Here is a 72,089-nt window from a genome sequence, read left to right as displayed (position 1 = left end):
AAATCCAAAACGATCACATACATTACGTTATTTCGAATAGCATGTCATCGGTCGGTTTGTAGTCAGTTTCCATGGTGTGACTGGTCCAGTATACTGCGTATTTATTTTCTATCCATGCAATTTAGAGTGTATAATTTCCGGGTTGGAAAAATCAAATTTTAGATCCATTTTCTCAATCTAGAGAGATTAAACATGTGTGTCTGAAAGTTTAGAGGAAATGACTTAAAGGATTTATCATTCAAAGTCATTGGATTAAATCGCTCAGTTTTGTTCACGCATGTAGTGTGAATCTGTTTGATATACGAATATGGCACTTTTGTACGACTGAAAAGAAAACATCCTATGCTGAACAACTTTTAGAAATTCTACTTGATTTGTTTATTCTCTTATAGTATTTGGATTCACTTCCATTATTTATACAAAAAAATGCCCGAAACCATGTATGACCAAAAAGATTATGAGGAGTGTGTTACAGAATTAAATATATTATACTTTCTCAAGTTACTTATTATGAAAATTCTGAACGTTTTTCATTAAATCGATTTATAGGATTCTCTAAATTTCTTATTTCCAACGGAAAACAAACATGTATATCAAACTAAACATAATTATATTCTGTCATCAACATATGCAATGTCAGCGAAATGAATATACTGAACAATGTCTAGCATGCATGTCTTGTGTGAGAGTATTTATTTACCCTAGAAACAAATTTCCTAGCAATTGACTTTAATTACTTAACCGAACTTCCTTGATTGGTAGTACAAACATCGAAAGAGTTTCGTTGTTTGGAATCGAGGTTAGGTATCATAGAAACGGTCTTCATGGTCTTGGTCAATCGAAAACAAAATATCTTTATAGCTTGATTAATTTTCTTTAAAAATGGTTGTCTACTACCATCATTGTGATTTGAAATTGTATTCTGGCAACCTTATATATATGATGTATATTAAAACAAATTTTAATTGGGGTACGTTAAAAGTTCAACTGATAAGAAAGCATGCATGACTTAGAGAAAAATAAACAAAAATGGTAAACCAGTGGGGGAAACAAATGCCATAAAAACGTCAAATCTGATAAACATTTTGAAATATTCGATACATAAAACAATATGCAGCCAGTTCATGTACTGAACTTCAGTTATCATGGTAATAAAAATTCGATGAAAATATTGTGTCTTCTTTCGAATGTAGCCCCTACCTTTACTACTTTTTTTATTTATTTCTGCCAGTGCATTGCGGAAGTAGTTAAGCTCATATAAATCAAAGGCGATTACCAGACCAACATTAATTTGCTTTTGGGATAGCCCCCCTCCCCGTTTTAGTTTGAAACTGACGACTGCTTACATGACATAATCGTAACAATTTGCCAAATATATGAAATATGTAGGCACATGCAGTGCTATAAACTGACTTTGAAATCATGCAACAAAATAGACGGTTATCGCCGTTAAAATATCAGCAGTATGTTTTCTTCTTTTTCACTACATAGTACAAAAAATGCTCAATACCAAGAATCATGAAAATAATCAGTGAAAATATCCAGCACAATATTGTCATATAATCCACTACAAATGAAATTAGACCATGCATTGAAACACTAGACAGGCATTCCATACTTAATGGATATTGTCGCCATTTTGACGAGTTGCTGTTCTTTCACTGGTCGATTATTTCTTACTTTGACTTGTATGGGTTTAGGAGGCTTCTTAACACGGGGTTTGGGTTCTTTCTTCGGAGCTGGCTTCTTCGCCTTCTCCTCTTCCTCCTCGTCGAAGAACGAGAAACCGATTGGAGAAGGAGCAATGATGTCGTACTTGAAGTCGAGTTGCACGTGGTTGAAGCCGTACTCGTCGGTCGACGTCGAGCTCCGCCGACGATCGATAGATGACATGTCCCGAGGGAAGTTGACCGTGAACGGTGGTCGTTTTTCGAAGCCCATGTCGCTGGACGGGAAGACTATGTAGTTGGTTTCCATGAACGAGGCGGGATCTGGGGTACTGTCCCAGTCAGAATCCAGAGTGCTAGATCGTCCTGTGTACTGACTCTCACGAGCATCCATTGACTCGTCGAGAGAAAGTCGATCTGAACTAGTCCTGATGTCGGATATTTCAGTTTTCTGTTGCGTGTTAGTGGTTGCAACGTTTGATTTTCCAGTTGTTGCAGTAGCCTTTGTAATTGGCGGAAGTTTTGTGAGGGAATTTGGCGTGCCAGTCGAACAGTCAGTTGACATTGGTGTCCCAGGAAGATTTGAAACATCCCCTTTCAACGGCATTTCTATTTCATTTTCCCCAGCAGAGGTCCGGGTCGACTTGGAAAGTAAATTAAGAGCGGGGATCTCTATCGTCTTTGCAGTTTTTCCAATCTGAGGTATCGTCATCCGATCATTTATCAAGGCAGTCTCCTCGCCGTTGACCTGGCGACTTACTTCATAGTCTAAGTACGCCTCACCGAGGTATTCGGAAAGCTTTCCAAGTAGTTTTGATATGCAGGAGTTGTGGAAGTTTGGAACGTAAATGAGAGAGTCGTTGTAGCAGTTGGTGATCAAATCCGAAAGATTCGGATGTGCGCTGTCTTCTCCGTCGGTGTCAGAATGAAATCCACTTGACTGTGATTCGTGAAGATCGGTATTGTCCCTTGATGTTACCCTTGCTTGGATGACATCGGTTTGGATACCTTGTGATTCCGAAATCGTCGTCCTGATACAACGGGGAATGATCTCGATGTCCTGCAACTCTGGTGGCATTGGCTCGTTGAGTTTGAAGCCCGATTCCCGGACAGATATGATAGGTACACCGTACGATGCTGCTACTGCTAGCTGATGATAACACGTTCCACTTGCCAGGACACGACTGTTCATTAGCAAAATAAAAGCATCGGCATGTGCTATTGTGTGAGTTAATTCAACGAATTCAGACTCGCTGTGAAGTCTATCAGGGCCTGTACGCACGAAACAGTAAGATGATAACGCGGTGACGATTTTCTCTCGAGCCGATGGTAAAGAGGTTGATGGGATTGCATTATCTGACTGATTTGATGAATTCTCGCTTTCTGAAAGCACATCGCAGACATAGATATATCGCTCTCCCGCAATTAGGTCATCTCGTCTCATGTTTTCATCCCCCTTAATTGTCGAGGGTTTATTCCCATTGGTCTCCCCGCTAACATGCCTTCTGCGTCCAACTATGCCACCGAGACGACTCTGCCTTTGCAACTTACTATCTTGCTGTTTAGGCGGGAAGGCAGCAGATTCACTGAAAGACCTTTTGATAGGGGGAAGGGGGTTCTTCTCCGAGTTTATTTTGTCCGATTGTACCAGCTGAGGATACTGTTCCAAGAGGTTCAAGAACTGGTCTATCTGTGGCTTATGACGGTTAATCCAATCCATGGCTCCGTCCACAGTGGTTGGACGCACCACATTCTGGTTGATTTCAAACTGGGCGTCCGATATTAGACCTGGCGGAGGCTGCTGCGGTGACCCCATGCTGCTGGCAGGCACTGAAGCTAGCGGGGACCATTCCTTGGATGAGGGTGGTGGTGGTGGTTTTGATGCTGGAGTGGATGGGGTAGGGACAGGGGGAAGAGGCCGGTTTTTCGTTGGGAATGACATGGAATGTTCAGTTTCTCCACCGGCAGATGGTAACATAAGCCTCATGAGATGATGACTTCTCAAACAAAAATCACATCATTCCTCCGAATCATGCAGATAAAGTACTGCCAATAGGTTTATGTCACAACCATTGACACTGTCCATCCATGTAGTTATTCATCGCAACACTCTACATTGTCAAATCATCTTAATTCGTCCACAAAATATTGCATTATACTAATGCATCGGGCAATCTCGGTTGTCTCAAATTTATTTCCTTACTCAACGTATCGATGTGTGATGAACGAATATATATCAAGAATAAAACCATAGATATACAAAATAGCTTAATCGTCCAGTATCTATCCTGTATTCAAATACACACGATGGAGATAATGCTTGTCTATCAGATGACCTATAGTCGTCGTATTATAACTGAGCGATTTTGATCAACGCCTGAAGCTGAGTGGTAAATATTAAGCTCTGTTAGCCGCCAACTGAGCGAACCCTGCCAATAAAAAAGTGGCGCCTGGGACTCAAACCCATTACTATCCAACTCTCTCTCTCTCTCATCATTGGAGGGAGTGTCGTGTGCATAAATATTAAAAAAGCGGGAAGTCAGGTTGCTAATAAACAATCGCACGTCAGCGGTTGCCAGGGGAGAGATCGTCGGACGGTGTGGGTAACGATGAGACAGGTGCATGCAACCAAAGATGATGCTATCCTCAATCGATCTTATCTCCAAGGTGAGTCCGAGCAAAGATGTGTCACATCCTTCCTTCCTTATCTTGCCGCTCCGTCGTATGCTATGACCATTCAATAGACATGACAAGCTTAAGCCTCAGGCATTAGATGGGTTTATATCCCTATCCACACCGTTCTTTCACCTCTTTTGTGTCGCTCATCTTGGCAACCATATCAAAATTATATAATTTGTCAGCTTGCCAGCAGAAACCACCAGCCGGATGATACTATATATATATATATATATATTTTTTTTTTTTTTTTTTTTTAGAGGATGCTATATGTAGATACAGCGAGAATAAAGCAATCGACGTAGCCGGGGTTTAGTTCATCAAGTTTATTCACAACAAGTTTTCGGCCATATTTGGGCCTTCTTCGGGTATCTGAAGTACAAGAAAAACAATGTACAAATAAATGTACAAACAAATGTACAAACAACTTAAGTAAGGCTAATTTAGGTCGTAATTTAAGTCGTTGAAGTCAATAAGAATGGCAGCCGCCTTATGAAAATCTATAAACAGACGTCTTAAAGAATACGCTGTATATCAATGTGTGGTTATGGACTTGTATTATACAAAAAATAGGTTTTTATTTTTGAAAGATATTGGTTTTAAATAGTGTATGTGATCGCGAGAATTCTTACGTGCTTACAAACTTGTGTTTACTCATGTTAATTTTATGTACATATTTAAAACCAATATCTTTCAAAAATAAACCTATTTTTTGTATAATACAAGTACATAACCACACATATATATGATGATATACAGCGTATTCTTTAAGACGTCTGTTTATAGATTTTCATAAGGTATTGGAATAAATTCTTATCCTTCGGAGATATCCAAAGGATCTTATCTAAGTTGGCACACAGAAAGCACGATCTATAAAACAGAACATTCTAAGACAAACGAAGAAAAAGATTGATCAATTGGATAATATTGTTTTCGTTTATACATAATTATAACCCAAATAATGGAGATTTTTCAAATTTTATCAAATTGATAATGCCCCTGTTGAATAATGATGCTGAACTTAAGAGAATATTTGATAAAAAAATATATTGCATGTAGGAGACAAGCTCCGGATTTGAAAAAAAAAATTGACAAGAGCATCATTAGGAAACCAAAAGGAGGGACGAAAAAAGTGTAATGATAAACAATGTAAAACGTGCCCATATACGCTAAATTTTTGAGATGGTAAACAAAAAACATTCAAATTAAAAGATTCATTCTCAAGCACATCCAGCAACTTAATTTACTGTTTGACTTGTAACGGATGTGGAAAATATTATATCGGAGAAACGGGAGGCATTTTGTGAAATAAAATGACCTTTCACCGTAACATTATAAGAGAGAAAAGGATCAAATTCTTAAAGGAAAAGTCCACTCCAGATAAAAGTTTATTTGAATAAAAGAGAGAAAAATCTAAGAAGTATAACACTCAAAATTTCATCAAAATCGGATGTAAAATAAGAAAGTTATGACATTTTAAAGTTGCGCTTGTTTTTCAGAAACAGTTATGTGCACAACTCAGTGCCTTTCAAATGAGAGAGTCAATGATGTCCCCCACTCACTATTTCTTTTGTTTTTTATTGTTTAAATTGTACAATCTTTCAATTTTTACAGCTTCGACAATACTTCCTGTTTTAACCACAAAATGTTTAAAAAATGATGATTACACATGGAAGAAATCTAAATTTGTATCACATGAGAATGGGGAGTGAATTAGAATATTTCATATTCCATGTAATGAAATACAAAAGAAATAGTGAGTGGATGATGTCATCAGTCTCCTCATTTGCATACCGACCAGGATGTGACTATAACTATTTCTTGAATTTAAGCAAAACTTTAAAATGTCTTAACTTTCTTATTTTACATCCGATTTTGATGAAATTTGCAGTGGTATGCTCGTTGGATTTTTCTTTGTTTATTAAACAACTTGTTATGTTGGGGTGGACTTGTCCTTTAATGTAAATAAGTACATATCAACATGTGCGAAAGGAATTAGTCCCGAGTTCCACGTGGTTCCTTTCTACAAATTAAAGACAGATAATGAAAACGAACGGAAAATAAAATAAAAATACTTCATAGACACTTTCCAACCGAATCTAAATAGACCCTGATTTTTTAGTATTCCTCTCCGAATTTGATTGGAGAATTGGCCTTTTATTATTTCAGTGATTGTACATATAAAAATATAAAAAGAATATATATATATATATATATAAAAAGTAATGACAGAAGAAGAATAATAATGAAATGTCTTAATCTTTATGTCAAAATAAAATTGCGGTAACTAGGCAACGCATACCTTTTGATTATGACGTATTCATGTTAACATAATGATGCAGTTACTACGCAACGCATTTTTTTGGTAAGAATATGCATGTTCATTTCACTTTCTGAAGATTCAAATAAACTAGTAAAGGTGGAATATTCTTCGGCCATTCTTCGTTCATTTTGTTGATTGTTTTATATATATATATCGTAATATAGGACTTGTATAGCGCACGTATCCAAATTGCTAGGTGCTCAAGGCGCTACTTAATAAGCTAGTCTACCGATTCCGGTGCGCACAGCTTTTTTGGGGAATTACTTACTGCCGGTACCCATTTACCTAACCTGGGTTGAGTGCAGCAGAATGTTGGTGAATTTCTTGCTGAAGGAAAACACGCCATGGCTTGGAATCGAAACCACGTCCAGATTGAAAGACGAGAGTCTTAACCACTAGACCACGACGCCCCCACAAAGTATATTTATATATATATGTGTGTGTGTGTGTGTGTGTGAGAATGGGTGTGTATGTATATGGTGAAAACAAATATGTGTGTATATATATATATATATATATATATATATATATATATAAGGTATTTCATTCCATGATTATTTGCTTCATTTTTTTTGTCTGTGTATTTTGTTATTGATATGAAGTGAAGATTTGTCAATTTTGTTTGAATTTATCTTGAGTTTATTTGAATGAAATCCTTAATAAAAACATAATGGGAAAAAATATGTATAGGTGCCGTGGTCGAGTGATCCAAGGCGCCTGACTATACATGGAAAGTCCGGAGTTCGATCCCCGGCCGCGACACCTATGCCCATGAACAAGATATTTAATCGACAAGACGATAATGCTCCTTTATCCTGCATTCAAATAAATGAAAATGCTATACGTATTCTTGGTAACTATAGGTATGCACTTGTTTTTTTATGTATACAGTGGATGTGCCATTGGTCAAGTGGTAAGGAGCCTGACTAGAATCTGGGGTTCGATCTCCAGCTCACGCTAATCCATCTTTGATCGTTATACTCCCAAAGAACGCTATCCGGATTGATATACCAGTCCATTATAATAATAAAAAACTGACATCATCCATTATGTCTTCTACACGATCTGCAAAGGAAAGGGAATCCCTCGTCCAGTCCATTTTGGAAGACCTTCTGAAGGACAACAAAATTATTGACATTCTATGTGGCCACATCAGTACCAAGATGGCTGCCCTGGAGGCAGTTGTGTCGGGTCAGGCCAAGAGGATTATTAAGTTAGAAGAAGCGCTGGAAAGGCAGGAGGGGAGGCTTTTTGATGTTGAGAAAGGAAAAGAAGTGTCGGCTACGGAATTGAAGAGTCTGAAGGAGGACCTTCAAAAGAAAGACGAGCGGCTCCGCAATACCGACAGGGTGCTAATTGCTCAGGAGCAGTTCTCAAGAAGAAACTGCCTTCGATTCTTTGGGATACCAGAGAAGGAGAAGGAGGACACAGATGAAGAGGCAACGAATGTTATTCTTTCTCTTGGGATTACCATCTCAAGAGACGATATTCAAATTTATCATCGTATTCGATCCAAGGCCCGTCAGCTGCCGCAAGCTCATCGTCGCCTATCCTTGTGCGGTTTTCCTCATATCAGAAACGGGTAGAGGTTATTTCTAATCGACGCAAGTTAGCCGGATCGCGTAAATCAATCAAGGAAGACCTGACTCAAGTAAATGCCAGGTTCTTTCTCTTCCTTTCGGCATTCTTCATGAACGTCTATACATATGTTTCTTATGTTTGAATGACTGGCAAATGGTGTTATTGAAAATGTTGCACCTTCAGCTTCAATATGACTCAAAATGGATGAAGAAATTTGTAGTTTTTACGAAGACAATGTGAGCAATTTGTATGATGGTTATGATATTCCTAATGTAAAATGTAATTATCAAACTGAAGAACAATTTGTTGAAACAACAACAAACAGTGCAAATCGTAACATTACTCTACTTCACATAAACATGCGTAGTATATGTAAGAATTTTGACACAATGTTAAGATTTGTTGAGAATAGTGGTACAGGATTGGTAACACTTGGCATCACTGAATCATGGTTTTCCAGTGAAGACGACATTAATCTTTTACAATTTCTGGTTATAATCTTGTAAATAATAATCGGACAAGCAAACGAGGGGGAGGCGTTGCTCTGTATATCCCTTCCCAAATAGAGTACCGGGTTCATCAGGACCTTAATATTATATATGTCTGATCATCTAGAAACTGTTTCTGTTGAGATCGATAACTCTGGCTAAAAGAATCAGATTATAGGTATGGTATTCAAACTTTAATGAGTTCGTAAATGAACACTAGTCCGTACTGAACAATCCACTTTTAGTTGGAAAATCAGTGTAGCTCATGGGAGATTATAATCTGAACCTCTTACTTTGTAATAGTGACCCTCAAGTTGACCTTTTCCTGAATACACCATAATGTCCTTCTCCCTATTGCAACTTAACCAACCAGAATCACAGAGGTTTCAAGTACTTTAATTGACAATATTTTTTGTAATGTGCAACCATATCCATCCTCTGGAATAATAGTATCTGATACATCAGACCACTTTCCTGTATATTGCAATTTGTCTTTAGAGAGACCACATTGTAAATCCAAAGACAGGAAAGCTGTGCGCAAAAGTACTGCAGAAAATGTTGCTACTTTGAGAGAAGCTCTACTAACAACAAATTGGAATGATGTTCTTATAGATCAAGATGTTGAAAACGCCTTTGAAAATTTCTTCAGTAAATTTATGCAGCTCTATGATGAAAATGGTACTGGTTGGATATAAGAAGAATAACTACAATAAAGTTCCACGTATGCCATGGATAACTAAATCAATATTAAAGTCTATCAAACAGATAAACAAATTATACTATCAATATAAAAAGAGAAGTTCTGATTCAAATAGAAGAAAATATGCTAATTATATAAACATCCTTACCTCTTTATTACGTGCTACTAAGAAACAATATTATTCTGCTCGTTTTCAGATGACGTTCAAAAATATAAAAAAATACTTGGAAAAGTTATCAGAAGTATTTTTAAATCGCCCACAAAATCTATCAATATTAAATGTATAAATGTAAATGGTTGTCCGGTGAAAGATAGGCAAATTATTACAGAAAAGTTTAATGATTTCTTTTGCAATGTTGGGCTGAAACTTTAGGAGTATATATCTAGATGTCAGATAAAGAACTTCCATGAATTCATGCCAGAGACGAATACAGAAAGCCTGTTTTTACTGCCAACAAATGAAGTTGAACTGTTGGGACTTGTGACCTCGCTGAAAGGCAATAAGAGTCCTGGGTTTGATGGTATTAGAAATGAGCTGATTAAAGATATCGTGCATGGTATTGTGAGTCCCCTTGTACACATTTTTAATCTATCTTTCACATCTGGCATTGTGCCAAGACGAATGAAAATTGCTAAAGTGGTGCCAATTTAAAAAAGGGTGATCCTAAAACAGTCAGTATTTATAGACCTATTATTTTATTGACATCTTTCTCAAAAATTTTGGAAAATACTTGTATACAATAGAACAGTAACCTTTTTTCAAACAGACTGAATTACTTTCCAAGTACCAGTTTGGGTTTCGTAAAAAACATACCATTACCCATGCTATACTGCATTTCATTGATAAAGTGGTTCGATCTTTAGATAACCATCACCACACGATAGGCATTTTCTTGGACTTCTCAAAAGCTTTTGATACGGTTGATCATGAAATTCTAATAAGTAAGCTAGAGTATTATGGAGTTAGGGGCATAGCTCTTAGTTGGTTCAGGAGTTCCTGAACTGACAGAAAACAATATATGGAACCGACTCAAGTTATCAAACCATATCGTGTGGCGTCCCTCAGGGATCTCTTCTTGGCCCCCTTCTCTTCATACTGTATATGCATGATTTTAGCCTGTCATCTGATGTTTTGTCATTCATTTTTTTTGCTGATGATTCGAGTTTATTTTTTTCTCATAAAGATCCCAATACCTTGTCAGCAACGGTTAACACCGAACTAGAAAATGTAGTTCAGTGGATCCATGCAAACAAGTTGTCTTTGAATCTTCAGAAAACTAACTATATGCTTTTTAGTAATTCTCTGTCAGTATTACCACAAGGTTTATTATTTGACAATGTTGACATTATGAGGAGTTGATCTGGGTGTCTCATTGCAACAGTGTATGTAAAGTCATATAAAAAATACTGGTGTAATATATAAATTGTGTTCTTTTGTACCAAAAGAAACTTTGCTTATTCTATATTCTACTCTAGTTTTACCTTATCTTAATTACGGAGTGTTGGCGTGGGGGAAGTCACAAAGAACACAATTAGAAAAGAAACTTATCGCACAGAAAAGGGCAATTCGAATTGTTTTTCATGCTAGTTATGGTGCTCATACTAATGTTTTGTTTCACAGTAATAAATTATTGAAGTTAGAGGATATCTATTTTTTGCAGTTGGGTTCAATCATGTATGATTTTGAAAATGGTACTCTCCCAAATGCATTGGCTCAACTATTCATTAAAACTGTTAAATTCATAATCATAACACAATACAAGCAGCCGCTCTTCATATACCACGGGTAAGAACTACCTTTGCTCTGAATACATTATCCGTTACTGGTCCCAAGTTTTGGAACACACTTCCCATTGAAGTAACTCATTCTGTCAGTGTGTCGGTCTTTAAACGTAAGCTGAAAGGTTATGCTAAAACTCTTCAAAATATTTAGTGTATAATACATTATTTATTATAATCCTTTGGTTTTTTTTGTATACCTCTTTTTTCCCCTCCTCTTTTGGCGTTTATCTTATAAACTCCCTTATACACTTCCCCTATACCTGCTATATAACTCTCTCTCTCTCTTTGCCATCTCAACGACTTTTCTCCCTTGTATATAAACCCTTTCTCATCATTTCATAATCCCTCTCTTATCTTTCCTTATGTCTTTTTCATTCTGTATATAAATTCATGTATATTCTCACTCTTTCCTTCTTTTGCTAATTTCTCTCTGTATTTCCTTCTTTCCTTTTCTTTCCATATGTAGATTTAGATGTGTAGTCTTATTCAAAGTATGTAAAATATCTATACACTTATCGTATCCTTATTGGGGACCTCGCCTTGACAAGCCTAGCTTTTTTAAAGTCTCTTTCTTTCAAAATGTGAAATTTTATGTAACTTTCGTCTCCGGAATCCTACTCTGTAATGTAAATGATATATGATTTATGTAACAACCTAATTATGTTTAGCGCTGACAATATTGCTATTCATTTTATTATCATTTGTTTTAAACTACCATGTATGAATGTTTTTGTGAAAGGAAGAAATAAATGAACTATGAACTATAAAGTGGATGAAAACTAAAAAAATAATTATTGGTAGTAACGTTTCAGATTTTGATTTGTTTTAAGATAAAAAAAAAATGTATATGCGATATTTCATAAAGTTGACACTAGAGAAAGAATACTTATCATTACATATAAAATAATCATTAATATTTCACTCTTAATTTCATTCTGCATACTCGGGACAACAAATATTTTCATATCTTTCTATCCCTAAAATAATGTAAAAATGTATTTTCACAAACTTATATTCTTTATTTAAAAAAAAAACTCAAAAGCGAGATGTTATTGACAACAATCTGAAAATGCATCTTTGCAAATATTCAATATTAATCCTTTCCAGTGTCACTCCTAACCTAAAAGTTAATGCTGTACACTGCTTTCGATCATGAACCATGTTTTAAGGTCTTTTTTTTTATTTAGACTTTTTATATCATCGATTTATAACATATATTTAAAAACGGTAGCCTTATCAGCACTGTTTCATTTGGGTCGTTTATAAAAAAAAAATACAAAGTAAATACATGAAGCAAGCCTAAACTACATTTTGCCAATAAGCATATCTATTTCGATCGAAATACATATATTCACGTTTACAATACGCGGTCTTTCGAGAAGGTTCGGTCCGCACGGGCGTAATGCTAGCCATCGGGTAGATTATCGCAATAATTAAATCGAACTTTCTCGGCCGTTTTCAACCGACCATTTAATGCGAGATACATTGAACATGACTCGCCCTGTCAACTGGCACGCGCCCTTTTTCAACCATGCAGTTGAACGCATCATCATAGTCCCGTAACACAAAGGTTAGCAATTAATCGTACGCTTGATTTTCACGATTGATTGTACATTGTATAGTAAATGGGATCAATCGTAGAAAAATATTCTACGATCATTGCGAAGCTTTGTATTAATATAGTAGGCCCTTCCAATGCCTAGCAACGCGATTGGATACACTAATTACTCGATAGTTTAATTCACTAGATTAATCTACGCAACGACACGGAAGAAGATGAAATTGGCATCGTGGAGTTATAACAAAAATTGTATATGTTCGGGGGAAAAATATGAGCCAGTCTGGAGTTTACTTGTTTTTGCTATTTTTCTTCCGCTGGCGTGTTTTTGTGTTGGTGTGTTACTTTGATATGACATGAATATGTCACGGCCCTTGAGTGAGAAAATCGGCATCTTTTTATTAAATTCTGTGGCAAGCTAACTGAAATCATAAATTCACTATCTTGCTCTACGAGGGTCTTCCTGAAATATATCGTGAATTCTTTCAGACACAATTTGATTTTTTTTAATTCTGGTATGGCTGATAATTATGTTTTCCATTTTCTAAATCTAAATACGTAAAATAGATTTTGACACTGTAGATTTGGTAATCAAAAAGGTTCAAGTGGCAACCACATAAACAAGTTTTATACACGGCACAAAAGAGACATACGAAAGCACTTGATAAAGAATAATTTTCCTATAATGAACATAGGTTTAATTTTATTGCACCCATAAAAGGCGCAATCTGTATAACGCAAATTACGCGACCAATAAGAAAGGGACTATCATCGATGGTGATTGTCGACGACTGGTTCTGAAAAAGGCAAGCATTCTACCAAAACGACATTGACGATGCCTGGGTACCTAAAACGGGACCCTTTTCGACGGATTTTCGAAGTCGTATAGGATTCGTTAAGCCCGGCGCACACTATGCGATTCATTGCGATCCGAATTTCAAAGAAATTGCAATAACACTTGATATGAACATTCCAACCAATAAAATATTAATTAGCAATCACAATTCAGAATTGTGATAGGACCACTGAAATCGGAAGTCAGTCAAGTTCGAGCCTTCCTGTAATATAAGTATAAAAGCAAAATCATTCCAAATCGCAATGACGTCATCATCGCCTGCGACTTGATGAAGCCGATTTGGACTTTACTCCGAACACAGGGCTTGCCGCAAAGCAAAATTATGATTTAATCATTCCTAACATTATGCCGAACTTCAAATGATATAATTTGCTTCTTGGAAATGTCACATTTAATGCAAAATGCGATTTATTAAAAATTCACGTCGCATCGGATCGCATAGTATGCGCAGGGCTTTACTTTAGCTCGGGAAGCAAGCAACAACGTTACTGGGTGATGTGGTGTACGCCTGCAATCCAAACTATGTGGAGAAGTTACAAATTGATGCAGAGGTTCGAGGTTCGAGCCCTGGTCACGTCTTTCGGATGGTGACGTTTAAGGTCGGTTCCAGACGTAAATAATCATTTCTGATTGACACAATCACACTCACGATCGCAAAGAAAATTACAAACCTGCATACAGCAATGCAGATTCTAGTCAAATTCAAATTCAAATTTATTTATTTCACTTCCATCAAACAAAAACAAATTGTATACCATATATAAACATAAATATTTGTATCCGTTGCAAAAAAAATAATAATACATATGTTGTGAAAAAAACACTTAGACAATTTGGGCAACACATTGTAGGTTTTAAATATGTATACTATTTTTCAATAGAAATTAAATTAAGATGGAAATGAAGGGACCCACTAAAAAGCAATGCTTGTACAATGTGGGCCCCTCAAAAAATAACAAAATAACAAAGTACAAATACAGATATATGTAATCAAATGAGAAAAATAAATAAATGAAAGAGAAGTAATATACTCACAAAATAAATACGAAGTCATCAAAAAATATAGTTTGATATAGGACAAAACAACCCGTCCTAAAATATATCCACCCTTCCCCACCCCCCCCCCCCAGAAAAAGATAATGTTAAAGAGAAAAAGAGAATAGTCGAATGTTAATTATTGGTGATTGGTTGTAGCTCAAAAGCCTATTACTGATTTTTTAAAATAAGAACTGTCAAACATTTAGAGATAAAGTATGCCAACCAAACATCTTTTCAAAATAATAATAATTTTGATTAGCGAGAACGTTTTCAAATTTTCTATGTTTATAATTCTGTTACAATTTCTCCTATATCATTTTATTTCTATTCCGCTCATAAACACATGGGTCTCGCCGAAAGTTTATTCCTTCCCCACTTTCTTAAATTTACACGGTTTCATGAAGCAACAGTTAAGTGATTTTCACTGACAACTTTACCCTGAGCCAATCAGATCCAAGGGTTTCTGTAGCTTATAACACAGTCCGTGAAAAATAGTTAGTATTGATGTCATGAAATGCGCCCCTGTTCTTCACAGAGAAGATCATGAATTTTCCAGAATCCACCTTTTCTCTAGCCTCTTGTCGAGGCCCTGGCGGCTGCTTCCCGAGCGAAGTGAGGGATTTCCATAGAGATGTATACTAATTACTCTCATGGGGATTTCCTAAACTCTCATGGGGATTTCCTAATTCGCAAAGCGAATTAGGCCTGGCGCGAGCCAGGCGCTCTGCTTCGCTCTCTCCCTTGAGCTTGCTTCGCCATGTTCGCTCAGAAAGCAGCCGACAGGGTCTCGACAAGAGGCTACCTTTTCTCCCGCTTACCCATTTCTGTTGCTAGGTTCATCATTTATGTTTTAATCTAAATACATTGGTTGCCATAATCATCTTGCGTTGGTGTATGATATTCAGTCTGTCAAGTCAGGCCCCTGCACGTAAACAAGAAATACAAAAGGGGGTCAACGGATAAAGTTCATTTTTCTAATACTCTAATACAGTATTGCTTTTTACAAGAATTGTCTTCAATAATTAATATTCAGAAATGTTTCTTTTTTCGCTTATCAATAAATGCATGTTGTTTTACAGACAGAATGGTAATAACTACATTACACTGATGTAAACATTGGAAATTCCAAACGTACATTTTGAGCAATATTGGTTCAAAAGTGGCACGGATATCCTACTGCCCCCCCCCCAAAAAAAAAGATCATCAGACACGCCTTTATGAGAGAGTACCTTTCAAAAAGTCACTCACATACTTTAGAAGCAGTAGTGTAAACGAAGCGTTATGCATTCTACTCTATATAAATCATATGTATTATTATTATTATTATTACTCGGAGCTGCAGGTGGGAATGTATGAAGAATAAAAGTTAAGGTGGATCGTTATGCTAGCATGCACATGAATTTTTACCCTTTTATGGGTAGACTTGACAAATAAATCACATCGAATTGAATAAAATTTAAAAAAATAAAGCCATCTGTAATGCTTCCTAAAAAAGGGGGTTTGTGATGTATGGACGTGCGAAATGTCAGAATGTATGCAAATCGTAACCAACTTGAAAGCCTATTATTATTATTGTCATTATCATAATAACAATAATAATAATAATGACAAAAGTAGTATCATCACTTATTATCATTATAGTAATAATAATAATAATAGTAATAATGATAATGTTATTATTATTTTAATGACAAAAAGTTATGATAATAGTAATTATTACTATTATGATTATGATTTTATTTATTATAACGACAATAATAATAACAGTAATATGCACACTTTCTGATGAATCGAGGTGCTACATTATATAAAAACGAAATACAGAAACATAAATGATGTCTAAATAAAAAATGTCATACGCGCGTCAGTGTTAAAAAGTGCTATTCATATTTAATTATGTTGAAAGCCTCTAAGGTCACTTGCATAAAATGACCAACCTACATGTCTATATTTTTACCAAGCTATACCACACCAGTTTTACATGTTGGTATTTTTCAACCTGATTTGCAACATACTGGCGAAGTAGCGTTAAATTGAAAAAATAATGAAATGTCAACCAGTGTAAATTTTGATCAAAGTCATACAAATATTAAATCCTTGTGTGATGCTATGTTATTCTCCGGTATAGATTATGACTGTAAGTGTAACTTATTGTTTGTATCGAATTTGAGAAAGGAGGCTCGGCTTTTAAAGGTCTATTTCATACCAACAAGAAATTGATTTGAATAAACTGCGAAAAAAAGTCAAACAAGCAGGCATTGAATATTTTCATTAAAATCGGATGGGATTTTTTTTTGGAATTCATGACACCTCGAGGTTACTTAATCTTTCTAAAACATTTTTCATGGTTATAACCGGGGTTATGCACAACATAAATGATGTTCAAATGACAAAGTCGATGAAATCACACACTCGCTATTTATGGAATATCTGATATTATGTTTCATAAGCATGATAACTATGTCACATTTATGATAATTGAAAGCTCGACGAACATTATGAATTTACGTTTTAATATGTTTGGTTAAATGTGTGACTTTGGGTAGGAGCAAATGGCTCAGGAGTAATAGTCATGAAGTCCATTCAATGACATATTGAAAAATTCAATGTCTGGCACTTTCGGGCTCCCTTGTTCATGTGCACCTACAACGTGTTTCCCATCTAATTTATCTGGATTATTCTTCCACATAGTATTAAAAAAAAGAATTTATATGGTGTTCATTAATCCAGCATAAGGAGATGGATCTGACACAAAAATACGATGTCAGTAATAATGGTGGAACAATTATAACTCTATACCAAGAACTGTGATGTTCCGGTTGATCAAAGAAATTATCCGTCGTATCACTTTGTCAAAAATCTATCACAATTATAATATGTTATCAATCTTTGTCCTTGTATTTTAACAATAACAATATTTAAGTCTTCGAATCGCCAATGGTAACGAAAAAGAAAAAAAAGAGCCTGGAGAGCCTCTCTCTTTTTTCTTTTTCTGAGAGAGCACGAGAACGGGCGTTATAAGAAGACCATGGATATAATTTCCCCATGTCACCAACATCCATGCGTGTTTTGTCAAACGTGTATAAATTAGATATAATCTTTTGTGTCTGGAACCGACCTTTAACGTTACCATCCGAAAGACGTGACCAGGGCTCGAACCTCTGCCCCGGGGGGGGGGGCACTCAGTATACAATGCATAGTGGGTATGTGCCGCGGAGGGGACCCCCATTTTTACACTCAAATTTCCGTTCCAAGGCATAGCATTTTTGTCTTATAGAGAAAAACAACAAAGAAAGCCGCTCCAAGGCATAGCATTTCCTTCTTATCGAGAAAAAAGAAGAAAGAAATCCGCTCCAAAGCTTCGCATATTTTTCGTTACGCCGTTCCGGTCGCATTGATCTGCTACAATTTTGGTGAAAAGCGGCCGTAGAGCGCTTTTCGACCATCGCCTAAGCGCGAGCGCACCCGGCGGAGGCCGCGCTAGCTGCGTCATGCACAATTGCCCGTTCCGTATGGATGCATACGCACTCACAGAGATACGGAGATCCGTTCCGAGGACCCCCGTTTTCACAAACATTTGTAGTTCCGAAGCCCGTTCCGAGGACCCTCCTTTTTACAATAAGCCCGCTTCAGGCCCCCGTTTTTTGCCTCTCCCGCGGCACACCCCTACCACTTTTTTGGTCGAGTGCCCCCCCGGGACCTCTGCATCAATTTGTAAATTCCCCCACACGAGCTTAGATTGCACGCGCACGCCACAGCGCTGATCATGACCACCCGAGCTTTTGTCGCCTACAGATGGCGTAATTCCATTATTTATTCTCTCCTCCATTGTTCGCTAATGGAGCTTGCTCCATGGTTCGCTCAAGGAGTTATGTTGATCTGTTCACTCCATCCACTGAGATCTGTTTATTGTACGCCGACCAATCAGTGAGTACATCGGATGGCGTACGAAGAGGGAATATAATATACCGCTTCCATGCATAGGATAGAGTGGACAGTACAACGCAGACGATATTGTCCATTTGTTCGTGAGTGCTCTTATTACTGGTTCAAGTGACCGACCGAGTAATATTTGTTTACAGGGGCTCGGGAGAGGTAGATCTACCTGTCTATATATTCATGTAGGCCTATAATGGGCCTATAATATACGTAACTTGTGTATATGCTGGGTTATATCTGTTCTCATGATTCTACTGGCATATCTGTCTATTATATTTATTCACGTAGGCATAGCACGGGGCATGGCATACATATGCTGGGCTATCTATTTGACATTCACCCAGCTAGGGCAGTATGATGCCCGGCAGCCCGGGTATGATGTAACTACAATGTTCCTTATAGATAGGCTTCCAACTCCGAGTGTATGTGATATGTTTTTGAGTGAATTCTGCTATACTATTTTGATAACTATAATTGCACCAATAACAACCGGTTCTTAACGATCATATTTCGTGATCTTTACCTTTAAACCATGGATAGATGCCGGGATGCGAGCAGTAGGATGAGTGGTAGGAACGTACAGTACAAAGTCTAGTCACACCATACGTACAGTGCATTCTCCCTCTGGAAAATAATATCCGATATATTACGCAACATCGATAAAGCATTACACTCTGCGAACCATACTGCTGTTCCTTGAAATTATATGCCTGGCGGGAATTGATCCATTTGGCAGTTTCTTACATTATATTTCAACAAATCAAGGCTCCACATGTTTGTATTTTTTTATCTGCTACTTTTGATATTACAAGCATTTCCAATGTATATGTCCTGAAGTATTTTTGCCACGATGTAATAGAGGTAATGTCGCATGACCGTGGACAATTTCATGAAACGTTTAATTTTGTTACAGTTCGGGAACGAGGATTCAGAGGTAACGTCCCCATCACATTTTTCATCACAGAAACAAAATTATCAGGTAAGAATTGAGAAACTCAAATTATGATTTTGTGCATTATTTGAGAAAATAGGAGTGATGAATTCGGACGAAAGAATTTCTATCTCTATCTCTCTCTTAATATTATTTCATTATTTTTCTAATTTTTAATTAATTTATCAGTTTTTGACACTATGTGTGTTGGTTTAATTATAACCAGATATTACTTCATGCAAGTGTATTTTGGTCTCGGTGACCTCTTTGTTGTTGTTTGATTATTTATTTGCCACGGCTCCAACTTATATACGCGCATGATGAATCAAGGAGTCAAGATAATTCAGTTCATATACAAAGTAATGAAAGCAAAACTATCAACTAGTACAATGTTTGTGCATCATGCTGGTTAAAACTGACCTGCACGGTATCGTTTAAATCTTAAATAGTTATCAAAATCATTCTTCATATATGTTCATTTTGGCACGACTGCGATTATTTTCAGCAAACCAAACAGAAGATGCCGTTCTTAGAGTACAGATTATTGGTTCCTAAAACTTACTCAGACCGTGCAGAAATATAAAAATGTTCATGTTAATTCCCATTATGATGAAACAAAGAAACAAATATTAATATCATCAAAAAGAAAACAAGAAGCTCATTTGGGCTATGACCGATAGAGGCAAAGCACAAAGTACGTTTGTTCTCTCTTATCCTTAATTATTTCTGTAATTCATCAACGTGACATTTAAAATATAAAGACATTAACAGGGATTCTAATTTAGAGTACAAAGTACAAAATACGACGTTGTTTGTTCCCATATCTTGATTCCTTATATTATTCTAAGAAATATTTCGTTAAATTTGTAATCTGATCAGGAAGACGTTGCCAAGGAATGTAATTCAGAGATGAAAGGCAGGCCCGTTTCCAGGATTTTCTATTAGGGGGTTCCGAGTTATAGATTATGAGCCTTCTAGTTAATGATCAGTTATGTTACGTCCCGGGGTATATAGATCCAGCTTTCGCCAATACGGGGAGTGTATGGGGAAGAAAATTCACCTACGTTGTGATCCCCATATCGGCTGCTTAAAAAAAAAATAATGCGAGGGCGAGCTCAAACTTTTTGATAGTTGGTATTCAGACCTGAAAAGTTAACTCTCAGAGCATTTTTGGATGAAGATGCGTATCTAAGTAAACAATATTATTAAAGGAGCGCGAAGTCCGAGCTGAAATATTAAATATACTGACATGAAAACAGGAAAAAGGACTATTTGCAGTGAGCCAGTGACTCATGGGGAAGATACACATCTCACCAAGCAAAATAATGCAAGCGCGAGCAGAAGTTTTGTTACATCGATCTGAAAAAAATTACAGTTTAGGGACGTTTTTAATAAAGATAGCAGGGGCGACGAAAGGTACTTTGCCATAAAGACAAAACATAATTCAACAATCAAATAATGCGAGCGCGAAGCGCGAGCAGAAATTTTTTGTTATTCCTACCTAACAAATTGAAATTCTAGGCACTTTTTTGTATATAATCATGAACAAGATAGGTATATAACTAAATAATTAATGCGAGCGGGAAAAAATTGACAGACCTAAAAATGGGACACTCTATTAATGTTTTGGAAATCATGAAAAGGATGGGTAATTGGGTATCTTCCTACATTAATAATGCGAACTGGATTCTGGGCATTCTAAATACATTTCTTTTATAATGAAAAAAATATGATATTCCGATCTGAAGAAGAGTCAATTTATGCACTATTTCAATCACTGTGAAGGAAATTGTGAAGTGAATATGGATCGCAATGAATAAATGGTGCAGGCGCGAGCTGATATATTGTTATTTTTATTTGGGACCGGGGTATTTTAAAGACATAATATCTTCATAATATGCTCGAGATGAAACTTGTCGATATTCCAATCTGAAAAAAGGGACAATTTGATAATTAGGAATTCGTGGATATAATATTATCTTATTTATTAATCTAATAAGCTTAATGAGAGAGTCAAATTTGTTGATAGGCCTATTAACGCCTGGAAAATTGACATTTTAAGCACTATGAATAGGATGCATGGGTTAATGTTTATTTATAACAATCGATGCGAGCGCAAATCTCGAGCCGAAATTTTTCATGGAATGAGTTTTGGAAATTTGTCATGGAAAGGGTTTTTTAAAGTAGTTTGTTAGAATGAATTTAGAGATGTACATAACTCACCTGGATCCGCCTATAAAAAAGGGGTTTGCCATTTTCTTGTTTATTTATTGGCAGAAAGAATTCCATGCCTATGATATTCAATGAGATTTCTGCGTAAATGTATATCATTTCCCGCGCGGAGAAATCATATTTTTGTTCTGTACTATAGATGAAAAAGTAAATGTTATATTGTGTTCGGTTAATTTGCTGATTTCTGTGTAACATTACAGTTTTATTTTATGTTTGCACTCACGGAATTATTAGGGGGCAAAGCGACACGCTTGCCACCCCAATATTTTCATTGGTGGGGCGATCGCTCCCCCCCCCCCCCCAGCCGGATCGACGCCTCTGAAAGATAGTGTACACGTTCACTAAACAATTATTGCAAATCCGAAGCGCGAGCCTTTGCTAGGTTCCTAAAAGCGGGATATTATATTCACGTTTTGGAATCATGAAAAGGATGAGAGTCTAATTGCTAGAGAAATTATTCGAGCGCAAAGCGCGAGCTGAAAATTTTTGATATTCCAATCTAAAATTTGACATTTTAGTTAGCACGCTTTTAAATAAAGAAACGAATTAGTGTGAGCGTGAAGATCGATTTGATCGTGTTAAACGCTTTCAAACATGACTTTATAGGACCATTATGAAGAGGACATTTTTTGTTACTGTATGATGTAAGCGAGATGCGCGAGCTTAATTTTGGCGGGAAATTTAGTTTTAACAACGGGACATTCTAAGCACCATTTGAAATTATGAATAGGACAAATGTCAAACTAAACAATTAATACGAATGCCCCCCCGCTGAAAATAATTGATATGCCTACAGTCCTGATAAGTGGATATTTCAAAGATTGTTAGTTGGAATTCAGGAATGGGATACATATCTCAAATAATCAAAATAATGATTCGAGCGCGTGGCCTGAGCTGAACATTTCTTCAATATTCTGCACTTTTGGTAATCATTTATTAGGATACATAATTGATTTTCTCGCTATAACAAAATAATGAAAATCGAATCGCGTGCAGAATAAATTGTGCATATTGACTTAAAAACAGGATTTTTTTTTTCTATTGGCAAGCGGCGGGGTTGGCACCACCTCCCTCCGGTTACTGGGCCTGGAAGGAAAGCACAAAGTACAGCGTTTGTTCTCATATATCATTGTATTTTTCAAAGTAAACATTTCTGTAATGTTTTAGCATGATTAGAAAGACATTAACTAGGACTTTTGTTGAGAGTCAGAGTAAAAGCAAAGTACGACGTCTGTTCTCATATTTTTTTACACTAATATTTCTTTAGTAAACATTAAACATGATCAGAAAGACATTAACATAAGGAACCTGGGCGATGGGCCGATGGCGGGAAAGCACAAAATGCGACGTTTCGTTGTTTTCATATCCTCTGTATTCTTCAAAGAAAATATTCCTGCAATTAAACCATGATCAGAAAGACTTTATTAAAGAACTGACCGCACTTTAAAGATGGAGCTGAAGCACAAAGTACAAAACGTTTGTTAAGATCTTCTTTTCATTCTTCAAATGAAATATTTATGCAAATTTTAAAAATATGAACAGGGATCCTAGTCTAGAGATGTAGAGAAAGGCAAAAAGTACAACGTCTAGCTGCTTGTTCTCGTGTTCTTAATATTCGATCAGAGCAAATAATTCTGTTGATTTTAACATTTTCAGAAAAAACAGTGACAATGAATCTTTTTGAGAGATATAGGTAAAGCACAAAGTAGACCTTTAATTGTTTAAAAGTTATACCCCTTCAAGATCCTTACGTTCCTCCTTTTCCAATTCTCTTGTTACCCCCAAAATTTCCAAAACCTGGGGTGAAAGATCATTTGTTTACTCATCCTCTAAGCTATGGAATAGCCTCCCTCAAAACATCAAACAATGCTTGACTTCTGAAACTTTTAAACATTACCTCAAAACATTTCTGTTCAATTCTTCTTAATTTATTTTATAATTTCCTAAAAAGCGCCTTGAACACTCTACAGAGTGGATTTGGCGCGATATAAGTCTAATTATTATTATTATTATTATTATTATTAATTGTTTGTTCTTACTCTTTATATTCTTAAAAATAGGCATCTCTGTTAACTTTTTGAACATGGGAGCACGAGGCACGACGTTTCTTTATTCTCATATTCCCTGTATTCTTCAAAATAAATATATCTGTAAACGTTTAATTACCAATAGCAGAAAGACATTACGAGTGAACCAAGTTGAGCGACGGCGGGAAAGCACAAAAACGACCTTTTTCTCACATTATTGTATTCCTCCGAGCAAACAATTCTGTAAACTTTAAAAAAATCAGAAAACCATTGACAAGAAATCGTGTTAAGAGATTGCAGGATTTCACAAAATACGACGTTTGTTCATTATGATATTCTCTGTATTCTTCAAAAGTAAATACATTTCTGCAAACTTTTACTATTATCAGCAAGACATTGCCAAGAAACCTCGACGATAGATGGAGGGGGAGCACAAAGCCCGCCGTTTGTTAGTTCTCCTGTGTGCTCACATGAGCATGGTGATCTTCGGGGGAACCTACCGTTGTCTTGGTGTGTTTCTGGTAGAATGGCGGGAGTACTACGACACTTCCTCGACTCAGGTCAGCTTGATCGTGACGGTGTTGGCAGCATCGGGACTTCTTTCAGGTGAGAAATATGTGACGATTTGTCAGTATTGCCCCGATCTCACTATCTCTATGATGCTACAGACATACCAACGAAGAAGACTCCAGACCGATCAAAGCCATAACGTTGTTATTATCACTGGGTGGATTGGAGTCAGTTTCGTTGGAGTGAGACTTATACCCCCATTCCGTAGAGAGCAAGACTTCTGAAAGACTGCTGTAAGACCATGAAATTTGCTTGATCTTTCAAAGGTCTTTCAATCAACTTTCAAAGATCTTCGAGGTCTTTCATGATTCCGGATGGATCTTTCAATAGTCTTTGAGTTCCTCATGAGTCCTAAAACTTTTTGAAACGATTCAAAACAGTCTTTCAGGAAAATGGTCTTTTGGTGGTCTTTCAGATGTCTTTCTATGAACTTTCAAAGTTCTTACTAGTCTTTCCATGATCTTTTGACAGTCTCTCAAGATTTTTGCAGAGATCACTGTAAGACTCATGAGAGATCATTGTAAGACCAGGGAGAGTCCATGGAAAGAATTCTGAAAGATCACTTGTTGAATAAAAGATCTCTGAAAGACAATTGAAAGACATCTGCAGGACTTGTCTTAGTTATATGAACTTATAAAACATGAAATGTATTCACAAAGAGATAACAATTCAAAGATTATTCCTTTTGGCTTTAATTCATTATTTAAGGTTTGGCGAATGAGTCAGGAGAAGATATTGTATACGTTCATTTGTGATTCATTAGAATTTGAGTAGTTCTGGTGGGCAAATAAGTCTGATAAGATATATTACGTTCATTCGTAATTCATTGGAATTTGAGTAGTTCTGATGGGCTAAGAAGTCTGGTGAAGATATGTTCATTCGTAATTTATGAGAGTTTGAGTAGCACTGGTGACCAACCAATATTGTCATCTTAATTGAGGTCATTAATCGTTTCCGCCAGGGGCGGATCCAGGATTTTCCAAAGGGGGGGGGGGCACATTTTCCCAAGGAAAAAATTGACAAGCAAAAAAAACGTCTTCACTTTCAAAGGGGGGGGGGGGCACTCTTCTTTTTTAACGCATTTTTACATTACAAATTTTAATTGTGCCTCTCAAAGGGGGGGGGCACTGGCCGGCTGTGCCCCCCCCCCCCTTGGATCCGCCACTGGTTTCCACACCGATGCAGAATTTGAATAATGATCATTAGGTTATACTAGTATAGTGACTGACGTATCACACCTTACAGTGGTTAATATACCTGATAAATAAAATTAATAAAATTGAGTTACATCCCTTGCTAAAAAGTTCCTAATTGTGTTTATATTGTGGTCCTGTGACTTTGCTTTCCTCAACAGGGATTCCATCCGGCATCGTGATTACCAGATATGGATGCCACTACGGTAGTCTGTATGGAGGTGTTGCCTTTGTTGCTGGGACACTTACAAGTGTCTTCGCCCCAAACCCCATTGTTCTTTGTATTACCATGGGATTCTTGACAGGTGGGAAACCTTCTAGATTTACTTTAAAGTAGTAATGCATAAATTTCATTGCCCTAAGGAGATTGATTGACTGATTGATTGATTGATTGGTAAATTGCTTTTATTTATGCATTCAATGCATGTAAGATGTAAGTTTACAAGGTAATTTGTACAAATGTAATGTATATCAAATTAATAATATAGTTGTAGTATAAGCATTGGATCAATAATATAAACAAAATGTATAAATCATTAAACACAGTGACAGTTTTAAAAAATGTGGGAGACTGCCATTGTGAGCGATTAGGCTTTATAATGGTGGAAACCTTGAAAAAGGGTACATTTAGGCCTAGAGAAGACATGCTAATTGTCCGAGGCAAGTGGGAAATATTTGGGTCGTATGAAAACTGTGAAGGCATTTCATCAACACTTTTGTCCTACAAGTTGTTAGATCATAACAGCTTTCTTCTAGTTTAGGTTCACTGAGAAGCACTATTACCATGCTTACCATTGGATAAAATAGGACTTGTCAGATAGAGGTGTTGTGGCTCAGTGGATAAGTCTCTGAACTTCGAACCACAAGGTCCGTTTAGAAACATTTGTATTAAGCGTTATATAAATGTTGCATTTTATACAATGTCCAGTAAATTCTTTCATGAAATGCTCCGGCCCCAGAACTGGAGTATCTGGATTCCATGTAGGAAGTGATTGAAAGCCAGTCCGTTCCGTCCGAGATATCATTTGGACCGTTTGATAACCTAGGCTAGCTGTCAAAACTAAAAATAGACCACTTGGGAAATTGTTGATATGCCCAGGATACATTATGCCAGGATTCCTGGTTTCCATTTTTTTTTTAGCATAACATTGGACAAATAGTCTTTTACACTCTAATAGATTGATGAAGCTTAGAAATGCTTAGATGTTGTTCTGACGATTTACCCTAAATAGACTTGGCTATTTTATAAGAAGACTGAGGGGGGGCTGATTCAGCCCCCCCCCCCTTATGATCTCGGCCGTCGATCGCGTGACTGCGACGAAAATTGGCACGTGCGTTACCCATGGCATAATCTCGAAAACTATAAGATCAAATTCTGCAAAAAATCTCATGCTAATTAATTATGCTAATTTATGCATAAAATCAAAAGTTTGCTCTAATTTACTAAATAATGCCGCTAAAATGCTATTTTTCTTGTACACGGACTCTTTATAAGGATCTGATCAAATGTACTTAAAAAAATTTCAACATCACCTTCATTTTCTTATGTATTTTATTGTTTTCTAAATTTCTTATGTATTTCTTTGTTTTTCGACTTTGTTTTTTATTGTTTTTTCAATGAAAATTGTCGATGAGTTTATTTTGACTATAAACTTGATGGAATTAATTGATTTTAATCAGTAAAAGGGAAAATAATGATACATTTATAAATTTTGGCTAAAAACACTATTTGCATTGGATTTGTACACAAATTCACATTTTTGAGCAATTTGGGTCTGCATGCACTTACGAAATGTTGCGTAATTTCGGAACCGCGTACCCGGGGGTCACAATTTTGGTCTCAAAAGTTGCGCGAGACTTGAAAGTAAAAAGTCAGCGAGCAACGCGATCGGATTTATTGCAAAAAATTTTGAGGGGGGGCTGAATCAGCTGAATCAGCCCCCAGTCTTCTTAGGGTGAAGCCTTTCTATGTCAGCTTTATCAGTACTTTATTGGTACACTGAATTACTGAATAGGCCTATATAAAATGAGTCCAACCTGACTCATGAGAACCGTCGTATCTTGTAATGACCAATTGTTGTGTTATATTTCCTGTATGATTTAATTAGACACATAACATTCACATAGGATTTTAATCATGAGTATCATCAATGTTTCTTCCTATATTGCTTGATCCAAAATTATAGTTCTATAATCAAGAACTAGGCTGCCTTAGGCTTATACTAAAACTGTATGGGAAGAGGGAGGCAGGAATTATTCTCGAAGAAAAAAAAAAAAATGTATACCTTTTCCACTCATTGTATTCTTCGATCATGTTCTGGGGAACATTTCATGAAAGGACTTGTCAGACCTTTTATCAGACAAGTCCCGATTTCACCCGACAGTTACCATAGAAACAGTGCTTCTCAGCCAATTGAAATCAAGGAAAGTTGTTAGATCTGACTCGGATGAAAATGTTGATGAAACACTCCCCTGTTGTAAAGCCTTGTAAAGCCCAAACGTTGTTTTTCTTCCATGTTTTATGTGGACTAAATGAATGCAAATCTCTCTCTCTCTCTCTCTCTCTATATATATATATATATATATGCTGAGCAGTGAGGACATGTTAAGCAAGGAATATTAAAAACGGTAGTCCTTGTAAGTTAACATATTGATGAATAGATAAATAAGGATCAAAATTGCCCTGGCTGACATACATAAAATGTAGATATTACAGTATCGGGTGTGTATTTCTGTACGTTGGAAAGAGTTTTAATAATAATATGTGACTTTTGAAAGTGCACGTTATTTTCACCAATGTATCCTTAACTTTCTTCTTTTTTGTCAAAGGTCTGGGCATTGGAGCAGTCAGGAACTCTGCCATAGTGGCCATTGCTCATGTCTTCAAGAAGGGCTTTTCTCGAGCGAACGGTATAGCACTGGCTGGCGGAAGCATCGGCATGATGTTGTTTCCGCCCCTTCTGCAATTATGCATCGACCAGTTCGGATGGCGGGGAGCGATGCTCATTCTATCTGGCATGCAACTGCACATCTTCATCGCAGCTCTTGTATTCCGCCCACCAAGGGAAAGTAGGACAACGGAAAACCAGTCCAAGTCAAAGCCGAGTGTCAGTGATGAGAACAAAAACCATGAACTGGAGCCTCTAAAAGGCGAAGATGGAGACCAAAGTAAAAGAACTAATCTAGAGGAAATTAATGACCATTTACCTGATGAAAATTTAACTCATTCAGTGGATGTTAATCATTGTGAAACAAAGTTGAACTCCTGTGTTCAAGAACAAATTGAGATTCATGATGATTCAGAAACACGAATATCCCGCCTTGATGACACTCCAGAAGCAGAAAGCGTATTGGATGATCAAGAAGTTAATAAGGAACAAGATGTGAGAAGGGTTGATACCAAAGAGCATCAGACTAACACTTTGCAAATCAATGAAGGTGTCCCAGAAGTTCTGAGTAAAAGTGATGAGGCTCCTGGTGACCGCTCGGGCCCGAACGAGAGTGAAGCACTCATGGACCAGAGTGATGAAGTGAAAGTAAAAGTAAATGATCCGCCAATCACCACCGTTGCTTCAAAGCGACGTCCGTCTCGCGTCCAGAGAGGACTCAGTACCTCCGGCCTCAGTCTCTTCTGCAACAACGTCGGCTTCTGCCTATTTAACCTTTGTCAGATCGCGATTGGGCTTTGCTACACAGGGGTATTAACGCACCTCGTGGCGAGTGCGGTTTACGATGGCATTGATCAGCAGTCTGCATCGTTTCTCCTGTCTGTGTTTGGTATCGCCAATCTGATCGCACGGTTGGGGAGTGGTTGGATAGTCGATCTCCATCTTCTGTCTCCTGAACATCTCTATGTCCTGTGTGTGATTGCCTTTGGTGCCACTATGATTGTAAGCAGAGCTTGGAGTTCATATGGATGGTGAGTCTATACCGATGTTGCCTTACAGTAGGCACCTATTAGAAAGACAATTCTAAGTTTGTCATAAAGCCTTCTTTCATTACGATTACTGCGTTGATAACAATTATTAGGCTTGAAATTCTACATTTTCAAATGATAGGACTGACAAAGAAGTAGGATATGCTGAGATGTATCGAGGAAAAACAGCTTAATGGGGAAAGTACAAATTAATGTGCACCCCTTCCAATGGACACTACAGAATATTCATGAACTCGCACCTCTAGATCTGTCACTGGGACAAGCGCAAAAATGGCGTTCCCTTTCCACATTTTTAAAGCTGGTTGCTACTTAGTTGCTCCTGTGGTTGCTCATAAGATTAAAAAAATCAAGGGCCTTTTCCTATCTTTTTCTTTGCCCTATTTTACTGGGGATTAAAACAGATGCAATATATATAAAAGTCAGAGAAAGAGTCTTTCCTAGATTTACCAAGTATATTTTGTTCTCTTGGCCCTTCTCTCAAAAAACAAACACATCAATCTGACCGGTGGTTAACTTTCTGTTCAATATATCGTTTTACCCCTTCTATCCTATTTTAGGTATGTCTTCGTTGCCCTTTTATTTGGAATTTCAGCGGGGCTTTTCAAATCCCTCAACCCTGTTGTCTTGAAGAGATATGTGGGAATGAAGTACTTTGCAAGAGCTATAGGCATCTTCTATGCCTTCACCGGTGCTGGGGACCTTATTGGCCCTGTTTTTGCAGGTATGATGGTCGTTTTTGCTTTGTTTGAGGCACCAGTCATTTCGATGGCGTGGGTTCATATCCCACCGCTGCCACCACGACAGCAACGATCGCAATAATTACATTAGGGCCTACCATTTATTGAGGAAACATTGTCTTTACAACATGGCGCCGAAAAGGGGCGAGAAATAATATTTTGGCAATGAACTAGCTAGCAAACGTCAAAAGGTGGCGCTATAACACATCATACAATGGCGAAGATTTTTTATTTCATTCAGTGCAAATCAGATGTAAGTAAAATTAAATGTCTTGATTGATAATAGAAAAAAATAAATATACGTAAAAATATTTAGCTCCCAGTGAATTATAAAACCCCTCTTGACAATATAAAATGATATTGTTAAATTTGATAGCAGCTATATTTGATCATCCCCAACTGATGAAAGTTTTCTGTAATAAATTTTCCACTTTCATTCTGTGTCTCTCCCTCTCTACTATTTCTGTCTCTCCCCCTCCCTCTCTCTCTGTTTCTCTATGTTTCTCTCTTGTAGGTGCCTTATACGATGCAAGCAACTCGTACGACCTACCTTTCTACGTAGCTGGATCAGTTCTCATTGTGTCCTCCGGGCTCTTACTATTGGAACCACCCCTCAGACGGCTGAAGGAAAGACGACAAGCAAAGTCACGCATGGAACCAAATGAATCTGCAGTTTAACAAAAGAAGTGCTCGATATTTATTGTATTCCATATACTGAAAATGATGCTGTCTGATTGGTTAAAACCACTGTCACATGGACATAAATTGTAGATTTGCTCATCAAACACAAGTTGGTGTTTTTGTTTTGCTGATCTTACAGGTTAATAATATCTATGGTCTATTTAGTAAGAAAAAAAAGAAGTTATCATTAGTGGAATATGCGCAAAATGAAGATCTGTTGTACTGCTTGTCTTTGGTAAAAGTGCATTGCAACTAGCTTGGAGAAAAGTTTGTTCCACTGGCACTCACTTACTCAAATACCACATGACGCACTAAAAGGAGAGACTTGATTTCCCTCTGATGCAACTTTTTATTATTCAGAAATATACTCCCTTTCTTTCTACACTTAGAAAGTTACCTATATAAAAGGAAATACATGTAATCCCACTTGGGTTCGTTGGAGGTATAAATGTACATGCTATCTTTCCTCGGCTTTGCTTGAAAAGAAAAGGTATGTCGAAATTGCCTAAAAAAATTATAGTTAATCCTTCACTGTCACCAGCGGTAATCAGTAATTATTTTCTGAAGGTCTCAGGGAGAAACATGTAAACCCTGCTTGGCATTGGCGGTGATCATTTTGTGAGATTCTGGGTCCATCTAGGGGGGGGGAGGGACAAGACGGTCCTCTCCGAAACTGGGGGGACATGCCCCACTGTCCCCCCCCCCCCCCCAGGATTGTTGCATGGTACTTACAATGGAGTCAGATGCAGGGTGTAACCTTGGTACAAGATGCAGTATTATTATAATTACAAGTAATATTTATTTAACAGTATTTCTATTAGAAAAAAAAAACAGGCTTCTAGTTTACATTTTATTTGTATGTATAATTTGGAGCATATGGGGAATATAGTCTAGAAATACAACTTCAGTAAGGGGAATTCATTCTAAAGGGGAATTTTTTTTATTCCCTTTCAGATTTTGACAAGAGATTTTCAATGGCTTTTTGTTGTCCTGCAAGCTTGAGAATGTTCCATTGTAGAATTCAGGGGTTCAAATTATGTATAAACTGAAGACTGAACCATCAGCATTCGCGGCAGAAGCCAAAAAATTTAGGGGGGGGTCCACCTGAAATTTTGGGATGGACACAGGTAAAAAATTTGACAAGCAAAAAAAAAAAAGGTTATCAACCAAAATTTTAGGGGGGACCACAAAAATTTTAGGGGGGTCCACCTGAATTTAGGGGGGGCATAGGAAACAAAATTGACAAGCCAAAAAAAAAAGGTTATCAACAAAAAGAATTAGGGGGGACCGTCCCCCCCACCTCAAATAAAAAAAAAGTCTTCCACCGCCTACGACCATCAGTACCATTTAGGGGAAATTAACAGTGATGCAAAATAACAGGAAATATATTCTGGTGTCTAGAAATGGCCCGTAAAATTGCCCCTCAGGAGAATGCATATCTTTTCAACTTTTTTTCTTCAAAAAGTTTGTGGTTGTATTTATCTGCTATTTTTTGTTGAGAAAAGCCCCCATGGAGTTTGTCTTAATACCTGACAGTTCAAAATGCCTAAAAATTTACTTTGCAATAAAATTATCATGATTTTATCATAAATCACCCTATCATTTATTCCTTGAATCCCCCATAGCAAAATGGTGAAAGTTTGAACGATGTCGGACAAGGAATTAAGAAGTAATGGCTGTTTGAAATCTGAGATCACTTCAACTGTGTAAATCGCCAATTTGCATTATGCTGAGTAAATTGTGACCAGTGTTAGGAACTTCTTTCCCATTTGTACTTGATTATGAGGAATTTGTGGTTTTCTCATCTATAAGCACCCTTCCCCCATACCCTATATTGTAATGGCATCACCTAATGACCAATGAGAAACCCCCATAGGTATGATTACTATATTTTTTTATTTACAAATTTCATGACTTTCTGATTTGTCCGACTTAGCTCACACTTTCAACAACTTACAAACTATAATTTAAGTTTGGGTCCCTTCTGATGACAGATATCAATATATTTCAGAATGGAATCTTATCATATATCCTAAATTCATACATTACAAGTGTTTAATGTTTCTAGAATTTCATTGTCAATGAATTGTGCTTTTCTTAAGAAAAAATATGCTGTATGTTGTCATATTTTTTATTTGCATTTTAATTTTCAACTTGAGCAGACCATGATTTTTAAAAACTAAAATGGATATTACCTTTATCCATGATATTGAAATTATCCCTATACAGAATGCAAGAATTTTTTGATTAAAAAATATATAGGTATCTGTATATTGTATAGTGAAAAAGAATATGAAATACTGCTATACGTTATTAAAAAACAGGTAGTTCCCGAAAGTATCCTTTCTAAACCAGGGTAAAACGATGCTATATTTTATTTATTAATCCTCTGGAATTTCCAATGTAGTTGTCTGTACATATATATCTCTAATACAGGTTATACAGGATATCCGGAGCTAGTATTTGAAGCCGTTCAAGAAAGTCTATTTCCAATAGGGTAATACATTGTTTGATATAAAAATTGTAATGTGACATTTCCAGGGTAAAACAATTTTGTTCCTTGATCCACTTTTTTAAACACAGGATAACCCCCCATTTACTACACAATTCATTGTAACCATACTCTCATAATGCAGTGAATACCATTTTCTTACAGGGTCATCATATGCAGTGAAATTTGTAAGGGTGAAGACAATACATTCAAATTATTATAAAAGCTCTGCACTTTCAGAGTTTATATTTTTAAACCAATTTAATTAAGCATTTTCATTGCATGCAAAGATTAATGCCACACAACTTACCCCCTTTATATTGATACCAGTTATTTGGTGCTTAAAATATATTTTTCTTTTTATTTCCATACTAGCCACAGTATTTTTACATTATTGTCTAAAAGCAAACAAACAAAAACAAACATTGTGCCATTCATGTTTTCATCTTCAACATGTTTCAAAATAAAGGATGTTATAAATGTGTGTATCCAAATGTGCATATATTGAATTAGATTAAAATATTTAAGGCCATTTATAGTGAAATTTGTCATGGTGAAGAAAACATATCCAAGCTTTTGAGATAAAATTGATTTTTTGTTGTTGCGATTTTAGAGTGCAAATTTGAGCTTTTTTTATGGCATTCAACGGTGAATGCTGCACAACTTTCACCCTTTTTATTGATACCAGTTATTTTGGTGCTATATGAGTTATAATTTCTTTCTTGTTATTTCTATACTATCTGTGGTATTTTTACATTATTGTGAAGAGCAAAAAAAATACATTGTGCCATTCATGTTTACATCTTTAAAAATTTTTATGATAAAGATATTTTCAAATGTGTGCATCCAAAATGTGCATATATTTGCAAATTAAATTACAACTCACAAATTACATTAATACCAAAGTTTTCTATACTAAAAATCTATTTTGTAAGAAATATATGTATATTTAAAGGTGCAATTTAAATAAATTGATGGGATGGATCACTTAAAATTTGTAGAATAAGTTTTGTCCTTATTAATTATTGATTTGCAATATTCATGTGTTCTCTCTTTATCTTTATATTCATAATTTTTCCCCTCCCCCTCTCTCTCTCTCACTCTTTCTATTTCTCTCTCTCCCTCACTTTCTATTTCTCTCTTCCTTTTTCTCTTTTGCTATTTCTACCTTTCAGCTATGTTTCCAATATCTCTGTTTTGGGGTCTAATGTAGCCTAAAATCTGTGTTATAAAGTGATAATACATAACCAATAAATAAGATTTTGGTGTTCTTGTATTAGGGAAAGAAGTTTACAAGTGGTGGTGCTGATATGTTTCATCAGTGTATTATCTAAATTGATGAAGAAAATGTAATTCCAGTAAATATACATATAACATGTAATTTTTTAATTAGCTGTTCATTAAACTCTTGAACAATCAAATTTTTACTTTTATCTTGAATAAGGATCATTCTTCTTACAATAACCATAGCAACAAAATAAAGACTTGGTCTGTTATGTCAACAAAAAATATGTTTATTCATCTTTGACAAAAAAAAAGAACAATACATAATTGCACAAGAGCAATGAAGTACATGCTTCTTTTTGATGTAGCACATAAAAAGAAATTGGAGATGAATTAAGACAGAGTATGAATTATCTTTCAATAAAAGACTCTTCCTTCAATGTATATATCTATAATATAATTGCATTCTTATCTTGAGTTACAAAGGAGCTTGGAATTCAAATAAAGCTTAATGCACTAGTTCACTAAAAATGCAGTCATCTTGTCAAACGTTCTGAAACAACTCAATAAATGAACATATTATTTTTATCATCATTATCATTTCATCTTCCACCATTTGGTATCTCTAGATCAACTTCTATAGAAATGTATGCAAGTCTTCGCCTTCATTTATACATGTATTGTTACCTGCCTGACAGCTAGGTAGGATTATTAGAATGTTGCAGACTTTAATAGACCCCATTTACACGTACGAGTGAAGGTGGCGGTAGGCCGGCCTCATGCTGCCTTGAACGTATATGTAAACACTCTAGTGGATTGACGCTGCCTTGAAGCTGCCCCGATTTCGGTCCACCTCTTGAGGTGGTTTGAGGTCGCCTTCGAGGTGGCGGCTGCTCGTATGTGTAAACACAAAGCGAACTGGGGTTGGCTCGTGGGAGTCACTTCATCATAAGCTTGCGCAATCATTGATCTAGCTATGTTGTATTGACCTCGGTGTCGCTCGCTTTCAAGTGGCCCTGATGTGGGCAGCCGTACCGTATGTGTGAACAGGGGGTCGTCAAGTCACCTTCAAGGCAGCGTCAAGCCGACTTTTCTGCTATGTGTACATTTTTCTTTTTTTTTTGGAGACAGCTTGATGCCACCGTGAGGCCGACTCAATGAAACCGGTCCATGTGTAAATGGGATATTATTCACTTTCACCCAATATATAACCTGCATACTTGCGTTTGATTCTCATGATAATACTTCGGTTTGTGATACACCACAACTGGGCATTGTGGCGTGCGCCTGTAAGCCAAGCTATGTGGGGGAGTTAATAATAGAACAGCGTTCATTATGTGCCATCGATCCAGTGAACTATTCCGAGGCGCAGAAGTTCAAAATTGATGCAGAGGTTCGAGCCCTGGCCACATCTTTCGGATGGTGACGTTAAAGGTCGGTCCCAGACGTAAATAATCATACCTGATTGATACACGTCTGACAAAACTCAAATACACACACACCCACTCCCACACACACAAACCAGTTTATAGTAAACTTTGATGCAGATGAGCACGAACTATTCACAGACGGGGTCTCCTGTGGAATAGTGACTACCAAACTATTGTTCTTTCTTTGAGCTCTTGCAAAAACAGCCATCAATCAACCAGTATTCCATAGAATAGTCTTCCTTTTCTGGATGGGTTTTTGGTTCATAGGACATTTACTGTCCATGTGCAGATTATACTGGCTTATTACTAAAGGAAAAAGGCTGTCAGGAAAACAAAGGAAATCAAAGTGAAGGACGGTCTTGCACTATGAAATCATAATAATCATAATAATAATAATAATAATGCAAACAATAAAGTACTCATATCCACTCTTTAGAGTTCTCAAGGCACTTTATTGTCAATATTACCCTGCCCGTAGCCGGCTACCTTCAAGGTGCATAGGCATACAGGCATGAATGACTACTTCCTGCAAGGTATCCACATTTACCTCACCTGGCTTGAGTGCGGCACAATGTGGTGGATAAATCCCTTACTGAAGGAACTCAACTCCATGGCTGGGATTGGAACCCACGACCCTCTGAATGAATGGCAAAAGTCAGCAGAACCACTGGACCACGAAGCTCCCACTCTATCGCTCCTTCATCCGATCTCGGTGTCAAGGGATTCTGGAGTCCTCATTGGATACCAATGTATCTGCCTCTCCTGGCCGAGGAAGAAGCCAGGTTGGGCGTGGCAACTGAACTCTTGGGAGTAGACGGCCACGGGGGCGCTGTCCCTGTGGCGGGCCGACGGACAGGGTATGGTGTGGAGATGGTCACCGGATTTCAGGCTCCAGACCCGGGTGTACTTATCCTGACCAACTGTTAAAAAGTAAGGAAAAAAGGGAGATTTGATAGTTAGCAATATGATGGTCTCATCCAGGAGTGGTACGGGGGGGTTCAAGTCGTGAAAACAAGGAAAAGGGGGAGAAACTGAAGGAAAAAGGGGAGAAACTGAAGAAAAAGGAAGAGGGAAAGAAAATAGAAATGAGATGTATAGGTCATTTAACTCATGGAATTCAATTGAAAAAAAGTCTTATTGCCACCCCCAGCCCCCCCCCCCCCCCCTCTTCAAAATACCCTGGTGCTGTCCCTGCTCTCACCTGCATACACGATGGTCTCTGAGGAGTCCATCTTGACGGGAAGATGGTGGCTCCCATTGCGGTGACCTTTGAACTCTTGCACGATTGAACTCTGCTTCCTGATGTCCCAAAGTTTGATCTGCAGAAGATGATCAATTAATAAGCTTAAAGCCTGTACAAGCCGGCTGCCGTGTATTGGCACCACATCAAGTCCTCAACTGCTCAAATCTGGCCAAGTTTGCAATCCCACAATGCAACATTCTGAGCAGTGTAGTCTTGTAATATAGGCACATTTGTATGAAGATACATAAATTCACTACTTTAATACATTTGTACTGCAATAGTTGTTTCCAAATAGAAAAACAAATAATTTTTCTTTCAAAATGTTTAATTTTTTTTTTAATTTCTTCTCTAAATCATGTAGCACTCAGCACATTCCTTTCTGTTGCAAGCACCTCAAGTTATTTTATTCCCCAGCTTTTTATCATCATGGGTGATTTCAAGTTTGGTGATGAGCTTTTGGGGTTGGTGTTGGTGTTAGGCCAATTTTTACATGATTTTTTTTTTGCATTGCACCGAACATAAAATTAAGTTGGTTCTGAAAAGTCACTCACTAGGTTTTGAGCTGTCAATATTGTAATCTGGATCATTTTGGGTAATCTCATACTAGGAAATGCAATCCAAATTGTCTTTCTAACACCAACAGCGGACTTGCAATCACCCACTGAGGCTTGATGTTTGGAATCTAGTAGCATGTATTGAGTACAGTTATGTCAGGTAATCTTCTATTCATGTCAGTAGACATTTTTCTTTAAGATATGGGTACAAATGACCAACATCTGCACATGCCCAGATTGTACTCTGAACTGGCATTTTGAAAAAACAAAATCACCGACAACCTCTCACCTCTCCGCCCATATCACCGACCAGGACATAGTTTTCATCTTTGAGTAGTTTGAGGCTGCATACTGAGACCCAATGCTTCAGCTGAGTTGTCATGTTACCATGGCGATCAGATGGTAGTCTCAGATCAGCCCCAAGAACCTCACCAAAACGGGTTCCATTATACAGAATAGGACTCTATCGGGAGAAGAAACAGAGAGATAAATTGCAGTTTTTAGTGAAAATTACAGATAAATTTGCCTCAGGCAAATCCTCTAAGACTACAGAAATCTGTTCAACTTAAACAAATAATGAAGTTATTGAATTTTAAAGATTTTCATTATTCAGGTAAAACAGTTCTTGGAATGTCTTTATGAATATTCATTAGGTGGACTGATGATGTCATATCCCAATTATCCTTTTTCTTATGTTATTACGTGAAATCATAATTGCTTCACTTTTTTCACAAATGTGTAAATGATGATGTATCTCCATTATAATGCAGTAAGTTGCAGCGAGAAATAACTAATGAACTTAATCAATTGTCAATCCAATTGTTTTAGTTCTTGGTAAAATTTTTTTGAATCTTAGATCACTCCATAAGGACCTATTTAATGTACCTGCTGCCAAAACAAAGTTTTATGGTTCACGCATGCAGCACCGGACTCTGGAATAGTATCCCACACAATTTAAGGCAAGTTGATACAATTTGGGAAATTCAAATCTGCATTGGAAACATATTTATTTCACTGATAACAATACCATCATACCATTACCAACAGCTTTTCACCATCTTACTTTTTTTCGCTAAGGGCGTTCTGCACCCACACAAAGAATTATCGATACCAGGCAGGAAGACCCCACTGAACACAACACAGACATGGAAATACCTTTCTGGAAAATGCTTGAGCAAAGACATCACTTCGGCCTGTATAAACAGGCTGGTCCCTTGATGAGAGGGTGTCAATCACTAGTGCTTTCTTATCAGAACCTAGGGAAAAAAATAAAATAAAAATGAAGAAATAATAATAATTATAAAAATAATGATGATGATGATAATGATGATGATGACAACAACAACTTCAATAATAATAATAGGCCTAACTATCATCACCACCATAATCTTCTTTTCTTTTTATAAGCATACATAGACAACTGTAGGCGCGTTGTGGTCTAGTGGTTCTGACTCTCGCCTTTCAAACAGAGGGTCGTGGGTTTGAATCCTAGCCGTGGCGTGTTTTCCTTCAGCAAGAAATTTATCCACATTGTGCTGCACTTAAAGATAAATTCCAGTTTTGGTAACGATCTCAAAATGACTTTTTACAGAATCTAATATAATGACCACCCAAGTGTCTGTTTGTATGAATAAAAAAATTGTGCCAAAGGATTCTGAAAGAAATTGTGTAATTGCTGAGAAATAAGCAAAATAAGCGCGGATCCGGTCACATCCGTCGGGTCTTTATTCCAGCAATAATAATACACTGTCCCACGTGTGCCTATCTGTGTTGGTGATCTTCAGTGTGAACATTTTTCAGCGTAGATTTCAAGATTTCACAAAGTTCAGTTTATGTAACTGTACCAGATCTAGATCCTCGATGATATACTGACAATTAAGCCTGGTTTTACAGACTTTCTCATGAAATCAGTGTTTACTGCAACTACTGGCATTTCTCTTTAACCCAGGTGAGGTAAATGGGAACCGGCAGGAAATAATTCCTCAAAAAGCTGTGTGCACCTGAATCGGTAGCCTAGCTTAGCCAGGTAATAATAATAGCAGGGCCCGCTGGGAGAACAGTTTTCGGAACTGAAGTTGCTACCCAGGGTAAATATTATTATTTTTATATATATACTTTAATTAGTTTTAAAAGGTTTTGATTTATCAATGATTTTGTTTATTGTATATTTTTTGTATTGTTATTACCAATTTGAAAGTGTAAGCTTGATTGATTTTTATTGATTTATGTAATTTATTTGTATCTATGTTTCTTTGAATTGTATGTTTACAAAAGTGAATATAGAAATGAAATAAACCAAACAAATTAAAATTTAATACATTCAATAATAATGATAATTATAAAAATATTGATGCTGATGATAATAATGACATACAGAAGACAGCTCTCTTGGGCATAACCAAACTAATAAGAAAATGATCTGGCATTAATAGCATAAAGTTCATAGTTGCACTTGAAATTACTTAGTGCTTTTTGTTAGAGCAAGGTAATTCAAGGAAAATATGTGGACTTGATCCTGATCACAGGAATAAAAATAATAATAAAAATAGGCATTTATATAATACCATAATGTATTCAAAGGCACATGATTATTACTATTATCACAGTCTTAGCTCAAGCTGCCATTTCTAGTGCTCATTGCATTCAAGAACTCCATCCTGCCGGGTATCAATTAACCTCACCGGGGTTGAGTGCAGCACAATGTGAGTAAACTTCAGGCCACGGATAGGATTCTATCCGGCGACCTTATGACTGAAAGATGTGAGTAAATTTCAGGCCACAGATAGGATTCTATCCGGCGACCTTATGACTGAAAGATGTGAGTCAGAACCACAAGACCACGACGCCCCATGTAGTATGCAATTTGAAGAATTATATCTATGATCACTAGTCATAGTTAGACCAATTAAAAATATCAAGAATATCTAAGCAGGCTAGTCTTTGCCAATGAAAATGGTTGAATGTCCACAAAATCTTCACTTTAACAAACAAAAAGAAGAAGATAACAAATTGAAGAAAATTGACAATAATTTCAATTCAGACCTCTCAAGATTATGATTTTGTTAAACGAATTTGATATACGACCTATCTTAATCCATCTGCTACCCAGGATTTGAGACTATAAACTACTTGGCTAAACATGGCAGGTTAAATTGAACGTAACCTCAAATGAAATTTTAGTGCATCCCAGCAAAAACTGAAGCCAACCATGTCCAACTGGTCTTGCCTTTGTTTCATTGGTAAAATAGACCTTATATGAACACCCTACACAAAATCGATAAGTCCAGTAATAGACCTTATCCACTAACATCACCATGCCGCCATCTTAGAGGCTGAAGCCACTGCCTTGAATGCATTGGTGATATGCCACAGGTGCATCTCTGACAACTCCATTTACTTGTATTCCTATGAGATGACGTCATATGCATAAGGATTATAAGAAAACATTGACCTCAACTGACCTATGATTCTAATCTGTGACCTTAAAATGGGTACTTGCATTGTAGTGTTGTCATTAACATTCCGGTGTGTTGGCTCAGTTGGTAGAGCGTCCGTCTCACAACCGGGAGGTCGGGGGTTCAAACCCCGGCCGCGTCAGACCAAAAGACGTTAAAAGATGGGAGTTGCTGCTACCCTGTTTGGCGTTCAACGATTAAAGGGATAGAGCCTCGTCGATCTGGCGCTGCACAGCGACTGCCGGGCCCACGATCAATTGGGCAAAGCAAATTTTCGGACTATTTCATTTCATGTCTATTTTGAACAATAAATTATGGATTTTCATTTTCATTTTTTTCATTTTCATTTCAACATTCCCATGGAAAATTAACCAGGTATATTGCCACTTCATCTATTGCCAACTCGTCCACTCATCACATGGTCTACGTTCATGTAGTCTAATGCCATTGCGTCCATCAACATTTCGTCTAACAAACATTTGGTTTCAATAACCATTTGGTCCAATAATCGCTTCGTCTAATCACCAGTGCGTCTATGACCATTTCGTCTAATAACCAGTTGGTCTAATAGTAATACCCATTTTCTTTTCATTCACTTCGTCCAATTACAATTTAAATGGCTATTGGACTAACTGGATAATAGACGAAATGGCGAGTGGACGAAATGACAGTTAGACCCTGTGGATAGTGGTAGACCAAATGGTAGACCAAATGACAGCAGACAGGTTGGTAATTGGACGAATTGGCATTAGACCAATTGAAAATAAACCATTAACCATCAGGCAATTGACAGCAACTTGATCAGAAGCTTTCAGCCCTTGTATTTGTTATGATAACAATTCTTGGAAACGTGAATACTGGCTGTATACTGAATGACTACTGGGTGGTTTACTGACTCAAAAAGATATCACTGATCATCCTTCCTTGAAGACAGCTACAAAATGGCGTAAATGAAGGGATGTCAACAGAAGCATAGTTCTATCTATTTACAATGACATATTTTCCTCATTAAGGAGGCGCGATAGCTCAGTCGGTAGAGCGGGGGACTTGTATTCCGGTGACCCGGGTTCGATTCTCACTTGGTGCGCTAGTGCCCTTTGGTAAGGCATTAATCCTCAGTACCAGGTGCTTCGGAGAGGACCTTAAGCCGTCGGTCCTCTGGTTGCTTGCTTACAAGCATTCATGCTTTCTTAGCAATCAGGTAAAAAATCACCACCAATATTTCCACTTACCTATAGCTAGATGAGCAGGAAGAGTAGGGCTATTACTCCAGGCACATGTCCATGCAGAGTTGGAGATACATTTATAGCTGTAACTTATATGTGCAATACCATCTATCAAAACAAAACAACAAGATAGCATTAATGAAAGACATTACACCAGTACATCTTCAAGGTAATGATAATAAAATGTGACGTTTATATTTTGCTTAATACAATGATTCCATGCACTGCCTTTTATTACCCCAGCTTAGGCACGATTACCCTGATCGCGCACTCAAGCATTCAAGAAATTTGTTAATACCGGATAAGCTGGTGGAGGGTGGCAAATGTAGATAAATGATTTGCCAAAGAACATGAATGCTGCGGTGGGATTTGAACCCCAGACCCTAGGGTTCAGAGTCCAGAGACCTATCCACTCAGCCACGATACCTCTATTGTGTGATTAACTTGAGCGTGCTCTTGACCATATTATGACAATGTTAACCTTATCAGGACAAATGTATACGATTCCCACGTAACGATTCTCTCAGATCTTAGCTCACCCAGAGGATACCTGCCCCCATAAAAAAAAACCCTCCCACATTTTCCTTTATTTTTTTTTCTTCAAATATTGATCTTTTTTTCTCTTGATTTGGGGATATTTCTGTATGATCTACACAATGCTTGAAAAAGTAGGTATTACATAGCCACATTTTCCAAAGCAAGTATATCTATACTTTTCCATATAAAGCAATGATATATTTTCCTCATTAACTAAGAAACTCATTCCACAGAGTTGCTTCCTTTGGTCATTAGATGTCAGCACAGTACTACTGTGCTTGAATGCTTGACAGAATGCCCAAACTCCCCCCCCCACATCCCCCGGGGAAAAAATATATTAATAAATAAAACAAATTAATTAATAAATCTATGGAAGGAAGGAAGGGAAAGGAAGGGAAAGGAAGAAAATGGAAAGGAAAGAAAGTGAAAAGGAAAGGAAAGGAAAGGGAAAAAAAGGAAAGGACAGGATAGGAAAGGAAAGGAAAGAAGAAAAAAAGAAAAAAGAAAGAAAGAAAAAATTTTTGAAAATACATCACAGATGTCTGACCTTCATCTGTTGGACACTTGACAAGTTGAACTATGTTTGACGATCCACCAGATAAAGCATATCTGAATAAAACTTAAGTTAAGAAACTACCAATTTATAGCGAATTTATGCGAAGAAATATTGTTACTCGCTGAAGAACAATATTGGATTTGTCCTCGACTCATCCAATATTGTTCTTCAGCTCGTACAATATTTCTTCGCCATCCAATATTCTCTAAATAATACAAAGCGCTATCTCCCCCTAATGAATAGAAAGCGCAAGCGGATCGACACCCGTGAGATGCCCCATATGTTATGTAATATAAAATACATAAATATCAATTTTATAATTGTTCATTATGACTTGATACTTTCTTTCAGCAGGTGTAAAATAATTTGTCTTTTGATACTCCAAAGGTACAATAAAAACTGTTTTCATTTTTTTGAGAAATTGACAGTTCATTGATTTTTTACTACACAATGTACGGGGGAGATGCTCACATGTGGTGTCACAAATCAACAAATTAAAAATCTAATAACTTTCTTATTCTTTGATGGATTTTCCTCAAACGTTCACCAATGTTTTTTATTATTTTTTCTGCTATTTTTACAATAAACTTTTTGTCAGGGTGAATTTCCCTTTAACAGGTTTTGCTCCCTCTTTTCATTTCATCCTCTGTTCTCCAATTTTTACATTCAATGATTCTCTATCCCTTTCTTGTGGCAAATTGTAAGAAAATGAAGCAACTATGGATGGGTGGTCATAAGGATACAGTGCATACATGTTTTCTCCTTCCCTTACTTGAGCCCAGCTTGCATGAGTTACCTACATATATAAGAGATGAAAAGAAATATATAGAAATTACAATTATTTATCATCATGAATTTCATTGGATTATACATCTAATCCATATTAGAGCTGCAAATACGTAGCCAATAGCACATATTCACATGTTCATGGTTTTATTTTACGCAACCTTCCAGCAACCCAGCAACTCTTCGCAACATGTTCTACAACCTTCTAGAGGTAGTCTCGTAGTCGGTCATGCATGCAATGATCCACATGAAAATGGTACCAAAATATTCACAGTCAGTCTGCAAGCCCCTATGTTAATGAGCAAATGAGCCAGATTTATCCAAGTCCTCTCGTGGCTGAATTCATATCCCTACAAAATCTTGTAAATCGTAAGACTTTTTTCTGAAAGAATTTAACCATTTTCTCCTTGAGTAAAATTGATTATTTTTGTACCATAGGGAAGAGTAAATGTTACTCTTTTATATCTGGTTATTTCTTTTGAATAAAATATTTTGATAAATAGGTGAATTTCAGGCCTGAAAAGAGGCCTCAAACAGAGTTTTCTTCCTCTGTTTTCTTTTGCAAATTGTGCAAAATTTTGTGTTTTGGGCACAAACATTATTTATATCATCAGAAAGCTCAAACTCTCTACTTTCATACAATGTCACTCTTGATATGTGACACCTTTTAGATGGGTCAGGAGCCAGCCTTTTCCATCAAGATGCTAGACGAGATTTCTGAAATTTCTGAGTAGCAGAAAATCTAGAGTTATGATTGGCTGAATAACGTTTTCAAAACAACAGGCATGGGTAATTTGAAGAGATTACCACATGGTGAGTGTGACCTTCAGAGGCCCAGTGTGGGGAACATTGGAATTTGCATGGGTGTGTGGTCTCTATGACCAATCAGAGCGCAGTATTCTTGTTTTTGAGCTGCTAAATGTACTTGGCCTATGAAAACTGGCTGCTGACCCATCTAAAATACCTCTTCATATAAAAATTATATCATATTAAAGCTTAGATCTTCAGCTTTAACATAATGTAAAAATCACTTGTGCTCAAACAGAAATTAAGGGTAAAAACAACAACTTTTGTTGCATGAAAATAATTATTTTGTTTCATGTTTTAGATCAAAAGTTTCCGCTATAATACATCTTTTTAAAACACATGACCTGAAAGAATGATTTTTCTTTTGTATAAAGATACCAAAAACATGAAATTTTGTTAATATTTAGAGCAGCAATGGCTGAATAAAAAGAGGTGTTTTGGTCCGCACCAAGCTCATTAACAATGCGAAAACACTCTAGTCATTAATATCACTTGGATAAAAGAAGCCACTTTTTGAGGGCTTGCCGACTGACTGTTCAGGGAGAATAAATCTCTCAAGACATATCAATAAATCAGTGATAAAATGTTCATAATTCAGACAAGACAACTCCAAAATGATGGGACATTTTTTTTCTGACTCACTCAGTATAGGGGAGGTTTAATTAAATCCAATGTTATTGATAATAAGCATTGATTGCAATGTACATGAGCAGGAAGGTTTGAAAGCTTCTTTTAATTAGACAGGATTATAAACATCAATGTTTTTTATTTGTATGCAATGGATACATGTATTTCTAGTTCTGTTTTGAATAATTGGAATCACCAGAATCATAAGGCCTAGATATAGAGTCCAGTTGTAGTGTTTGGTAAGGAAAACAAGTGGAATGCCTCTGGCCGTCTCACCTGCATCACGCGATTCAATATAGCAGCAGTGCTGATTTTGAAAACTACTATAACTCGCACAAGATGTTCAGTGATACTTGGTTACTCGTATTTCCACGTTTTATGAATTAGACCAATACACTTATAGAGATATGATGGCAATTCAACAAATACCCCCAACGTGGCCAAAGTTCTTTGACCTTACATGACCTTTGACCTTGATCATGTGACCTGAAACTCGCACAGGATGTTCAGTGATACTTGATTAACCTTATGTATAAGTTTCATGAACTAGGTCCATATATTTTCTAATTTATGATGACATTTCAAAAACTTAACCTTAGGTTAAGATTTTGATGTTGATTCCCCCAACATGGTCTAAGTTCATTGACCCTAAATGACCTTTGACCTTGGTCATGTGACATGAAACTCAGGCAGGATGTTCAGTAATACTTGATTAACCTTATGGCCAAGTTTCATGAACTAGGTCCATATACTTTCTAAGTTATGCTGTCATTTCAAAAACTTAACCTCAGGTTAAGATTTGGTGTTGACGCCGCCGCCGCCGTCGCCGTCGGAAAAGCGGCGCCTATAGTCTCACTCTGCTATGCAGGTGAGACATAAAGTTACCTTTGAGGTGTTCTGTGTGTTCAAGATGTTGACCTTTGACCAGTTGGCGATGGTCACTTCTTCTTGACCGGTCTTTGGACTTCTCCTGCGCACCACCTCACCCTGCCACAATCTTTCAATGAATATTAAACAAACAATATGCTTGACAACAGGGTGCTACATAAGCACTTGCCCGATTGCCCGGGGCAAGTAAAAGTTAGAGTCAGGCAAGTGTTTTGCAGTAAAGACCAAAACTACTTGCCTGAATTGGGCAAGCCAAATTCTCACAGTAGAATGACCAAAATTAGGGCCGATATGATATATTGACCCTAATTTGGTCATGGCAGGCAAGATGAAATCACTTTGGAAAAAGAAATGCAATAACAAAGTAGATCAGTTCATGTCAAAAGAGAGAAAAAGGTCAATGGTTTTTAAAACCGCAAAACTTTCTTTTGGAGAGGTAAAACTTTTTTTTTCAATGATTTTTTTCGGGCAAGTGAAATAGACTTTTGGGCAAGTATATTCCAACTATTTAAAAATGTACTTGCCCGACTGGGCAAGTGCTTCTAAAAAGTTATGTAGCACCCTGGCTTGACATAATATGAAATCTTGACAATAGGGATATATCCTTTGCTGCTTCATCAATATAACTGCAAACATGCTTGTATATGAATTAAGAAGTGTAATAATAATAATGAAAATGGAGGTGCTCAAAGCAAGAAGTACCATAGCACGTACAGAGTATGAATAATAATAAAAATCACATTTACAATAACATAGATAATCCATCATTCAAGATGAATAGAAATATTAATCATTAAGTGTATGAGCACTATCTCATTTGTGGTTTTTAATAAAAGGAATGCAATTATGGACATTTATTGAATGAAAAGATTGAGACTAAACAATTATGTATCTTTTAGTTCTGTCCAACTGCACACAAAGTTACCTGCTTTGTTATCAGTTAGATAATACTAGAGTGACATAAACACAATTCTCTAAACAATTAACTTAAGATAATAAAGATTAAACATGAATTTCTTAAATTCCACACAAATTTTCAATTCATAATGTTCCTTATATTCTTATGAGCATGTGTGCCAAAAAATTTCATAAAAGATTGAGAGAAATAAATGATTTTCTTGGAAAAAAAAAATTGACCAGACATTTCTAGATTGAACAAAAAAATGAAGCCCGGACACGGTAATCGCATTTACACACATAAAAAAGGCGAGTCTGCCCCGGCTCGCGGGGCAGACTCGCAAGGGCAGTGTGTAAACATGATAATTAAAGGATGAAATTGACAAGCACCCAACGAATTCCTGTGTTGCAGATTAATTACAGGAATTGGCATTCCCTTCTAGTAGATTACACATGAAATATACAACAGGAAATTTGACCTGTCCTAATGTAGGCCTATATAGTAGTCTTTGTAAAGATATTTAAAAGAATAAGAATTCATTTTACCTGCTTAAATAGTTGTCAGAAAACACCATGAGAACATGCTTCTGCCTGCTATCCAACTGTAGGTTTGATAATATCAATAATAGTCATGAATCAACAAATTCAAAACACTTTCCTCCTCTCAGAAATTATTGAAATGTTCATATAAGGGTTTAAAGAAAAGTAGATATGAGAGTCTGACCATGTTCATATTGGAATCAATGTCACCGCAATTTGGCAAAAATTTCAATATCCTGTATGAAGAATTTTTTTTTTCATATCGAGTCTCAACATGGACCAAGGTAATCGTGCAAAATTTGGTGAAAACAATAGAGATTTCATTTTTACTTTGGGAAGCTATTCAGGTCTAAAGATTCTTTTAAAATACCTCAAATTTACTGATGTATCCCGATGAACCACTGAAATACTGATCAGGAAATGGACACACCCGACTGCTTGGTTTTATCTCCATCTGCCTTACAGCATTCTCATGGGCCACTCTGGAAGACACAAACACAAATATATATTTGAATTTCAATAATCCTCACAACCCAAATCTAGATAATCAAAGGAAAAATGTAGATTTAAATAAATAAAGGAAAATCAAACTAGCATATCACCGAAAATTTCATCAAAATCGGAGATAAAATAAGAAAGTTATGGAATTTTAAAGTTTCGCTTATTTTTTACAAAATAGTGATATGCACAACTCAGTGACATGCTAATGAGACAGTCGATGATGTCCCTCACTCACTATTTCTTTCGTTTTTTATTGTTTGAATTATACAATATTTCATTTTTTACAGATTTGACAATAAGGACCAACTTGACTGAACCATAGTATTAAACAATGCCAATTCCACATGTTCAGGAAGGAATTAATGTTGTTTCACTTGATAATGAGAAGAAAATTAGAATAATTCATAACATACAAAAGAAATAGTGAGTGGATGATGTCATCAGTCTCCACATTTGCATACCGACCAGGATGTGCATATAACTGTTTTGTGACATTAAGCAAAACTTTAAAATGTCATAACTTTCTTATTTTACATCCGATTTTAATGAAATTTTCAGTGTTGTGCTTTTTGGATTTTTCTCTTTTTATTCAAATAAACTTTTTATTGGGGTGGACTTGTCCTTTAAAATAACACCATGCAGCTTTTAACGATATAGTGCTTCATACATTCGAACGGCATCTCTGGGTGCTTTAAAGTTATATTATTACAGCGGTCATCAGTTCCAGGCATGCCCACACAATGTATGCACTTTCTCCACTCCATTGGGAGCATTTCAGCAGGAGTTCCTAGACTCGATTGCTAGGCATAATACATGGGTTTTTTGCATCCTACATGGTACCCATTTAACACCTGGGTGGAAAGTGGCAAATTGTGGATTGATGCCTTGCCAAAGGATGCTAGGCGGTGGTGGGATTTGAACAAATGACCCTTTGATTAAGAGTCGAGAGTCTGAACTGCTACACCACGACGCCTGCACATTAGAACCCTTGTCTGAATTTACACTGACATTCATTTCCGGGTACCAGTAACAAATTCAAGCACCCATCATTTTGGCAAAATCTTATGATTTGAAGCATTTGCTACTTTTTCAGGGTTTCTTATTCTTGCATTAATCAATTTGTACCAATACAAATCATCTAAAAACTTTGATTATCTTACATACCTCTTGAAGTAAGAAGATCTACAATTCCCTCTCCTTCTGTTCTCCTGCAGTTTAACTAGAGATTTCACCACTTTAATAGTTGGCACCTATGATCAAGTTTGTGATGAGGACAAAGAGAAACATGAACAGATTAAATTTACTTCCCATAAATTAGAATAAAGAGAAACATTAATAGATTAAATCTTCATCCCATAATTTGCTGGAAAAAGAGAAAAACATAAACAACAGATTAAATATACTTCCCATAATTTTCTGAACAACCAAGGTCAGGGCTTGCAATCCAAAACAAAACAATATGAATGCCTTTAGCCCCAAAACATGGAATTACTTTTCCACAGATGAAGAAGCCAGTGAAATAAAATGAGAATTGTGTCTGCAGCTACATGTAGGTCAATTACAATGTATTTCGCAAACAATAAGGTAAAAATTGCTTTAAATTTGTCCAATGATAACAATAATAATGATAATAATAAAGAACAATTGAAATGTCATATGATACAATTGGGTAAAAAAAATTAAATGTCTTATTTCAAGTGATCTTTCCCCATTTTTAGAAAATTTGCTCTTTGCCGATCAGCTGCAAGGTGTCCGTGACGTAGTAAAATCACAGACAAAATCTTCATGAAATATTCACCTAGAAGTTCTGTATCATTACCTTTCGTAAGGATCCCTTAATTACCGGTAAATATCTTTTATCAAAGTAACATTGACGTTTCTTCTCGGCTGCTTTCTGACGAATGGTCTCAGAAGTCACAACGTTACCACCGCTGTGGCCAGGAAGAATGCGGAAGTATCTCTTCTTCTCTTCATCGTAGTAAAACCCTGGTATCTGTGTTATTTATGTCAAGGAAGGAGGAACTATCTACCGCCTAAAAAGCAGCCTAATTGATAATATTTTACATTGTAGTGAATTGGAATTTCCTGGGGCCCTTTTTTAATTTCCACAGCTTTTTTTTTACGTTTCAGGGGCAAAATTGATTCCCCAAGCTGAGCCCCTGAGTAATTTTTTCCCATTCTACAATTGTTTGGTGACCAGGGCACCGTTGCATAAAAGTTACTATTATAGTAACTTTTCCATCAAATGGTAAATACCATGGTAACAATGCAAAACAGCTAATCAAAATTTTCAGGGAAGTTACCATCCAATGGCAAAGTATAGTACCTTTTCTTCAACGGGGCCCTGATTCCATTATTCTCAAAATAAGAAAAAGCCAGATGACGATATTTGTTTTCCAAGCCAATGTGTATTTCATGAGTGGAATCATTTTTTTCTGTCTTGAAATTTACACTTCATTGAATTTAAGTAGAATGACACTTCGAAGAATTTATATGAACTATTCAATTTAGATCTGTTTAAATGTTAGATGCAGAACCAACAATTTCTGGGGTGGGGGGGCAAAAATATCCAAAGCCACTATTAAGAAGGTTTAAAAGCACTATTGTAAAACACTTTTATTAAAATGTTGTCTTTCTATAGGGACTATAGGCCCATTATAAGGTGTGGGGTTTCAATACAAGCAACACATAATGCATATGAAGGGAGAAACAAACAAAAAAATCTAGATCAGAAAGTAATTTCAACAATATTTACTGAAATAAATAATTTGAAAACAAAGGATATCTGCCACTTTCTTTTTAATATTTGGGCTATCTGCCTGAACACCTCCATCGTCTGGACTACCACTCGTCCCGGAAGTTGAGGTTGTGGCAGCATTGCCCAGATGCAACACCTCCAAATTCCCGACACTTTGTGAATTCTTGAAAATGGTTCTTGGGCATTGTCCATTTTGCTGTGAAGAATTTGGATCAGGTTGAGAGTTGGCATGTTGTGAGGCTTTTCTTGACCGGCCTTTCTTTCTCTTCTTGGAAAACGAAGGAAAGTTTGAAGATGATAAGTCTCTTGTTGACTGATCAGTGCCGAGGTTGGGAGTTGACGACACTGTGGCAGAAGTTGTCAGAGAATCTTCATGTTGCCAAGATTTTGGTTGGCTGACATTGTCATCTGCATCCCTGCAACTGCTTTTGCCTTTTAATCTGATTTTGCCTTTTCTCTTGGAATAAGATGGAAATTTGGAAGACGAAAGGTCTCTTGATGATTGATCTCTGCTGGGCTTGTCAGTCGATGACCCTGCATTGCCTTCACGTGAGGTTCCTGGAGAGTCCTCTTGTTCTTGACATTCAAGTTGAATTAGATCTTCATCTGCATTTTCACAACTGTCCTTGCATGTTGTTGGTTTATTTCTCCTTCGTCCACTTTTGCGTTTGCTTCCTCCTCCTCCTCCTGCAGACATCTCTGAAGATCTGGGAAGCCCTAAAATAAACTTTAAAAGATAGAAATTTATTTTAAATTATGATTTTTATAATGGGTAAATAATTTGAATATGTACTTTTTGGGAGGTCTGGTCTGAGTGGTCTCTATTAATACAATTACAATTATTAGATTTAAATCCTCTATGACTATGGTCCCGAGTCAATTTAATCAAGAGGGAAAATCTTGTGAACCGAAGTTTTTTTTTTAATATGACAATACCTTGGAGGACAGACACAAGTCTAAATACAAATCAAATGCATTTTGAATATACAGAGACAGGGGGAAATTTGGGGGACTTAACCATACCCAGGCCATGTCCATGTTAATGTGATCAGGCTAATTACCACAGAATCAATGGGGAAGATTTAGATTACAGATCTAGATATGAAATAGATCTTTGGCATGTTGCATCTCTAACTTAACTTTATTCTAAATAAGTGAAATCATCATACACCATTATCATCATTAATCATTCATGTTATTGTATGTTAGTTGTTACTGTTCATGATCATGTTTAACATAATTCATAAATTTGCAAAATAGGTACCGGTACCTTGTTCATTGTTCATTGAATGAGTGCCGGTAATCATGATTCATGGTAATTATTGGCATATACCCAGTTGTTGTGTGTCCGGACAGGTTGTGTGTCCGGACGATCAATTTTAGAAAGTCATTTGGAAAAATTTACAAGCTAAGTTTCATAAATTTTTAGTACAAAGTGTTAGGAAATATTATAGAGAACAAAATAGAAGATGATTACAACTATTGAATTCATATTTTTAGTGTAATCCAAAGACAAAAAAGAAGGCTTCAAAAATATAAAGTCAAAGTGTCCGGAGACCCGAACCCCCATCCTACCCTTTCATGCCATGTCTAGACCAAAAGCTTCGGTCTCTGTTAGTGGTTGTTCAGCTGAACTCCGTTGGCTTCACCCACCAAATACAGAGACCGAAGTTCTAGCGCGATCTGTACAGGGGACTCAATGGCCATATGTTTATGTACTTAAGATCGGATAAAACGGGGAAGTGAATTTGCGCGACAGCCGAGGTAAGTCACTGTTTTTGTTCCTTTTAACTTGATTTTTCTCCGTTTTGGGGCAATTAATGCCAAGAGGGAATATTAATTTGCATTTTGGTTGCGTTAATTTTCAAAATTTTTATTAATTAAAGACAAAAATTGAAGAGCCCCGACGGGGGGATTTCGCATTGCAAGTCCCCTAATGGTGGCTGCACGCTAGCGAGCCGTCTGTGTACGAGGAGAATTAAAAAAAAAAAAAATGTTAAAAAAACTCCTCGAAACAGATGGCTGCCAGCTGTCTATGCCATGTCATGATTGGTGAATATCGTCATCATTATTTTCAGTGAAATTATATCAACTCACCGTCCCTTGACCAGTTTCAGATCAACACAAAACTGTGTGTGACGCATTGATGAAATCCCAGCACACTCGAACTCGAAGTCTAACCCGCGGCTACACAGGCAAGGGGTCGGGTCTTGCGGCCGGGAGTTGAGGCACAGACGTTACTAAAATTTCGCTAACACGGTTTTCTGCAGGTGGGACACCAAGATGCACCGAACTCATTATAAAGAAAAACTCAGGCTGGTAATACTCAATTCATTTTATAGACAGGTTTGATCAAGCATGTGTGTTGGCTTCATTCACCTTTATTATGGTATACTTCATCAAAACCTCCTGGTGATTTTTTGCATGGTCTTCCGACGCAGCTGCAGTCGATATCCTCCTCAAAAATGTTTTATTGGTAGGATCTGAGCCGGGGGCCGATTGCACGAAAGGGTCTTTCCAAGAGTCTTTGCAAGTGGCTGGTTCATTCTTACATAGTACATGCATGTGCTCACTTCAATGTTATATGAAGGTCTGAGCTGATCTTAAGTCTGGCTTTGACATACATTGATAGCCCGTCAAGTTTTGGGACAAGGGCTTAAACCAAAGTTTATGCTAAAACACAGAATTTGGTTGATTATTCTTTCGGATTCTTCTTTTTCCCTTTTTTATATATAATAATAGTGTTAATGTTGATTTTTAAAAATGGCGGAGTCCTATATATATATATATATATATATATACATATATATATATATATATAGTATGCTTTCCTTTTTATGTCAAGTGTGATAGTACAGTGTGGGTGTGTTGGGGTGTTTGTGTGTGCGCCATAGCCTATCCAGTGTTATTAGAATTATAACTCCAGAAAATATCCAAAGAGCATTATCTCTGTAGTGCCTCACCATCACTTGGAATAATTTATTGGACAAGTAGAGGTGCCCTTTTTTATCCTATTCATGATATGATAGGTACATCTAGAGCTTGTAATTTTATTTCTTTTAATGTTAAAGGGATACGGGAGGATTTGAAGAGACAGAGGATTTTTGATTGGTGTAAAGAAAAGAAGGCAGATATAATATTTTTACAAGAGACATATAGTTCAGAAGATTGTTGATAAATGGAAGAAATACTGGCGCGGAAGTGCATATTTAAGTCATGGAACTTGTCATAGTAAAGGGGTCATGACATTGGTTGATTCAAAATTAGATTTCAAGTTTTAAAGGTGGTTACAGAAAATGGTGGTAGGTTTATTATTATGGAATGTGTTATACAAGGGTTGCGGTAATGGCGAATGTGTATTTAACTGTTCGTGGAAAGGAATTGGAACAGATAGTTTGTTTTTATGCTTTTAATAAGACTTTAAAAGGGATCAAAGGAAAAGATATTCCGATTTTAATATAGGAGGAGATTTTGATACCATACGGGATAAAGACTTAGATCTGTAAACAAAGCATTCATTCGAGATTCAATTCTAGTTTTGAAGTATTTTTAGATGAACATGCCTTAATTGATATATAGAGGGAAATGAATGGTAAAAAAAATTACATGTAGACAGGCTAATCCGCTAATGCAGAGTAGACTGGATCATGATTGGTTTATATCCACAAAATTAGAGGAAATTGTTCTAAACTGCATGTAACATAGTCCCGTCAATTGCTCCGGATCATGCAGCAATTAGTTTATATAATGATGAAAAACACAAAAAAATATAAAGAAGTAATTTTGAGATGGAAAGAAGAAATAAAAAAGAAGTACTTGATAAACGTCTTTTATGGGATTTTATGAAAATGAAAATAGGTAATTTTACTAGGAAATACGCTAGAAAAAAAGCAAAACAACGTAAAAAAAAATACAATTGATAATTTAGAAAAAGATATACTGACCCTTGAAAAGAATATATTTTAGGCAACCAAAGAAAAATCCGACTTGTTAGATCGCAATTAATTAAAGATAGAAACATAGGTGAGGCTATAAGGCTTATAGATGACATGATTTTTTACACTCGACATAAGAATATTCCGGGATATCTGATAGCAATAAATTTGGAAAAAGCCTTCGACTCGGTATCCCATATTTTTCTGCTAAAAGTTTTGTACACGTTTGGTTTTGCTCCTACATTCTGTATAGATGGATCTACAATCTATAATGGTGCACTAAGCTTTTAATGGAGGTATATCTACTGGGTACTTAACTATTGAAAGAGGTGTAAGGCAAGGAGACCAAATTTCTCCATATTTATTTATACTATGTATTGAAGTCCTTGCCAACAAAATTCGCAGAGACTCTGCATGGTATTCATGGAAAAAAGTTTTGGTGAGTCTGAAGAAACATCTGCTATTTGCGGATGATATGACTCTTTTTTATTAAAGATAACGCATTAATTAATAGAATAGAAAGGCTGTTTGAATGTTATGCGAAAATTTAGGGTTTGAAAATAAATAGAGACAAGACTTTTATATTACTATTGCGGGACCCCTCTCGAAAGAAAAAGTTTCATTTCCTTTTGGGAAACTAGTAGAATTTATTCAAATATTGGGTATTACACTGCAAAAACTCTGGTGTTGATATAACACCAGCCTGGAATCTATATATGTCCACACCAGAGAAGTGTTAAACAACACCAGTTTCGCTTTGGTCTAACACCAGAAAGGTGTTTATACAATACCAATTAGTATTAAAACAGCATCGGTTTGATTCCAAACTGGTGTTGTTTCAATACTTTTCTGGTGTGGACAGATATAGATTCCGGGCTGGTGTTAAATCAACACCGGAATTTTGGCAGTGTACCTTCTCATTAGATGTGGAGGTTCAGGAAATAATAAATTATAAAGAGATCCTAAGCAAAAATGAAAAGACTGTTAACACGGTGGGCAAAATACAATTGATTAAAACGTTTGTACTCTCAAAATTAAATTATGTTTTATCCCTTATTCCAGTTCCACTGTGGGTTTTTGAGGAAATTGATAGGCTTACATTGTTAGAAAATTTATCCTTAAAATAAAAGAAGTTCCTGCAGCAGAGTCTCGACTCTCGAGAACACCTGTAATCTTACCAGATTGTGTATTATAATCTTACAGGAAATTGGTATTTGGTGTATAGAATCTTACAAATTTCCTTGAATAAAACAGCCTTTTCCCCTTTTTAAACAGACCTGTTCTGTTAATTTTGCAGAAAAATTCATATTTTATGAATTTACAGAATGACTCTGTTATTGCTTTCTGCAAAATCCTCTCTCTTTTTTCCTGTAAAATCAGGTGTTTTTTTAACAGTGTACGTTTAAATTTCTATGGTAAAGACGAACTTAAACGGAATGTAATGTTTTTTAAATGTGACTTAAAATGATAGATTTTCGTTTATTTAGACACAGAGAATCATGTGGATGAAAAGACTTATACTCGGAGATTCTAAGATGAGATGGAAACATTTCTTTAAATACCAAACTCGAGAGATTGGAGGTCTACTTTATTTTTCAATAACGTTTCTCTGATTTCGGCAAACGAATTTTTCTTGGCAAGATTTTATTCAAATATGATGGAAATGTTGATGGTTATGAAAGATTTTTATTTAAAAAAGAAACATGTAAGCGAAATATAATTATATTTAACAATAAGTTTATTCGAATCGATGGACATATGTACTTTAATTAAAAGAAATGTATTTCTGAAAAATATATATAAAGTTCATCATATCGTTGATAATGAAGGCGAATTTAGATCAAATAGAGACTTTCAAAGGAAAGGGTTAAATGAAGTCGAAATACATAAACTTATATAATAATATTCCATTAACATTGAACGGTCTTTTGAAGAAAAATAATTCGTGTGAAGACACTGATTTGATATTTGATTGGTATTGCCTCCAAAAAAATTTACACGGCCATGTTAAATGTAAAATTTGAAGAATCATCTGCTTTTGGGAACCTGCAGAGAATCTATAAGTTCTCTGAAAACGATATTCGTACAATATTCGTAAGACCTAGTAAATCCACGTTAAACAGTAGGTTGAGGGAATTTCAATTTAAAATGTATGAGCTTATATACACTAGAAAATATTTGTATGTATTTAAAACAGCATTGTGCCCCCCCCCCTCCCTTTGAAAGTGAAGATCTTTTTTCTTTTTTTTTTGTTGCTTGTCAAATTTTTTCGTGGACGAAATGTTCTGATTTTCTTGTTGAAAACCTTTGTTTTTGCTTGTCAAATTTTTCCTCGGGAAAATGTGCCCCCCCCCCCCTTCTGGTAAATCATGGATCCGCTCCTGCTGATTACATAATCATGATAACTACTGTCCCTGTACAGTCAGAGTGAAAATCAAATTTTGATGCAGCCAATACGGTCAGGGAGAAAAATTTATAGGACGCCATCTCCGATCGAGCACAACATAGGTTTGCGATTTTTTTCTCTCTCTCTATCTCTCTTTCCTTTCTCTTTCCCACATTTCCCGCTCTTGTCTTGCTCCTTTCCTCTCCTTGCTCTTCCATTGGCCTATACATTCCGACTCCCGAGCCATTAAAAAAAGGCATGATCACCCCCCCCCCCGAAACGATTGCGTTTTTCTTTTATAGTATTTCTTTGTTTGCTTTTTTTTTTTACTTGTCTGATTTTCTGGGAGGAAAATGTTGATGGTATTCCAGTTGATATACTTTTGAAAAAAAAAAAGATTTTGGATTTGTCAGATTGTTTTTACAAATTTCTTGTGAACCCCTGAAACAAGACCTATACGGGCCTGCATTCTTATGTAAATATATATTCATTTATTTCTTTAATTTCTTTATTTATTCAGGGGCCGCGGAAGCTGGGGGGCGGGGGGGGGGGGGGCTTCAGCCCCCCACCTTTTTCCAAAACCGAGTACAAAAATGTAAAAATTATGATTGAGATTTTTTTGCATGGTCAGCCCCCCCCCCCACTTTGAAAACCGTTCCGCGGCCCCTCTTATTTATTTGTTTATTTATTTATTTGTTCATTTATTTATCTATCTATCTATCTATATCTATCTATTTATTTATTTATCTATCTATCTATTTATTTATTATTATTTTTTTATTATTCGTGTTTTATTTCATCAAAGTAGCCCTTCCAATTAAGAAACTGATTTACAAAGGGGCCCTACACAATAAAAAACAATGCACTTTAACATTAGCTCATATGCATAACATATGAAATGCAATGAAAATAATAATACTTTACAATGATAAACGATGTGGAAAATAAAATGCTTTAAAAAAAGACGAAAATAGTTAAAAGAAAAAAGAGCCTCCAAACAAATTCCAAATGTACGAAGAAAAAGAAAAAAGAATGAAGGGTTAAGGTTGACAGAAGCAAGGATTTCGCACTTAGATTTGAACACTATTGTGATTGATTGATTGAATTTATGCTTCTTCATTTCAAACAAATTTACACTGAAGTAAGTAGGAACAAATCAGAATATGAATAACAGAAATGAAAAAATTTGAACTCACTGGAAAGCATCGCTTGTTTATGCGAGTCCCCTGAAATAAATAACTGATTAAAATTTATAAAATACAAATAGAAATTAACAATGTTCAATTGAAAAATACTTATGGGGTCACTGAGCTTCGTATGCTTTATGCACTATATAAAACTTAATACAATCCTTACTACATTATCATACCCATGGAATACAAGAAAATATACAAAACAACGATTCAGATAGTGTTTATAATATAGATTAGACAAGACAAGACGGAATATTAATAACAGGAAAAAAAAAACAAAGACAGTGTACACAGAGGAGGACAAGACAGGACAAAACAGGACAGAGAAACTGCACACACACAAAAAAAAACACTACGGAAAATAACAAATAATAAATTGAATTCAGAGACCTAATGGGATGATAACCACACTGAGGCTGAAAATTTTTGAAAAACGGTTAGCGAGTCCCAAAAATTGCACTATATATAGTCCCGGGATCAGGCCCAAGGTGTTAGTATTTGACATCAATATATCACATAAAATTCTGTCACCAGGAAAACAAAAACCAAAAGGTGTAATATTTGTGTAATTCACAAATATTTTAGAAAAGTGATACAAATGGTGATTGACACAGGCACATGTAAGGCCCCGCCGCACTGAGATTCGACGGATTAACAAATCTACACTCTAAACTGCATTGCAATCAATGAAGGTTTAGATTCAAATTATAGACTTAATGATTCAAATCCAATGAAGTATGAGGCATTGTTTGTCATTTTGTCTCAATTACATAGTTCCATAAGATCGATTTAGAGATTAAACAATACCTTTTTTGTGGAAGGGGTATTGTTCAGACAGATAATGTACTATATCTGTCTTCTTCTTCTTCTTCTTATTCATTCTTCATCTCCTCCTCCTCCTACTCTCCCCCTTCCCTTTATGTTTTCCCTTTTCTGCATACTGATGCTGCTCTTGGTAATTTTTTTAGGGAGGAATCGAGGATTAAACAGTAGGGGCACTTACCCCCCCCCCCAAAAAAAAAAATGAATAAAATAATTATAATGATAACCCCGGGAGAAACATGAGTGCGCATCGTAATTAAATGGGGGGGGGGGGGATTTGCCGGGTAGGCCTATATATGGGCCTAAATTCCTAAAGAGATGTATCAAGACCAAATGATGATAGATGCGGAAACTGCGATAATTCACCCTTCACTTTTTGTAGGCCAATGCATTTTATGGTATGGTAAAAAAAACTATTGAATTAACATTTGAATTCCCATTTTTCATTCCTTGGTCTTTTCATAATATTTTATTAATTGATTATTGGAACATCGCTCCCCCAGTACTATTTTTAAACTGTTTACCCGCGATACCTAAAGTTACCAGCGCCAATCTTGAAATGATTCGTTGTCCGCCGTAATGTTTACAGACACTCCAATCCATATCTCATCGATTTTACCGTTACCCTTGTTATGCCCCTTTGAAAGCGAGTGACTGAAAACCCACGGCAAGTCTACCACCGTACAGGTGTAACGCGCTGGTTCAAAATTGAGAATAGATGCAGATTCGCCGTGGAGACGGGTTAAGGAGTCATCGCTTGAGTGAGAAGATACCTGTGAAGGATTTTGATCATGGAGGAGGAATTACGGTGTTACGCTTGTAGAGGATTTTATACGAATCCAGTTATTTTACCATGTACCCATAATATATGTTTTCCATGCGTTTTATCGCTTCAACAAGTTAACGGAACGGCAGTTTTACCGGCATCAAGCGAGCAGCCTCAGCAGGCGACGAACTCAACCGGCACACAGTACGATTTCTCGTTTGACTTCCCCGAGGCCGACCGCCTGAGCGCTTTCAGTGATGGTGACAGCGGGGTGAGTTTTGCTGGTGGTTATGCACCCAGCCAGGCCAGCGGTTCGAGCTCCAGTTCACGTGCTTCCAGCGGGGTCGGTAAGAATGGCTTTACACCAGCTAATCCAGATACCATGAGGATCAGCTGCCCACAATGTCATCGGATCATATTCCTAGATGAAAAGGGGGTCAACAGCTTCCCCAGAAACAGAGTTCTGGAGTCCATTGTTTCACGGTATGGCAAGGCACAGAATCTGATCATAAAATGTCAGTTATGTGAACAAAATGCCGCTGTTGCTGCGGTTTATTGCGAACAGTGCGAGGTATTTTACTGCAGTGCTTGCCGTGTAAGTTGCCACCCTGCCCGTGGACCCCTGGCCAAGCACAGCTTAGTAACCCCTGCCAAAGGAAGCCTGAAAGTCAAAAGTGGGAAGACTCCACCGAAGATAGCGAAATGCCAGGAACATACGGAAGAGAACTTAAGCATGTACTGTGTAATGTGTAAAGTACCGATCTGTTATGTCTGCCAGAATGAAGGAAAGCACCTCAAGCACGAGATGAAAGCTCTTGGAGCAATGTCAAAAAGTCAGAAGGTAATAATTCCCCCCTTATTGTTATTCTTTGAATAAATTTTTAATGCAATGATCAGTATTAGTAATTATCATGTTATAGAATGAATAGTACTATTTTTCCATGAATGATTTTATCGTAATTTTGTCTTTAACCTCCTACTGATGAATACCCACACTGCCTCAGCTCATTTCCCTCCCTATTCCCTAATTAATAACAGCACACAGGCACAGACACAGAATGAGAAATTTAATACTCTAGATAGGAAGACAACATACAAGATTGACCTGGAAACTTGTCTGCAGAAACAACTGTTTTTTTCCAGTAGATCCGGTATAAAGGTATAAAGGTATAAATAACATGGAGACTGAGAGAGAGAAAGAGATACAGAGAAAGAAACAGAGGTGTCAGAAGAATAAGAAGAAAACAATTGTAAAAAGATTATCATTTGTCTGCTCACTTTTCTGTAAATTGAATTTGCTGGAATAAGTTTTTTTCTCAAGTATATCATGTGATGAAGGTCATACCACTCCTCTGAGACAGTTCAGTGCAATTCAATATTTATTCAGTTCCAGTGAAATGTACTATTCAATTAACATAGGTAAACTTGAGCAATGAACAATGCGAATTGTTAAATACATGTAAATATTACAATAACAGTTTTCTTGGTCAGTCTTCAGATCACTTTGTGTTAGTGAGTTGCAGACATGCATGCTAAAGTATCTACCCAAAATTAATGTCAATAAGAGTGAAAATTGATTGAAATAACAGATGTTAGAATTTGCCCTTCAATCCTATACAGGTGTATGTTTTTCCTGGAAAAGAAATACACTATTTAATTTATGGCTGACTAAATTTCAGGACAATAATCTCAAGTTACATGTATGTAAAGACATATATATATATAAAGCGCCATCTATCTGGAAATGATCTATTCCGAGGCGCATTGTTTATTAATATTATTACCCCGGCTTTAGCTCGAGCTGCCTTTCAGCACTCAGTGCATTCGAGGAATTAATCCTGCCGAGTACCCATTCACCTCACCTGGGTTGAGTGCAGCACAATGTGGATAAATTTTTTGCTGGAGGAAATTACGCCATGGCTATAAATCCGAAGAGTTATCAAAGTTTGCAGACTGGAAAAGGTATTGCTTGGGTCAGCAGTCCGCAGGACAGTTGCAGAATGAAAAGGGCGATTTTTGACTCTCTCTTTCTGCCATTGGCATTCCACAGTGGATCAAATCAATCGATGAATTCATATGAAGTTACAAATTGCAATATCTAGGTTGTACCACCGTCTCATTGATTTGGTCTAGTTAAACGCTGAAGTGATGATGTACTGGTACACTGGCCTCCCCTTTTTTTTGTTTATAAAGTAGACCCATTTTTATTCAGACAAGATCATCAACCATTAATTACGCTAAATAGAAGAATTGATTTGATGCTAATTCAAAAATGTATGACTTGTTTGGGATGTAATAACACCATAATCCATGACATGAGCAGACTGTCTGGAGAGCCTGTATGTAATAATGATTGTATGGGAAAGAAATCAATATCATACTCATGAAAAGTGCAATGCTATGCGTGTAGCCTGGCATCACTATTATTGGATTAGAGTTACAGCACATATTGGCCTACTTACTTTATATCATATAGGCCCAGCGTATCGACTGCCATGTGAGGAAAGGACCTGCAGGTTGCAAACTATTGATTTATTCAAAGATATGTATTGAATATGGATGGATCAATTGTGAAAAGGAGAAGTGATATTATGAAGATAAACAAATATGGCATAGTCTTTCAATAGGTCCTACCTTGTGTCATACCCGATACCGTAAGCTCTTTACCTCAACCACTTCTTACGGTACTACCTGTATGTAGGTACAACTAACAAGACTGTTTTGAATGGGCGTTGTGGCGTGCGCCTGTAATCCAAGCTATGTGGGGGAAGTTACAAATTGATGCAGAGGTTCGAAGTTCGAACCCTGGTCACGTCTTTCGGATGGTGACGTTAAAGGTCGGTCCCAGACGTAAATAATCATATCTGATTGATACATGTCTGACAAAACTCAAATACACACACACGAATAGGTTAACGTTATAAGGTTTACCTTGAGCATTTTGAATGGCTATGAAATCTCTTGACTTCTGCAAATTTTGCCACATGTTATGTTATTTTATACTTTGGAGACATACATGTACTGTAGGTATTGAACACCAAGTGTAAAACTATTTGACTGCACAAATAGACAGTGAAGTTAATTATTCATCATCATCCAATCAATATTTATTGACATTGATTTCACGGTCTGCATTGTAATGACTCATTGATGTATACATGTATATAGGCATGCACTATAATTGCCAATAACTTTTTAAATGAGAACATTGCTAATTATCCAAAAAAAAATCTATTTACAATCATGTGTTTGAAACATTTTTTCTGTTTACTATCCAGTGTATTTGATTTTTACACACTGTTTTTTCTGTAAAAAAAAAGAAGATCTTCAGTAGAAATGCTTTATATAAAAAATGAAACAGTTAGAAGCAGATAAATGTAGCTCTATGAGCAATTAATTGGTCCTTCTGTAAAGCATTGAGGTACAGAAAAAACTTTACTTCCTCCATGTTCAAAATTTAGTAACCCCTTCCCCTTCAAAAACAGTATTATTATTAGTCTAGCTGTCTTAATGAATGAATCTAGAAGTAAACATTTTATTTAAAAAAGGAGACTGGTAAAGAATATGACAAAATCAATTTAAATCACGGAATCTCCTTGTTAAAGGACAAGTCCACCCCAACAAAAAGTTGATTTGATTTCAAAGAGAAAAATCCAACAAGCATAATGCTGAAAATTTCATTGAAATCGGGTGTAAAATAAGAAAGTTATGACACTTTTAAGTTTCACATTATTTCTTAAAAAATCTTTTGCACATCCTAGTCGGTACATGTATGCAAATGAGGGGACTGATGACATCACCCACTTACTATTTCTTTTGTATTTCATTATATGAAATGAAATATTCTAATTTCTCTCCATTGGCAAGAGAAACAAAGTTTTATTCCATCCTGAACATGTGAAATTACCATTGTTTAAACATTTTATAGTTCAGTCAAGTTGGTCATTATTGTCAAATCTGTAAAAATTGAAATATTGTATAATTCATTTGCATTTCAGACAGTTAGTCGTGCATGTAACTCAGCATTTTGTGAAAAATAAGCGAAAATTTAAAATGTCATAATTTTTTTATTTTACATCCGATTTTGATGAATTTTTCAGCATTATGCTAGTTTGTTTTTTCTCTATTGATTCATATCAACATCTTTCTGTGGTGGACTTGACCTTTAATTATTCAACAAAATAATTTACTTGTAAATGTAAAGCACTCAGAAGGGACGTTAATCTGATAAGATATGCACTATACAGTAGATATGAAAGCAGAATATTAACATTGCTGATGATTAACAATGAAAGATAATGTGTATTATTGGGAGTGGTATAGCACTTTGGATGTCAGCTGGAATGAAAATTAATCATAATGTTCTAACAATCCTAAATCATAAATGATTTCCATTTTAAAAACTAGTTATTTTTTTAGACTAAGGGGCATTTTTGGTAACTTCTTGTTTGATTTCCCTTGTTGTTTCATCCCAACTCTGGATGGACTTGGCCTTTAAAGTTAAAAAAAAATCCTTCGCCACAATTTTAATGGGCAGCAGAAGAAGGCTGGCTGAGTCACCTTGTGAAGACCAATCCCATTGGTACCCCACCTAGATCTAAGAATTTGCCTTCAAGGTATAGTTTGTTTTCATGAAAGCAAAATATGATCAAGGATGGCTGATGTGATAAGAAATAATCAAATTGTTTTCGGTATCCAGGTTCAATCACCTATAGTTTCATTTTTAGGGAGGGGTTAGATATTATGAATTTTTGTCATTTTGTTTGAAAGTTCAACCACCTTTTGATTTAAGTTTTAGGGAAGGGCATGGGAGGGGTTAGTGAACTATTTAGGCCAAATATTACTGTATGCATTTAAAATTTTGTATTATTTTCTTTGCAGTTTGTTGTGATGATACTGATCTTGTGCTTATTTCAAAATGAAAGAATAGGATTAATGCAAAATAAAGGGATCATAATTCCTCCATTATTGCATTATTTAGGGGAAGTTTCAATCCTATTATTTAATGATACATTTTTTCAGTATTTACACACCTTCTTTTTGTTCAAAGAAATGCAGCTTGTCCCATCTTTATTACATGTAGGGATAGATTTAGAGTCCTTAAAAAAAAAATTCAGATTCTAACCATCAATATTACACAGACCTGTATGTGTGGGGATGTTTGAACTCTTGATTAGAATAGACTCTTAATTGCTGTTTAATGACCTTTAGATGGGGAAGGAGGAGGATTTAATCAGTGGCGATCCCATCATGATGATATGGAAAGATTCTAAACATCTCCCAGTCATCGCTTTGGCATCGTCTGAAATCTTGAAGAGATTTACATGTAAGAGACAAATTGCTCTGTGGCTCTTCTCTGATTTCTGCTAAGTGATTTATTTTTATCTTTAAGAGTTCTGGTTAATAGTTTTTAATAGCCCCAGGTGTGCCAAGATCCTTGAACTTCCTCAGTATTACAGTACTTAGTGCACTTGGGCTCTTGAGACTCCGTCAATGAAGTCCAGGTCAATTTGACTAGAGTTTGTCCAGTGTCGATAGCCAGAGGACAAACTCGAGAAGCGATATGGAGGCTTAATACAACAAAAATAGCCCACGAGTCTCTTCTATTTTGGTTGATAATTACTTGGTAAATTATCCAACAGGGGTGTGGATTCAATCAAAGTGAGATTACAGAAATCATCATGCCTATCTGGTGAAGACGGGGACCTCTGAGAATGAACGAACTCTTGGCAACGCACTTTCCTTGAGGATGAGTCAAGGTTTTTTTTTAATCGCTCAGTTCGGTATGAATGAAAACTGAGATGGAAATGAATGTAAACAACTTTATTGATTGTCTCTTAGTAACTATAGAATGACACACAGTACTTAAAAATCATTGGAATCCTGATGCTGTTTTCCCTTTTGCAGAAATTGATTGACAAGAGTACAAAAGTACTTGGGTTTCAGCAGAGTTTCCATCACTTTACACCAATTCAATACTCTTGAACTGACTAGATCTACATGTACAGTGTAGATATAATTTATGAAACAATGATGTTTAAAAGTTTACCTAAAACTTTTTTTTTTGGAAAAAATTACTTCCATAATATTTTAGCTTAGGTAGACTTATGCAATATATGAATGTTTTACAGACCTGTGTACTTGTACTCATTTTAGTTCACCTTAAAAGTTATACTCAACAATAAGCATCCAATATTTTGTAAAAAAAAATTATATTCATTCATACACAGTTCTGAGAAAATGTTAGGTAACATAGTGAAAACAGATACTTTGCAAAACACTTTACTGGTAATACTGACTGACTGTCTTTGAAAATGTAATGCCAGCAATGTTATTTTGTTTGTACTCTCACTTCACCATTTGTTTCCTCAATGATTAGGGGGATGCCAGCAGATAGTTCTTGTCAGTTTGTAGTGGACAAGGACATGAATTATGTTGTACTGAACATTAAAATGGACTGGGGCACTATTTCATCCACTCTACTGACTGTTTGAACTCTAGTCCTATATTTGCTGACAAGACCAGCATCATCCACTCTTAAATTACTTTCAAGGGATGTCTTTGAGAAATGATTTACAATTCTTCTTAAGTTACAAAAATATCCATCTTGTACAGTAAGTACATGTATGTGGTGACTGGTTCTCTGGAAAAGTCTGAGGACTTTCATGAGGTATAGAGATCAAATCCCACCACAGCTCCAAAGCGCTGCTGATTTCATCAATGGTTCAACATTTATCTGCATATGGCACTCCTAACCTTGGTTTATTAATGGGCATGAGGCAGTAGGCACCTAATAAAATCCAGGCCCTTGAATGATCTACTCATCTAGATCACATTGGTGAAAGAACAACACCTTCAACATCACATTTTTGCAGATTACATCATGCACAAATTTTCTAATGAGAGGATTTTAGGGGTTGCAGGTATTCTTGCACTGATAATGATGTTGGAACTTTTTTATAGTATAGGGAACTATTGTTACTAATATTTCATTAAAAACAAATAGAAATGTGGTCTTTGTGCAATTGGTATTATTATTAAAATAATATAATAATTTAACTCATGAATATATATCTGGGGTACTTTTGAAAAGCAATGTGTACTCTAAAATCTAATGTAATGCAGCAAAATATGATTGCACCACCAGAGAGGGGTCCAGATAATTTGACTGGTTCAGTCAGAAATAAAGAGGCCAAACTCCTGCTTGTCAAATGTGATATACAAGATCATGTTTACTTGAAGAGGTCCCAAGAGTGAAATTGCCTTTCTTGTTCTTCAGGGACCATCCATTCTATAAGATCTGTTTCACCCTTGTCTCGTAAATTATTCCCCATTCCTCTGACATGACTTACATGATGAAACTATTAATAAAACATAGGGTGTTAGTTTTTTTGTTTTAGAGTGTAGGTTTTTCACTGCCAAACTCTTTTGAATTTTCTTCCTCTAAATCACTAGTTATTTTCTAAGTAGTATACATGTATATTTAAAATCATCATTAATGTATTTGCACTCAGATTACTATTAGAGTTAATGAGACATTAAATATAGACTAATTTAATGAGACATTAAATATAGACTAATTTTCTTTTGAAAATAAAATCATACTTAGAGTGATGGTTTGAGAAACAAAAAATGAAAATCAAGATTAGACATAAGAAATAACACATTCAGAGCTGCCAATTATTAGGATTTTATCCTGTTTAGTAGGATTAATAAGGGGATATTGGCACTAAATATAGGATTTTACCCTAGAAATATTAATTTTTTTAAATAAATTTTTATGTAAGAATGATTTTTTGGTATGTTTTCCAAAAATTTAAAGAAAAGTTAGATTTCAAGCTTGAAAATAGGATAAAAAGAAATAAAGAATAGGATTTTTCACAATTAAGACTCAAAGAATAGATTAAAATTCACTGAGCAAAATGCTGAAAATTTGATCAAAATCGGATAACAAATAACAAAGTTATTTGAGTTTTAAAGATTTGCCTTATTCCTGTGAAACGGTTCTAGGCATGTCTTCATGAATTTACATTAGGTGGGCTGATGTTGTCATATCCCCACTTGTTCTTTTGTATTCTATTATAAGAAATTAGGTTTATTCAAAAATTTTCTACCAAGAACTTAAATAATTGGATTGAAAACTGATTAAGTGCATTAGTTATTTATTGCTGCGACATATTTCATCATAATGGCGACACATCATTTACACATGAAAGTTTAAATCAAACTTTGCTGTTTGAACACTTTTTAAAAACTATTCAAACTACTTTAAGGTTCATATATATATTAAAAATTGTTGTATAAAACTTCAAATCTAGCGCTTTTAGTAGAGTACATACATGTAGGTCTTTTTATGATCTGATTGGTATGAACATTATAGGTCCATGGTATGAAAGTACCAAGCTAGAAGCAGAGAATGTTTTGCAGTTGGGGTTCATAAGTTTAAAGACTGTCATCAATTGATATTGTGAACATCTTGTATGCTGATGATTTTATGGAGAGATGAAATTACTGCCCAAGTACCACTTCATGTCAAGTGTGTAGGCCTGTATGTTATCAGGTATTCATCAGGAACCCTCTCCTTGTCAGGTTAAACTCTTAACTTATCTTTGAAAGTTGTGCACCAATGGCTCAAGCGCATTAAAGGTCCAGTCCATTTCAGCAATAATTTGATTTGAACAAAAGAAACCAAGCAAGTGTGTGAAATAGAGAAGTTATGACATTTTAAAGTTTCACTCGCATTCAAAAATCAGTTACAGTTATGGAATGCTGGTCAAGTCAAACCGTCAAAGCAAATGAGAGAGAAGACCAGTAAACATCCAACTTGTACTTTGTTGTGTGAAATATCAAGAATTTTAGATTGATCCTTGCAGATTTGATTTTGAAAGTTTCAATGATTGCAATTCAAATTATGTTGAAAGCGCAAAATGATTTCTTTTGATAATCTCCAGGCATTAGCTGGTGTTCTTTCCTTTTTTGAGTGTTTTTTAAAATATTGTATATTGGATATTGTATGATGATTATTTTCAATGTAATGAATTTGACTATTTTTAGTATTGTTACGAGTATAATGTGTACCTGGAAATGAAATAAAATAAAATAAATAAATAAAATGTAATAAAACAAAAGAACACCAAAATAGTGAGTACTAGTATACATGTGATCTCATAAGCTGCATCATTTACTGCCTGTATCATGTATAGCTTGTAAAATAAGTAAAACTATAAAATGCTTGAACTTTTGACAAATCAACTTCGGGGGTAAACTTGGCCTTTTTTATATTGGGCAGGCGAAGATCCAACGGGCATATACCCCCATGCTCAGGACTTTTTTCTACCTCTTATTCTGCTCCCCTGACTTTCTCTGATAAATCATGTTAAATCCTCAATCCATCCTTTATATTGAGGTTTAAAAGGCCTATGTGGTTTGTTCTTCCCTTCTGCAAAAAAAAAATAAGAAAAAAATCTCAATACTCATTATTGTAGACGTGAATTTGGCAAAGATTTTTGAGGATTTTTTATTTTTTGTGTCAGAAAATTATCCGCTCTTAATAAAAAGTAATGAATTATTTTCTAAAATTGAAAGTAAGGACACCTCTCTATATGTAGCTTCCATCCTGTCATCTCTCTTTAAACTATGGAAAGTGATATGAAATCATCTTAAGTGACTGTTTATCTTGTGGTTAAACAGGTGTTGTTTTATTGTTTCTATGATCCTATCTGGCTATCCATAATTCTTCTGACCTTATTATGATCCTTCCTTGGTTATAATCCACGATGGTCTTGACCTTTCTTGAGCTATCAGAATCAAGCATGGCAGTCGTAAATCTCCTCTAGTTCCACCATGTATTGTAATTCTTGAAGCATTTCATATAGACCTACTGGGGTAAAGGGCGATGGGGCAAAAGGTAAATTCTTCATTTACCCCCACATGATGAACTTTATACTGAGGGGCTAAGGGATTATTTCTCATTTATATCCTGCCTGAGTTTCAGCTCACATGACCAAGGTCAAAGGTCATTTAGGGCTAATGAACTTAGGCCATGTTGGAGGAATCGATACCGGTTAAGTTTTTGAAATGTCATCATTCATGTAACTTAGAAAGTATATGGACCTAGTTTATGAAACATAGACATAGGGGTAATTGTGTATCACTGAAGATTCTGCCTCAGTTTCAGGTCTAATGACCAAGGTCAAAGGTCACTTAGAGCCTACAAACTTTGATAATGTTGAGGGTATTTGTGGCATTGTCATCATAATTCATAACTTTAAAAGTTTATGGATCTAGTTCTTGAGACTTGGGCGTAAGAGTAACCATGTATCCCTGAATATCATGTGAGAGTTTCAGGTCACATGACCAAGATCAAAGGCCATTTAAGGTCAATGAACCATGGCCGTGTTGGAGGTATTTGTTGATTTCCATCATAACTTTGAAAGTTTATGGATCTGGTTTAAGCACCTTGGACATAGGAGTAATCAAGTATCACTGAACATCCTGTGTGAGATTCAGGTCACATGGCCAAGGTCAAAGGTCATTTAGGGTCAACAAACTTTGGCCATGTTGAGGGTATTCGTTGAATTGCCATCATACATGTAACTTTAAAGTTTATGGATCTACACATGTAGTTCTTTCTACCTCCATGAATATGATGATGAAACATAGACAGAGGGGTTATCAAGTATGTTTTGCAGTCTTTGACCATTATCATGTGACCTAAGAACATGTAACTTTAAAGTTTATGGATCTACACATGTACGTGTACATGTAGTTCTTTCTACCTCCATGATGAAACATAGACAGAGGGGTTATCAAGTATGTTTTGCAGTCTTTGACCATTATCATGTGACCTAAGACGTGCAAATTTTGCACACCACATGATTATGGTCAAAGGTCATGTTGGGTCAATGGACATGGTATTTTATCATCATGAGTCTTTTCTTTTGTAAATAAGTATTCAATAGCTGTTTTCAAAGTCAGCACTGTTGCTATATTGAATCGCGTAATGCAGGCGAGACTGCCAGAGGCGTTCCACTTGTTTATAATAAGTCTGTGTCAGTTTTATTCCATTCTGCAAACATTTTATTTTGTTGTTACCAGTACCAGAGTTGATCTTTTAACACTTCTGAGTTCAAGTTGCAAAAGAGCTATAGTAAAGGCTGTAGTTGCTCCTGGTTTAGGAAACACCATATAAAAAAATCAAAGTTTTCCTCCATACTTGCAAAAGTTTATTTGATGAAGCAATTATTTTTTTATAATTGAGCACTGTTTGTGTACTATTTTTTTTTTCTAAAATATTCAGTTTCATATACTTCAGCCGCTTAATGTATAACATGAGTGTTATTTTCAAGCCTTGTGCAATTAAATGTAGGCCTACAAGTTGGGAAATAGCAATATTTGTTTTACAAAAGATGACATGTGACAGATATTTATTGTAATGTTTAGTTTAATACCGGCCCTATTTCATTTTTGATAACAAACCAGGATTCCGATCAATAATGAAATCAATTTCATTTTGAAAGGCATTATTCATTTAGTTATCGTAATGTATGAA

General features: G+C 36.2%; 3 protein-coding genes across 5 annotated transcripts; 2 read left to right on the top strand and 1 right to left on the bottom strand.

The window, feature by feature from the left end:
- The first annotated feature begins 18,395 nt into the window (after positions 1-18,395).
- On the top strand, positions 18,396-34,825 carry LOC129265674 (monocarboxylate transporter 12-like). 3 transcript variants are annotated; one of them, XM_064102905.1, is made up of 7 exons: positions 18,396-18,697; positions 19,522-19,587; positions 24,188-24,404; positions 25,723-25,866; positions 28,391-29,480; positions 30,056-30,219; positions 30,750-34,825. In XM_064102905.1, exons 3-7 carry the CDS (start codon positions 24,218-24,220, stop codon positions 30,911-30,913), a joined length of 1,749 nt encoding a protein of 582 aa, XP_063958975.1. In that variant the 5' UTR covers positions 18,396-18,697; positions 19,522-19,587; positions 24,188-24,217; the 3' UTR covers positions 30,914-34,825. The 3 variants fall into 3 exon arrangements, with proteins under 3 accessions (XP_063958975.1, XP_063958976.1, XP_063958974.1); XM_064102906.1 differs by having other exon boundaries at positions 18,578-18,764; positions 30,750-34,824; XM_064102904.1 differs by lacking the exon at positions 18,396-18,697 and having other exon boundaries at positions 19,520-19,587; positions 24,192-24,404; positions 30,750-34,824.
- A 73-nt stretch (positions 34,826-34,898) lies between these two features.
- On the bottom strand, positions 34,899-53,930 carry LOC129264322 (DDB1- and CUL4-associated factor 4-like). The gene is made up of 14 exons (XM_064102907.1): positions 53,534-53,930; positions 51,464-52,163; positions 50,498-50,673; positions 49,843-49,928; positions 48,548-48,659; positions 48,184-48,239; positions 46,738-46,849; positions 44,376-44,428; positions 43,624-43,685; positions 42,546-42,647; positions 39,014-39,114; positions 38,148-38,321; positions 37,263-37,380; positions 34,899-36,981 (listed from the first exon to the last, which is right to left on the bottom strand). Exons 2-14 carry the CDS (start codon positions 52,131-52,133, stop codon positions 36,761-36,763), a joined length of 2,043 nt encoding a protein of 680 aa, XP_063958977.1. The 5' UTR covers positions 52,134-52,163; positions 53,534-53,930; the 3' UTR covers positions 34,899-36,760.
- Positions 53,931-60,432: 6,502 nt separating this feature from the next.
- LOC129264141 (E3 ubiquitin-protein ligase TRIM9-like) lies at positions 60,433-65,908 on the top strand. Its single transcript, XM_054902002.2, has 2 exons — positions 60,433-61,379; positions 65,750-65,908. The coding sequence occupies exons 1-2, from the start codon at positions 60,564-60,566 to the stop codon at positions 65,906-65,908; spliced, it is 975 nt and encodes a 324-aa protein (XP_054757977.2). The 5' UTR covers positions 60,433-60,563.
- Positions 65,909-72,089: the final 6,181 nt, after the last annotated feature.

Source organism: Lytechinus pictus, chromosome 7 (assembly GCF_037042905.1).
Source record: "Lytechinus pictus isolate F3 Inbred chromosome 7, Lp3.0, whole genome shotgun sequence".
Taxonomy (NCBI): domain Eukaryota; kingdom Metazoa; phylum Echinodermata; class Echinoidea; order Temnopleuroida; family Toxopneustidae; genus Lytechinus; species Lytechinus pictus.
The sequence above is the reverse complement of the archived record's forward strand: the minus strand, read 5'-3'. Positions and strand labels throughout refer to the sequence as shown.

Coding starts and splice junctions, on each gene's coding strand:
- LOC129265674 (XM_064102905.1), top strand. CDS start 24,218: ATGGAGGGGGAGCACAAAGCCCGCCGTTTGTTAGTTCTCCTGTGTGCT. Junction 24,405..25,722: donor AGCATCGGGACTTCTTTCAG/GTGAGAAATATG, acceptor TTTCCTCAACAG/GGATTCCATCCGGCATCGTG. Junction 29,481..30,055: donor GCTTGGAGTTCATATGGATG/GTGAGTCTATAC, acceptor ATCCTATTTTAG/GTATGTCTTCGTTGCCCTTT.
- LOC129264322 (XM_064102907.1), bottom strand. CDS start 52,133: ATGTCTGCAGGAGGAGGAGGAGGAAGCAAACGCAAAAGTGGACGAAGG. Junction 39,115..42,545: donor TCCTGCTCATCTAGCTATAG/GTAAGTGGAAAT, acceptor TTTTTTCCCTAG/GTTCTGATAAGAAAGCACTA. Junction 38,322..39,013: donor CTCAAGCATTTTCCAGAAAG/GTATTTCCATGT, acceptor TTCTCCCGATAG/AGTCCTATTCTGTATAATGG.
- LOC129264141 (XM_054902002.2), top strand. CDS start 60,564: ATGGAGGAGGAATTACGGTGTTACGCTTGTAGAGGATTTTATACGAAT. Junction 61,380..65,749: donor CAATGTCAAAAAGTCAGAAG/GTAATAATTCCC, acceptor AATGACCTTTAG/ATGGGGAAGGAGGAGGATTT.